Source organism: Cervus canadensis, chromosome 7, assembly GCF_019320065.1.
Source record: "Cervus canadensis isolate Bull #8, Minnesota chromosome 7, ASM1932006v1, whole genome shotgun sequence".
Lineage (NCBI taxonomy): Eukaryota > Metazoa > Chordata > Mammalia > Artiodactyla > Cervidae > Cervus > Cervus canadensis.
In genome coordinates, this window is record NC_057392.1 from 61,928,637 (window position 1) to 62,000,725 (window position 72,089).

Here is a 72,089-nt window from a genome sequence, read left to right on the forward strand (position 1 = left end):
GGATCTAATAACCATGTAACTAAAATGGATCATATTTATCATCTGGAGGAAAATACAGCTAAGCCTCACAGCAGTGATGACAGCCACTGCTGTCTCTCTGTGAGATCCCATCACCTCTGTGAGATCCTGTCCCTCTCAGCCTTAAAGCACCTTCGTGTGGGGTGTCTTAGTTGCTCAGTTGTGTCTGACTCTGCAACTCCATGGAGTGTAGCCCACCAGGTTCCTCTATCTGGGGAATTCTCCAGGCAAGAATACTGGAGTGGGTAGTCATTCCCTTCTCAGGGGATCTTCCCGACCCAGAGATTGAACCAGGGTCTCCTGCACTGCAGGCAGATTCTTTACCATCTGAGCCGCCAGGAGGGCAAGTCTCAATTCTGGGAATGCCCTGCACTCCTGATGCTTCTCTGAAATGCCCAAAGCCTTGCTCTCCACACAGAAACAGTTGCCACTTACCAGAGGTATAGGAGGGAATCATGATCTCGTCAGATGACTCTTAATTTCAATGATGTGGCTTTTAATTTCCAATTTGTTTCTGTTCCTAAGGTTTTAGAGCTTTTCACTAACCCATGAGGAACATCTAGACAAGGTCAGGTGACTTTGAATGGTGACCCTGAAATATAAATACTTCAACCAAGTATGTATTTAAGGCTGATTTTTTTACCTCAAGGAACTCTCTCCTTTGTGCTATAAAAATGGAGAGCTTAACTTAAAAAATACACAAGTGAAGTCCTTCCTAAATATTGGCATTTTCACAGCTAATTCTTAATGTATTTTCTGGTTTTTGTAAAGAAGGAAGAGAAAGTGGTAAATATCCTTATACGTAAGTGCCAATATTACATAAACAAACAGAGCCAGGCCTCAGTCTCTAAATTTCCAAGTTATATAAAATTTTATAAGCTTTTATCTTAACTCTTTTTCCTGGGGATGAGAAATTCTCTTTCAAATGAACTGATAAAAGTTGATATCAAACTTAGCTGCAAATTAAAACAAAAATCATAAATTCAGATGCCTTTGTGGTTGTTGTTCAGTCACTAGGTCGTATCCAACTCTTTGCAACCCCATGGACTGCAGCAGGCCAGGCTTCCCTGTCTTTCACTATCTCCCGGCGTTTGCTCTAACTTATGTGCATTGAGTCAGTGATGTTATCCAATCATCTCATCCTCTGCCACCCTCTTCTCCTTTTGTCTTCAACTTTTCCAGCATCAGGCTCTTTTCCAATGAGTCAGCTCTTCACATCAGGTGGCCAAAGTGTTGGAGCTTCAGCTTCAGCATCCTTCCAATGAGTATTCCAATGAGTCCTTCCAATGAGTATTCATGATTTCCTTCAGATGGCTTTACCATAACTCAAAGGCCTAACACCAGCCCTAGGAGGTGAGGGATCCTGATGAGAGAACAAAGCCCTCATTCACCTGGAAAGCAGCACCTGGAAAGAGGGGCCTATAGAATGGGCCACAGATGACCATCCCCTCCTTCAGCCCTGCAGCCTCTCTGAGGCAGGTTCAGAGAGGTGGAAACGGAGGAGGAGTTTTAGAGAGTGCTTACAAGGTTCTGTAAGCACCCTTTCCAACAGGGAGCATCTAGGACCAACTTTGAGAACCTGCCTGTGTCTTTTTGGCCTTTGGGGATCCCAAGGCATGACTGTCTGACCGTCCTGGAGATGTGGGGGAGAAGCTGGCTGGAGTGCCCGGAGTAACTGTGTAATAAGGAAGAACAAATCTGACTCCACATTAAACCTGTGTCTTTAACCTCTGTATTCTGTGGTTTTTGCTTCAGGTTAAGAATGTCGCCTTCTCATCCTGCTCATGGGGTTCTCAAGGCAAGAATACTGAGGCGGTTGGCCATTCCCTTCTCTGGTGGACCACATTCTGTCAGCCCTCTCCACCATGACCCGTCCGTCCCGGATGGCCCCAAGCGGCGTGGCTCAGTGTCACTGAGTTAGACAAGGCTGTGGTCCTGTGATCAGACTGGCCTGTTGTCTGTGATTGCGGTTTCAGTCTGTCTGCCCTCTGACTCCCTCTCTCAGCGCCTACCGTCTTACTTGGGTTTCTCTTACCTTGGACGGAGGATCTCTCTTCAGGGCTGCTCCAGAAAAGCGCAGCCGTGCCTCCTTACCTCGGGCGTGGGGTAGCTCCTCCCGGCCGCGCTCGCGTGCCGTCGCAGCCAGGATATGAGGACTATAAAGAAAGCTGAGCACCAAAGAATTGATGCTTTTGAACTATGGTGTTGGAGAAGATCTTGAGAGCCCCTTGGACTGCAACGAGATCCAACCCGTCCATCCTAAAGGAGATCGGTCCTGGGTGTTCATTGGAAGGACTGATGTTGAAGCTGAAACTCCAATACTCTGGTCACCTGATGCCAAGAGCTAACTCATTGGAAAAGACCCTAATGCTGGGAAAGATTGAGGGCAGGAGGAGAAGGGGACGACAGAGGATGAGATGGTTGGATGGCATCACCGCCTCCATGGACATGGGTTTGGGTGGACTCCGGGAGTCAGTGATGGACAGGGAGGCCTGATGTGCTGTGGTTCATGGGGTCGCAAAGAGTCAGACACGACTGAGCGACTGAACTGAACTGAAGAATGTTGCCTATAGTCTGAAATATACAGGGTAGCCCATCCTCAAGGCTCTGACCTTTAAAGGGTGTAACACTTTTCCATTTATATAGAGATAACAAGTTGCAGAATAGAAAATAACATTTGTGTTGTTTATTGAAACAAATGAAAATAACGTCTGGAGGTTTACAAGAGCATCAGTAAGCTGACAGTAAAGAATTCTAAGGTCAAGAAGTTTGCACCCACCAGCCATACTCCCTCCCCTTTAAGTATACAAGAAGCCTGAATTCTGACTGGGGAAGATGGTTCCCTACAACTGTAGCCTGCAGTCTTCTTGGTCTGCTGGCCTTCCAGATAAAGCCTTTATTCCTTGCCACAACAACTCTTCTCCCAACAGACTGGCTTGTCACCTGGCGAGCAGCATGAGTTTAGACTTGGTAACAAGTGCTCTCTCAGTCTTGGGACTAAAGGTGTTTCCCTGCTGACTTAACGTGGCCCAGCTCGAGAGAGAGGAGGAGATGGCAACCACATGAGTGCTGCCCATTAATGGGGAACTGTGAGGATCGACCAGAGGAGATGCTTCCCCAGGACAATGCCCTGTGAGTGTGAGGCCCCTGGAAATGACATGAAATGCCCACAAGAGAAAGTCTGCTCTCAACCTCTGACAGTGCGGGTGGTACCATGGTGGGCTTCCAGCAGAGCACTGGCGTAACACAAGCCTTTCTTGCTCTTTTACGCTTCTTTCCTTCCCTCCCTCCCCTTGCTGGATGGAGAGAGGTCAGAATTCCGGATGAGTAACCTAGGGAGCAGCTGAGCCTAGCGGACAGGGCTGGGAAGAAGAGGAAGCAACGCCAAGGGCAAATGGAGAAGCTGAGGTGCTCCTGGCCCAGCTCTGCACCACAGCATCTCCATCTAAGGCGGGCTCTTCTGGAGGACAGGAGCTGCCTTGCGTTGAAATGCAACGTGCATTTTGACTGTTACTCTGGCCTGTGTGATTTAATTACTGAAAGCAGACTTCCTCTTATTACTGAAAGTAACTCGAGGACCCCTGGATTTCACCTGAGACCTGGGAGTTCAGCACCACGGAGCATGTATGAACAGGTGGAGAGAACAGAGTTGGTTTTGAAGAACCCAGTGAGTCCAACTTGTTCGAAGTGAAAGAAGCAATGGCTTTGAGATTGCAGAAAGAGTCATTTAAAATAAACCTACTTAATATTTAGTATTTGGAAATCTACTAAATACTGTGTGGGAAAAAAATGATTTGAAAATTATTTGAAAGAATATTCAGCTTATTTTCTCAGACAGGATTTTTAATTTTTAATATGTATAACACAATAGCTTTTGTGATAGAAAATTTTTATCACTTAATTCTATAAAAATAGTTAATTGTGTATACTTTAACAAATAACAAGTAACTTGGTAATAATAATATGAAAAAATAAAAACAACAAAAGTAACCAAATGATTCAATACGAGCCATGCAGTGTTTCAATATTCTAACTCATTTTCCCTTCACTGCAACTCTGTTAACTTTGAGCCCCATTTTCCAAATGAAGGAAATAAATTTGGAGGCTCTGAGTGACTTGCTCAAGTCATAGAACTGGTAGGTGAAAAGTTTATCTCACTCCAGGGACCATTCTCTGCAAAATAAATTTACACACTCTATGAAATATTTCTTGACACTGGAAATGGGCATGTGATGTGTCACCAGCATAAAATTGTGGCAGGAATGAAAACAAAAGATGGTGGTCTTGCTTCTGAAGTTTAAGGGCAATACGTGAGCTGGGAGAGGTCTGTTTGGTTGCAGTGTTGATTGGAAACAAAGAGCAGAGATTGTGAAGCCACATGGAGCAGGTTGTAATGAGAGCAATTTCAGGATTCAGAGGAGAAAAGAAGAGCTGCAGACATCATTACAGTGAGTGAGGGTGAGGAACTGGAAAGCACCAAAATGCTTCAAGTCAGAGAGCTGTGTCCCCCAGGTTTGCCATGAAAGAGAGGGCGTGTCCCACATCTTCATCTGCTGGGTCTGGCACGGCATGATGTTGCAGCCACCTGAAAGTTATTTTCCTAGGTGCCACATGCATTTCTGTGGTTCCGTGTGTCTGTGGAGAGCACAGATTGCTTATCCCTGGAGAAATGGCTCTATCGGTCACCACGGTGTGTGGACACAGCCTGACTACAGGGTGAGGGAGGGTGCCACAGTAAATCTGGGTGTTGGAGACGTGCTTCAGCTGGGTCCAACTCCATGCAACCCTATGGACTGTAGCCCGCCAGGCTGCTCTGTCCACGGGGACAGTGGGTTGCCCTGCCCTCCTCCGGGGGATCTTCCAGAGTAATACGGCCTCATGCCTTCTCGGGAAATGAAACCATCCAGATGGATAGAGACCAGAGGCACAATGATAAAGACGGATCCTGCTCCAGGAATAATTATGAATCTGACTGATCTCAGAAAGGCAGTGTCAGTTATGCAGCTGCTGGATCATCCAGACCTTGATGTTCCCTGCTGTGTCCATGGTGTGAGTATGGCGGAAAGTCTAACTGTATATGTGCACGAACACTGCCAACACACTTCCTGTGGGAGCTCTTTATAAAGTAAAAGTGAACACAGCATTTTAACCTATCAATGGGAGCTCTTCAGAAGTAACATCGTAGATGAGTACTTTTTGTATTTCTTTTCTTGTTTATCCATTTGGAAAAAAAGTTACCCCCTGGAGTATTAAGAAGTCATCACATAATTGCACCCTCTGCTTTTTTGTTTTCCTAGAATTTCTGGTTCGTTATAATCAGTGTGAGAACTGTTTTAAATATACTTCGATTCAAACCATACTGACAATAGACCCTGAATATCATGGAGACGGAGACGGTCTTTTATCTGTAGATTAAAAACCACTTCATTTTCAGCAAAATGGTTTCATGTGAAAAATGCCAAAAGCAAAGGACTTGCTTTTGTTACTTTCTCCATTATCTTATTTTTTCTGTTTGGTATATATAAATGGGGAAAAGTTTACAGATTTTCTGTAGGTGAATCTTGTTAACAATAAACAAGTGACCATAAAGCCTGCCAATACTGACAATGTTTTTATAATAGAATCCCCTTGATTGTTTCACCCAGGGTAAAGGTGCAAGTTTATGCCATGAAAATTGGACACACAACTCATTTGAGGTAACATGTGATAGAGGCAGGTGCAATGATTGATGGGAACGTTGCTGTAATGCACATTGTTCATTGCAGTTTTGCACAGTTTATTAAACTATGCATTGCTTCTGAGGGAGAATCACATTCACATGTTAATGAAATAAACTACTATGGATGTTTGTCTATGTTTTCAGTTTGTTCAACTTAAATTCAAAGGACTGAACAATAATCAGTATAATACTGTTAAGACAGTCAACTTGAAAAGGAAATAATACACTTGGCAAAGCATTTCCTGTGTGAAATTTTCCCTACTTGTTATGATCATGAAACTTATCTGCATAACTTTTACTACAAAAAAAGTACCACCCTATAGAATACTACAGGACGCCACAACTATATTCTATCATGTTGTGATTCAATGAGATTGTAAGTAAGGTAGAAAATTAATTATAAATTTGTAAGTTATGGAAAGTACAAGAAGGAAGTTTTTGTTGAAATAAGTAGGCCAAAAGAGTCCTCACATCAGTTCTGCTTTTCTTAGAAGAGGGGCTGTCCTCTGAGGGATAATCTGACTTAACAATGATAGATATTAACAAGGCAAGGAAAACTAGTTGCTTAGGAGCAATGAGAAATATATATGTAATATCACTAAAATGATCCTTTTGGAAAGGGCTTGGTATGCAATGTGAGGATTTTGATGACTGATACACACTTTGTGTATGTTAATGTACATTTTGATAATTTATGTACACTTTCTTCCATTCAGATGTGGGGACACCCTTCTGGTCATTTTATTAGGCCATGTGTATACATTAGGCATAGATTGAATGATACCTTTTGTAAGATTCTACAGAATTTGAAGCAAAGTGTCCTTTTATAGCCCTATAATGAATGTAATATAGAACCTGTCCTCATCTTGGAGATTGTACATTTTAAAAGATTTAAGAAATGAATCCTAAATAGTTCATCAGTTTAAACTATGGTTCTTGGACATTAGGATTTTATCATGTTTTAGAAATATGCATAACAACATTTGAGGGCATTGCCACATTTTGAGAAAACAAATAAGTATATTTCTTGCCAGAGGACAAAAGAGGAATTTTGGCAGATATATGATTCATTTGAAAAGTTTTCACTTAATTTTAGCTTGTTTCATTTAAAAATAAAACAAACCCAAGCCTGACACAAGCTGTTATATACAAAATGCTGTGTTAGTTGCACAGCCCACTGGCGAGGTGAGACTCTATACACCTTGTTGCTGGTTTATTTTATTCCTAGAGCCCATTTGCTGCAGTCCTTTACCTTTGTTTCCAAAGTAAAGAAATCTGCATCTTGAGTTCAGATCTGGTCACCCAGGAAAGAAAAAAATTAAAAAAAAAAAGATATTGGCACCATCTGACAGGAAGATGAATAAATGGGACAAATAAGATGCTTGTATTGGAATCTGGCAGCACTTTACTCATGCTTAAATTTGTGATTCTCTAAGCCATGGGGCAGAGCTCAAGCTGATGAAGATCTGTGGAGGAAAGACTTTTGCAGGTCTGCACGTGGAGCACCAGGACTCTTCTGATCAGAGGCAATGGCTGCAAAGGACAGAAGGCATGAGCACGTCTCCAAGCAGAGAACTCCCCTGCTTAGGGTGACGCTGATGATGTCTGGATGTCTTGGAGTCTTGGGGGCAGGGAGGGTGGGGACTGGCACCGTCATTGGTCCTCCTCCTGTGCTGCCTGTTTGTTATCTGACATCAGATCCCCCATGAAGGACGTGTCAGCGGGTGGGTACTCAGATCCTAAGGAACACCTGGGAGGTGTGTGCATGGGAGGTCTCAGAGAGAGGTCTCTGTGGGATGCCCTGAGCGGTCTCTGGGTGAGATTTCTCAGAGTGGGCATGTGGGAGGTCCCCCTATGGAAACAGTGTGGGTCTCTGTGTGGAGACTCCTAGTGAGGGCACCTCGGTTGCTGACTGTTCTGCCCCTTACAAGAGAAGGGCACAGGGATTTTCCCCTTCTGGTTTCTTGCTGTTCTGTCGGTGTCCCTCTGTGTCACTTCTCCCAACAGGCGTCTTGGGGGTCAGCTCCCCCCATCCCCAGCACTGACCTCGTGGTGCCTCTGACAGGACCTGCAGCAGCCAGGCTCAGGACCATGCCCTGTGCTCTCCTCTCCTGAGCTCTGGAGGTCACCCTGTGGCCTGGGTCCCAGCCCTTCCCTCAGACCCTGGCTGAGCCCCAACGACTGTGCCCACCGTGGGAGATGTGGTGCAGAGGCAGGACTAGCCTCCAGAGAGGAACCACAGCACAAGCAGGCCCGTGTCCCCTGCCCCCACCCCGGGCCTGCTCCCACACGTGGGGGTCCTGACAGGCCTGGAGGCGCGGCCGTTCCTGCCGGCTCCTGGATCAGGGACCCCTCCAGGAGCAGGTCTCTCCACCATGAGAGTGGCTGTCACACAGAGCCCCAAACTGCACTAGGGAATTGCTCCTGTCTCCCCACTTTGCCATGTGGACGGGACCTAGGGAGGAAAGCTGACAGCGCCCTTCTCCACAGGTCACTTCCCACCCGCTGCGTGACACATCCTGTCTGCTGCTCTCTTCCCTCTCGGGGCTCTGGGATGAGTGAGGCTGAGAGCAGGTGAGCCTTGCTATGACCCCTGCAGTCCCTGGGCCTGTTGAGTCCCACCTGTCCCCTGGGAATCTCCTTGGGCCACATGTGTAGGCAGAGGTCACAGACCACGAGTCTGTCCTGAGCTCCCCATCCTGTGAAATCTGATGGTTTACACTGTGGAGAAGTGAAGCTTCCCTGCTCGGAGGCTCCGTCGCCTCTGGCAGCCTGGCCCTCTGTGGAGGAGCTCCAGGGGTTCCCTCTGTCTGGGCTCTGGGAGCTGGAGCAGAGGGGAGACTCTGGGGTAGGGCCCCTGCCTTCTTTCCTCTGGGCCTGTAGATGGCGGTGGGACGCCAGGGGCTCCTGGGTTTCAATGTCATCAGTGGGCGCCTCTGCCCCCTGCCTCCTTCCCCACATCCCACCCTAGGGGCGCAGCGTCCCACCCTCAAACCATGAGTGACCGCACACACAGCCATGCCCCTTGCTCGTTCACCCAGGGCAGGTGGGCGCCGTGAGCAGGGCTGTCCTCTCCTCTGGGGCAGGGGTGAACTGGCCCACAGGGCCTCCATGCTCCCCACCGCACACCCTCAGGGCTGGGGTGTGTGATCCTCATCCTCAACACTGCTCCAGAGCAGGAGAAAGACAGAAGGAGAGTGATACTCCTGGCTCATCTCAACTCAGCTCCTGCTGGGAGAGGAGGGGCTTCCAGGGCAGCATCATCTAATCCCACCAGGACATGGGGACAAGATTTCTCCCTCCTTTGGACTCGGGACACACTGCCCCTAAAATTCCATCCTTATTCTGGCTTGTGAACTTGTCTCTGACACTTTCTGAGCCAGAGGGGAATTTCAGCCTCTGCAAATCCCTCTCCTACAGCTGCACAAGTTCAAAGTAGAGACAGCAGGAGACAGAGCCAGATCCTGAGGTGGGAGAGATCGTTAGGTTTAGTTCACTGTGACAAGGCTTGAATGCCATTGCTTGTTTCTGTAAAGCTGGTATTATAAAAAAAAAAAAAAAAAAAAAAGCTGGTATTATAGAAACTGAGCTGTATCGAGGGAATTGGGGTGAGGGTGGGTATTCCACAATGAGCTCACCCTCCTTCCATGGCCCTGTTCCATCTGGAAGTCAAAGCAGGCACCTGGAAAGAGTGGACCCTGATCCCTTCCCTTCCCCCAAAAAGGCACAGACAAAAGTCACCACCTCTCATGAGAAAAAGCATCTATTTCAGGAAACAAGAAAATATGTGGTAGGAAGCAGTCATTAGCACAAAGAGGATGTGCTAATAAGAGGAAAACATGTTTTTATCTGCATGGTATACATTTTTCTCTTGGGAAAGACTTTTCTTACTAGGAAAGCTGTGACAAGCATGTTCTGATTGAGAAGAGGCATATCTCTGAAGAAGACAGTGCCTTGGACAGTGGCAGGAATGGCCTGCAGCAGTTGTCACTCTTTTTTTTTTTTTTTTTTTTTAGTTGTCACTCTTGATCTGTGCTGGCAGGCTCTGCCCGGACAGGGACCTGGCTCCCTGGGTGGGCAGGGCCATGTGCTGTCCCTGGGCCTGCCCTGTGTAGGACACCTGTGGCCTGTGGGCGTAGCTTGCTGCTGGTGGGCTGTTTGTCTCATCACTCTGCTTTGTCCTTGATAGGAGAGAAACCTATGATAGCAGTAAGGTGGACCTAAAGGGGCCTGGAGTTCTACTTTGTACCAGTTTAATTCTGAGGTGTGTGGTCCACAGTGAAGCACCATCTTCTCCTCTAAGATCTGTCCAACAGCTGTCATGAGAGCCTGAGCCTCAACAGCCTTGCTGTCTGTAATCAGATGACTTTTGACAGTTCTGTGGCTCTGGGCAGTGTCCGCGGCAGGCTTGCATTCTTGCAGGGGCTCTTCCAATCTTTTGCCTTTATTGGGGCAAATCCACTGCAGAAAGTGCTTAATCCTCTCTCTGAAGTGGTTTTCTGAAGAAACCTGTCCCTTCTTCAAGGTGGGATTTGCTTTGTAGGGATTCTGCTGATTCCTTTTTCTGGCCAGGGTAGCTCATCTTGCGGGCCTGGTGGGCTCTGCATACCACCAACCCTTTTCTATGCTGTCCTAGTTTGGGCCTCCTATTAGTCCCTCTCGCATCAGTGGAGATGAATTTCCTGCATTGACTTATGTTGGGGCTGCCTTCTCAGAGCCTCCTTCTGTCCCTGGCTGCTCTCCGCTTGACATAACATCATAGAGTATCTGGGAATTGGATGATTCTCTACTGGACAGGGTCTCACAACAGGACAGAGATGCCTGAGAAGCCAGGTGTTTGCGGCAGTGAATATATCTGAGTGAGAGTCTTTGAGAAGCCGCTCAGTGGCACAGTCTTGAAGGAGCATGCAGGTGGGCTGGCCTTGAGCCTGCTTCTGCCAGTCTGTGAACCCTCGGAACTCAAGCTTACAAAACGGTTCATCAAAGTCTACCTCTTCTGGATTTGAGTCAACAAATTTTGTGTTCAAGGAAGGATTTGTATTGGACCTTAGAAGCTGTGATTTTCTTATATCAATATTGATGATTTAGGACTTGGTTAGTAGACTTGGTTCAAAATTATCTTTCCTAACAGGGTCTTCCTCCACAGCCTCTTGTTCTCTGCAAGATGGGAAACACTCATTGAGGTCCATGACTGTCTCACTAGAGCAAGATTCTGGGGTGGTCCACCCCCCGGATCCCTCTTGTGGCACATTCCTGGCCATTGCTGGACTTGGACTGGACTCCAGGCTGCCTCTGTCAGCCTCCATGACAGACTCACTGTGCCAAATTCTGCCCACAAAGTTGTATGTAGTGTCCTGAGAAGATGGCTTGACTTCCTGTCCAGTCAGAGGTGCCTTTAAGGGTTTCTGCATATTGCCAGGTAGGGGTCCTTCCAGAGCCTGCCAGGTTTCCTCAGTTGCCCATGAAGGGGCAGGGAGGGGCCTCTCCAGGTGGGGAACTGCTTCTGGTGTTATTCCTTTCTTTCCTGGATGGAGCTGAGGATGTTTTCCTGAGTCCTTGGCTAGCTGGGCTTTTGGGTGGTCCCCAGTGTCACTGGTGGCCTTCAAGGTGGATCTTGGAAGGCGTGTGCAGTAAGCATCTTTCAACTTTAAGTTAAATATAAACGTGAAGACCTTGAGGAGTAGGACCCATCTGTGCCTCACCCGAAACTTTAACACATAAGCTTCCAACTCCTGCTGAATATAAGGACTGACAACAAGAGACTCATGGGACGTGTTCATAGAGGCTTCCCCATCCTGAGAAGAATCTGTGTCTTCTGTTCCTGTAGGGGCATATAACTCACCGGGAAGGTCTAGGAAGTGGTTGGCAGCAAGTCTGGAACAATGGACATTCACAGGGATTTGACCCTCACAGATCTGCTGTGCCTTCTTGCTTATAAGGACTCCCAAGACTTTTTCTGGATGCTTCCTGCCTGGGCTCAACTCTCTTTCTGACTGAGGTTTTGCTATTAGAACCTTCATTGGGTGGTTTGCTGATGTCATGTATAGAATTTTATGGGCTCCCCCCATGCTCTGCCCTACATCATGGCATAGGTCTGTCCTGGTAGGATTCGTGCTGGGCACTTGGACCTCATCTTCTGTGCATCCTCGCTTCTTTTGCCTAGACCTGCAGAGGCACTTGAGGGCCCCTCCCTGCCCTGTGCCTGACAAGGCCTTGGGAATTGATCCTGAGACTGCATCAGTCTTTGAGAAGCTTGGATTCTGCAGGGCAGGCTACTCTCTTGTTCCATGAACCTTTTGGAAGTGTGGTGCTCCAATTTCTCCCAAACCTCAGGGCTGATCAAATCCCCAGGAAAGATGGAAACAGAGGTGTGGGCTGGGAAGACTTGCTTTCCTGGGGAAGGTTGGGGATGACCTGGCTAAACACTTGCTGAGATTTTTTAACCAAAGAGGGTAAAGTTCTCCCACTTTCTACTTGCTTTTGCAAACAGTGATGTTCTAGGGTATGAATTACTTTTGGGATGAAATATTGTGCCTTATTTTGGACTATAGGGCCAGATACATCGTGGTACCTAGTCTGTGATTCAGAGGAAGATGGTTTGATTGGGAAAGAGTGTATAAGATGGGTAGTGGTCTCTAACTGAGCCCAAAGTCATGCTTGACCTTGGGGCATGGTTGGAGTAAAGGTTTGGGGTTGCATCTGGGGCTCCATGTGAGCCCAAAGTGGTGGTGATTGATGTTTGGCCTTTGTTGTTGTCAAGGGTAAGGGTTGGAGCCTGGTCTGCATATGAGCCTGAGTGAGGCATGGATGGATTCAAAGCTTGAGGTCGGGCCTGGGTCCCCATATGAGCCCAAGATTGTGGTTGACATTGAGGCGTGTTTGGATTCAAGGATTGGGGTTGGGCCTGGGCCTCCATATGAGCCCAAGATTGTGGTTGACATTGAGGCGTGTTTGGATTCAAGGGTTAGGGTTGGGCCTGGGTCTGCATGTGAGCCTGAGATGGTGATTGACACTGGGTCATGGTTGGAGCAAAGGGTTGCAGTCTGGTCTGGGCCTCCATGTGAGCCTGAGGTGGTGGCTGAAAGTGAGTCATCATTGGAGACAAGGGTTTGGATTGAGCCTGGGTCTCCACATGAACCTGTGGTTGTGGTTGATGTTGGGGCATGGTCAGAGTCAAGAGAAGGGGTGGAGCCTGGGTCTCCCTGTGAGCCCCAGATGGTGAGTGAAACTGGAACATGGTTGAAGTCAAGGGTAGGGGTCGGGCCTGAGTCTCCATGTGACCCACAGGTGACAGTTGCAATTGGGGCATGGTTGGAGTCAAGGATTGAGGTTGAGCCTGGGCCACAGAGTGGGTCAAGGGCTGGGCCAGTGACAGTTGTGAAGTTACTTTAGATTGAATTTGAAATTTTTCAGCCTTAGAGAGTTCATTGAATAAGACACGGCATAATTCTAGAGCTGACCCAGGTACTGTGACAGCAGCTACGAGAGACTCACTGTGCAGAAAGGGGAGACCCCAGAAGAGCTGGCTGCATGTCTTCTGTAGACAGCCCCCCAAAGTGTCAGGATGTGGGGGCTTCTCGGGACCAAGCAGCTGATCATGTTTGCCTTTTATGCTCTAGAAGTGTTGGTGACCCAAGGTGTCCTGCTTGTCACCCAGTAACTTGATCCTTTTCCCCAAAGAATTCGGGTGGTAGCCTGCCTCCTCCTTGTTTTCTTCCTCCTTCCAAGACTTCAGTTCTACTCTCTTGGTGATTAGTATCTCCAGCAGCTTCTGGACATCCGGGTTGACAAACAAGAGGGTACTGGCCTCTATCTGCCTGTTTTTGGGGTGTCCCCAGAATGAGGCCTCTGGTGGATGGCGTGCTTTTGCTGGGACTCAAAGTTTGTCATGGTAGAGAGACTCCAAGATTTGGCAGCCCCATGCCACCAAGACAGGGCTGAAAGGGGACAGCTTGAATGGACAAGCCCTGAGATGGCTGGTCTCCAAGGAGATTGTGGATACAAGCTGTGTGGGATGGTGCCCAGTGGGAGTGACATGCAGGCACCCTGATTGAGACTCAGCACAGAACCTAGTAGTGGGGAGTCAGAGGAGGCTCTTGGAAGTGGAGGACCGGCCTCCCCATTACTGGGGCATGGTGGGGAAGTGGAAAGAGCCAGTGGCCAGGGTGAAAGGCTGTCCAGGAGAAAGAAAAGCTCTGATTACTGAGAGGTACTCTCAGATGAAAGTGAATGAACAGAATCTAAGGAAGACACTGAGTGTGGAGAGTGGGTGGAGTCCTAAGATAGAGGCCACTGGATCAGAGGAGGAGGGGGCATGGTGGGAGTGGCCTTTTCCCTACTTGGCTGGTGGGCTCCAGCCGGCCCTGCTTTGCACACATCCCCAGGGGCATCTTGACTGGATACCTGATGAAAGCCGCCCTTGTCAGGGAGCCTCCTCAGAAGTCTGCAGAAGACATGAAGAACAAGCTGTAGCCAGGAGCCCCGGGGCCAGGTGGGCTGGGCAGGCCAGGCAGGGGTCGGCACCTGCAGCCCATGGCCCTGCACAGTCCCCATGCTGATTTCACAATGCTCCTGCTGTCCCTCCCACCAAGGCTTTAGCCGTTCTCTGCCCCAGTGTCCCCCTCCTAGCTCAGCCCCAGGCTGCTTGCAGTCCTGTGGTCACACCATAGGCTCCAGGAGGAAGAACCACGTAGGAGAGAAGGGGAAGATCCTTTACCTTTTCAGAAGTGAAGTCAGGTCCCAGACCTCTTCCAGTGCTTCCAGACAATCTCTGCAAGCTGGAAATTGGCAGACTCATCATGAGGATGAAGGCAGGAGCCTAGGGGACTTATGGGGCATTGAGTGTAGGTCCCTTGAAGGGGTTGCAACTGGGAGATGGGAGCCCAAGTACCAGCATCCAAGGTCATATGATCCCTGACAGTGATGGTGAAGTGAAGCTCATGAAAGGGTTTATTATTTACAAAGTGTTTCCATATCCTTTAATCCTTGCTAGCCTCATAATCCCCTGTTGGGGACAATGGGCGTGGGTCACCTTGCAGTGACATCTGAGCAAAGTTAAACGAGGTGTCCATAGTTGGACCCAGAGGTCCCACCTCCCAATCCAGGCATTATTGGTCCAGTGAAGCTCACACATGTCTGCTGGGCAACGTCCATTTCCAGACTCCTTAGGCTTCATTCTATACACAGAATCTAGGAAATATCTGGGTTCTGCTCTCCTTCCCAGAGCTTCCCTGGGTGTTCTGTTTACTGTGGGATGGCCCTGCCACTGGTCTCCTTGAAATTTGTGGAACTGGGCCATCATGACTGAAGAGGTGAGGGCTAACACCTGGGGCTCACAGGACTGAATGTCAGAACTTACCTTTCAAAGCTCCATTTCTTATTCTGCTCCTGCTTCTTCCCCTCCACTCCATGTGATGCTGAGAGAGAGAAAAAATGAGGGCTTGGGAGCCAATTCTCTCTCTCTCCTCTCTAGATAAGTATCAAACAGTGTCCATACATAATATGACTTTCTATGTTTCACTAACAGAGCTCTGTGGTCTTTCATTCTTTAAACTCATATTTAAAGTGTATAAAAATATTTTCTATTTTCCTTTTTTGAAGAATATAAGGATTTTCAGGGATTCCCTGATAGCTCAGTTGGTAAAGAATCTGCCTTCAATGTGGGAGACCCCTGTTCGATTCCTGGATTGGGAAGATCCACTGGAGAAGGGACAGGCTACGCACTCCAGTATTCTTGGGCTTCCCTTGTGGCTCAGCTGGTAAAAAAAATCTGCCTGCAATTTGGGAGATCTGGGTTTGATTCCTGGGTTGGGAAGATTCCCTGGAGAAGGGAAAGGCTACCCAATCCAGTATTCTTGCCTGGAGAATTCCATGGACTGTATAGTCTATGGGGTCTCAAAGAGTCAGACACGACTAAGGTACTTTGACTCACTCACTCACTGACAAGGATTTTCAAGTGAGATTCACCCTGGATCTTTCATCACTGTTCCTCTGTTCAAAAAATACATGCACTCGCAGACCTATGGGTAAAACTGAGCTCCATGAGGTAAGTCTCTGCTTCTTGAAGCCAGAACTCCACTCCAGCCCCTGCTCTGAGGCTCTTAGGACTTCAGTACTGCCAGCCAACTAGCCCTGGTCTAAGACATTTGTTCATGACTGGTGAACTGGTGTTCAGAGTTCTGTGCTCTGGCTGACATTGAACTCAGTATCCAATCCTCGGCCCCTGGTCACTTTGTTTGGTGCATGCTCTGGAGCCCCTATCACACCAGGACATCTAGTCTGAGATCTCTGGGTAGAAATCCTAGTGTTCACTCTCTACTCTGCCCAGCCTGGTTTGTCCCTAGGGGCATGATGCTCTATTCTTCGTTGAGAATAGATGCCCTGTTCTTTCTCATTTCAAAAGTCTCTAGTTGGTTTAGAAAAGTGGAAATAAGAACAGAAATGAAGAGACAGCCAGGTGCTTGTCAGTCTGGACCAAGAGTTCCTTACCTTCCTGATGCTTCCATGTTTCCTAGGGGGAGCAAAGGCTGGGTTATTCTCCAGGTAAGGAAGGATCAGGAGAAAGAGCCCCAGTCCACACAGAAAGGCGAGGATGGTATCGATCACCCAGAAAGGGGAGCTGGAGTTCAGCCAAATATCAAAAGTGTTTTTTCAGAAAAAAGAGAGGATTATCCTTCATCTGAATCACACCGCTGCCCTCAGGCAACTGAGCCAGGTGTGCACTTGGGAACTAAAGTACCAGCCTCACATCACAGAGATGTGGTCTGGTAACAAAGGGCCCTTGGGGGTAAGAGAGGTTAGCAGAGGAGGAGGCGGCTGGACTTAGAGCCCCTCCCTGACCATCCAGCCCCACAGCTTCACTCATCTCCCTTCTCTGAGCCTTCCCATCCTACCTTCTCATCCTGTTAGACAGAAATATTAGTCTAGTTTCAATTCATCCCATCTGGAACTCAGACAATACTGTTTTTGTTTTTTTTTTCCCCCAAATCTCTACTTGAGCCCCATAAATGGCTTTTAAAAATCTGGAGTTGTCCCTATAGTTTTGGTTGATTCCAGGAATTCTTACTCTCAGGATTCCCTTGTCTGTAACTCCAAATTTTCCACATAGTATATTTGTGCCTTGCATCGACCTAGGCATGGAACTAAAATTTTTTTCATATTTTTTAGCCATGTGAATTTTGAAAATATTAAGAAAATTGTAAAATTTCATTCAATTTTCACTAGATGTAGATACAGGGTCTTAAAATTAAATCAATAACCACATGAAATTTAAAAGTTATGAAGTATAAAACAAATTCTAATAGTTAAGCTTCAAAGTAAATTTTTCATACGTTTCCAGCATCTCTGTTTCTGAAATCAATAAACTTAACAAAAACTTTTGGAACATTTTGTACAGATACACACTCATCTTTAATGAATCAGTCCAGTATTTTCAAATCTAAGAGAATCAAGCTTTTTTTTTTCTTTTTTCCTGTTCAAATGTCTTCCTTTAGTAATCAGTAGAAGTTGGAATGTTAGCAGAAAATTCTCCTGGTCTTTGTTTATCAGAATATTTTTATTTTGCTGTCTTCCTAATGTTTTGTCTTTTAATGTTTTCCATTAGACTTGGTACGTTTCCAGTCATTATGTCTACAAGTATTTTTTTTTTTTTCTTCCTCCCCTTTCTCTTCCTGCTTTCTGATACTCTTTCCACATATGCCAGTGTGATTAATGGGTCCCCTAGCTCATTTTTTCTCAAAATCTTTTCATTTTTTACATTGATTTCTATTAATCCATCTTCAAGTTTACAGTCTTTCGTCTACCATCTTACATGCACTGTTGAACTTCTGTAATCATTTTTTTCATTTCAATTATCATAGTTTTCAATTCCAGAATTTAAATTTGCTTCAGTTTTATTTAATTTCTAGCTGTTCACTGAGCTTCTCTATTTGTTGCCTTATTATCATATTTTCATCTAATTATTTAAATATGGTTCCTTTAGTTTTTATAACTATACTTATGTTTAGTACTTTAATCTTTTTCTGCATACTGGAATTATGAACAGTATACTTACATGACTTATAAGTGATATGTTATATGAACGCTTTACTCACCAGCTTTACAACGTTGGACTTTTCTGAACCTGTTTACTTATCTGTCCCAGGGAGTTTTATACTTTGATATATTTTTCTTTTACTAATTCACATCTTTTCATTTCAGCTTGTAGAACTTCCTTTAACATTTCTTGTAAGATTGATCCATTGGTGAGGAAGTCCTTCACCTTCTGCTTATCCGGAAAGTTCTGTCTCTCCTTCATTTCCGAAAGACAATCTGGTTGTGTCATCAGGGATTTCTTAGCTGTGACATGTGGCATCTCGTTCCCCGACCAGGGACTGAACCCAGGCACCTTGCATTGGGACCACAAAGCCGTAGTCACTGGACCACCGGGAAAGTCCCCCACAGCTTTTTTATTTGTTAAGGAAAAATAATTCTCTGTGAAAGCTCATGTATCTAGTCCACACAGAAGTAGCCAGCAGTTATTCTTGTCATGAAGATTTAGACATGAATCTGGCTATCCGAAGCCAGCCCAGGACAAGGACAATAAGCCATAAGGAGACAGAAAGCCAAGGATTATGGGATTTTCCTCCTTCAGGGTGTAGGTTCCTGTAGTGTTTTATTTTTAATGGGAGTAAACATAGTAAGTTGTTTACAGATTCACCCTGGTTGAGAAAAGAGATTTGGTACTTGTTATACAGAACTAATTAGAATGTGACAAAAGGCTGAAAAGGTTGAATGATATTCAAATACAACTTTGAGTTTGGACTAAATGTTAACTACTTATCCCCTTTAACTTAAATATTGGCATAAAAACTTAAATTCACATATGCTTGAAGATCCTTCCCCAAGTCATTAACCAGAAACGCATGCTGGTTTCACTTTTTTTTCCCCCATTTATTTTTATTAGTTGGAGGCTAATTACTTTGCAATGTTGTAGTGGTTTTTGCCATACATTGACATGAATCAGCCATGGATTTACATGTATTTCCCATCCCGATTCCCCCTCCCACCTCCCTCCCCACCCCATCCCTCTGGGTCTTCCCAGTGCACCAGCCCCAAGCACTTGTCTCATGCATCCAACATGGGCTGGTGATCTGTTTCACCCTTGATAATATACATGTTTTGATGCTGTTCTCTCAAAACATCCCACCCTCGCCTTCTCCCACAGAGTCCAAAAGTCTTTTCTGTACATCTGTGTCTCTTTTTCTGTTTTGCATATAGGGTTATCATTACCATCTTTCTAAATTCCATATATATGCATTAGTATACCATACTGGTCTTTATCTTTCTGGCTTACTTCACTCTGTTTGATGGGTTCCAGTTTCATCCATCTCATTAGAACTGATTCAAATGAATTCTTTTTAATGGCTGAGTAATATTCCATGGTGTATATGTACCACAGCTTCCTTATCCATTCATCTGCTGATGGGCATCTAGGTTGCTTCCATGTCCTGGCTATTATAAACAGTGCTGCGATGAACATTGGGGTGCACGTGTCTCTTTCAGATCTGGTTTCCTCAGTGTGTATGCCCAGAAGTGGGATTGCTGGGTCATATGGCAGTTCTATTTCCAGTTTTTTAAGAAATCTCCACACTGTTCTCCATAGCAGCTGTACTAGTTTGCATTCCCACCAACAGTGTAAGAGGGTTCCCTTTTCTCCACACCCCCTCCAGCATTTATTGCTTGTAGACTTTTGGATAGGAGCCATCCTGACTGGCGTGTAATGGTACCTCACTGTGGTTTTGATTTGCATTTCTCTGATAATGAGTGATGTTGAGCATCTTTTCATGTGTTTGTTAGCCATCTGTATGTCTTCTTTGGAGAAATGTCTGTTTAGTTCTTTGGCCCATTTTTTGACTGGATCATTTACTTTTCTGGAATTGAGCTGCAGGAGTTGCTTGTATATCTTTGAGATTAATCCTTTGTATGTTTCTTCATTTGCTATTATTTTCTCCCATTCTGAAGGCTGTCTTTTTACCTTGCTTATAGTTTCCTTTGTTGTGCAAAAGCTTTTAAGTTTCATTAAGTCTCATTTGTTTATTTTTGCTTTTATTTCCAATATTCTGGGAGGTGGGTCATAAAGGATCTGGCTGTGATTTATGTCGGAGAGTGTTTTGCCTATGTTGTCCTCTAGGAGTTTTATAGTTTCTGGTCTTATATTTAGATCTTTAATCCATTTTGAGTTTATTTTTGTGTATGGTGTTAGAAAGTGTTCTAGTTTCATTCTTTTCCAAGTGGTTGACCAGTTTTCCCAGCACCACTTGTTAAAGAGGTTGTCTTTTTTCCATTGCATATCCTTGTCTTTGTGCCAGTACCATACTGTCTTGATGACTGTGGCTTTCCAGTAGAGCCTGAAGTCAGGCAGATTGATTCCTCCAGTTCCATTCTTCTTTCTCAAGATTGCTTTGGCTATTTGAGGTTTTTTTGTATTTTCAAACAAATTGTGAAATTATTTGTTCTAGTAGTTCTGTGAAGAATACCATTGGTAGCTTGATAGGGATTCCTTTGAAATCCTATAATCCATCACTCCCATGCCTGTGACTTCAGTTAACACCTATGGGCTGAGCAATCGTACAGCCTCAGCCTCAACTTGAAAGTATTGATCACTTATCAGCCATGTTGCTGCTGCTGCTGCTGCTGCTAAGTCACTTCAGTCATGTCCGACTCTGTATGACCCCATAGATGGCAGCCCACCAGGCTCCCCTGTCCCTGGGATTCTCCAGGAAAGAACACTGGAGTGGGTTGCCAATTCCTTCTCCAATGCATGAAAGTGAAAAGTGAAAGTGAAATCGCTCAGTCGTGTACGACTCTCAGCGACCTCTTAGACTGCAGTCCACCAGGCTCCTACGTCCATGGGATTTTCCAGGCAAGAGTACTGGAGGGGGTTGCCATTGCATTCTCCGGTCAGGCATGTTAGGGATCTTCAAATACACATCCACTCTGCCATATTTGAAATTGAATGCATGATTGCACAATTGGCAATATTATCTAATAGGTTAGCTAACTAAAACCCCAGCAGTCATGTCTGACATCTTTGTCTCTTAATATGCAGTTATCCTGGTCTTTTCATAAGTATATTTCAAATTTGGCTACATAAATTCTTCTTCCTTAATATCAATCAGGAAACTCATAACTGTTTCACCTGCAACCACATTTGATTCCTGTCATCTGTTTTCCAATCACAGTTGGAGTAATCTTTTCAAAATATTTATCAAATTGGTCAACCCCAGCAACAGCAACCCCCTTCATAATACATTTAATGGCTTTCCATTTTTTATGGGCTGAAAAGAAGAAAGACCCTTAACAAAACCTGCATGAGTCTTCAGTATAAGGTATCAAACTCCACTGCCAATGTCACACTCCCCCAGTGTATAGAAGTGTGGCTATATATACATACACATAGCATAAAGTATTAGAGTAGGAAATAGCAACCCACTCCTGTTTCTTTCCTGGAAAATCCCAAGGACAGAGGAGCTTTGGTGGGCTGCTGAGATATCCAAGCGTCAATTGTATAGGTATAGTGTTCATTATAATGATAAAATTGTATTTAATGTGTGTAATAATTATATAATTCATAAACATACTTATGTATTATGGATAATAGGGTTTCCCAGGTGGTGATAGTGGTAAAGAAATCCCCTGCCAATGAAGGAGACATAAGAGATGCAGGTTTGATTCCTGTGTTGTGAAGATCCCCTGGAGGGAGGCACAGCAACCCACTCCAGTGTTTTCACCTGGAGAATCCCATGAACAAAGGAGCCTGGCAGGCTACAGTCCATAGCGTCCCAAAGAGTTGGACAAGACTGAAGCAACTTTGCATGCCCATTATGGATAATAACCACATATATATACAACCACTGAAAGAACTAGTTGGTGCTGTTACTCAGTCACTAAGTGGTGTCTGACTCTTTGCAACCCCATGGACTGCAGCACACCAGGCTCCCGTATCCTTCACTACCTCCTAGAGTTTCCTCAAACTCATGTCCATTGAGTCAGTGATGCCATCCAACCATTTCATCCTCTGTTGCCCCCTTCTCCTCCTGTCTTTACTCTTTCCCAGCACTGGAGTCTTTTCCAGTGAGCCAGCTCTTTGTATCAGGTGGCCAAAGCATCAGTTCTTTGGTGCTCAGTCTTCCTTATGGTCCAACTCTCACATCCATACATGACTACTGGAAAAACCATAGCTTTGACTATGTGGGCCTTTGTTGGTAAAGTGAGATACATATCATTAATGAAAACATAATAAAACAGTCAAAAACATTATTGTAATCCATTATATGCACCCTGGTCCAAAAACACATTACAAAGACATGGAATGTATTCTGCTTCTCCTTTAAATGATCCAGTCTGGGAGATGGGCTTCCTCCTGTTTTGAAGACTGAGATTAATTGAATTTACAATAAGGCTACATTTCTTCAGAGAGAAGTTATCTACCCTTTCGCCTGATATCTGTGAAGTTTATGTTTTTTTTAATTGAGGTAAAGTTCATATGACATGTAGTTTACCATTTTAAAGTATACAATTCATTGGAACTTCGTTCATTCATGATTTTGTGCAACCATTACCCCTGTGTGCTTAGTCACTCAGTCGTGTTGGACTCTTTGTGACCCCGTGGGCTGTAGTCCACCAGGCTCCTCTGTCCATGGGACTCTCCAGCCTAGAACACTGGACTGGGTTGACATGCCCTCCTCCAGGGGAACTTTCTGACCCAGGGATCGAACCGGGCCTGCCTTGCAGGTGGATTTATTGCCCCCAAAGGAGACCCCATACCATTAAACAGTCACTTCCTATCCCTTTCTCTCTCAGCCTCTGGCAGCCACTAATCTGCTTTCTGTCTCTACAGATGTGCCTATTTTCGATGCTTCATGTAAATGGAATCTTAAATATGTGACCTTTAGTGTCAGCCTTCTTTACTTACTTTTTTTTTTTTTTCTTTGTGAGGTCATCCATGTTTCAACTTGCCTCAGAATTTTATTACATATTATAGCTGAGTAATATTTCATTATATGGCTAGACCACACTTTATTTATCTATATCCTGAATATAATCTCTGTGGGATTTTCTGTCTTCACCCAGTTCTCCTTAGGTACTGGTTTCTCCTGTGCCCTAGGGCATTTGTATAGTAAAGTTTCTTAATTAAAAAAAATTCAGTTACTTAAAATCAAGCTAATCAAATTCTTTAGTACAGAGTAATATAATCTAGTGTATGCAAAAGAGTGGTTTCTTATGTTATTTTTCTACCTTCATCCTCATACTATTTCCCTATTCCTTTTTCCACAAAAACTCTCACTTTAATATGTTTGGTGTGTGGTGGCAGCTTTGTGAAATATGTGATTGCTTTGAGCATGTGCTTTTAATCTATGTTAATGATTCTCCATTAGTATAACCCTTAGTACTGGACATCGAACAATGGGCTGGTTCAAAATTAGGTAAGGAGTACCTCAAGGCTGTATATTGTCAGCCTGCTTATTTAATTTATATGCAGAGTACATCATGTGAAATGCCAGACTGGATGAAACACAAGCTGGAATCCAGATTGCTGGGAGAAATATCAGTAACCTCATAAGGAAGCTGTGGTACATATACACCATGGAATATTACTCAGTCATCAAAAAGAATTCATTTGAATCAGTTCTAATGAGATGGATGAAACTGGAGCCCATTATACAGAGTGAAGTAAGCCAGAAAGATAAAGACCATTACAGCATACTAACACATATATGGAATTTAGAAAGATGGTAATGATAACCCTATATGCAAAACAGAAAAAGAGACACAGATGTACAGAACAGACTTTTGGACTCTGTGGGAGAAGGCGTGGGTGGGATGTTTTGAGTGAACAGCATGTATATTATCTATGGTGAAACAGATCACCAGCCCAGGTGGGATGCATGAGACAAGTGCTCGGGCCTGGTGCACTGGGAAGACCCAGAGGAATCGGGTGGAGAGGGAGGTGGGAGGGGAGATCGGGATGGGGAATATATGTAAATCCAAGGCTGATTCATATCAATGTATGACAAAACCCACTGCAATGTTGTGAAGTAATTAGCCCCCAACTAATAACAATAAATGAAAAAAAAAAGAAAAAAAAAAGTAAAAAAAAAGTAACCTCAGATATGTAGAAGACAACACCTTTATGGCAGAAAGCAAAGAGGAACTAAAGAGCCTCTTGATGAAGGTGGAAGAGGAGAGTGAAAAAGTTGACTTAAAATTCAGCATTCAAAAACTAAGGTCATGGTATCCAGTCTCATCACTTCATGGCAAATAGATGAGGAAACAATGGAAACAGTGACAAACTTTATTTTCCTGGGCTCCAAAATCACTGCAGATGGTGACCGCAGCCACGAAATTAAAAGACACCTGATCCTTCAAAGAAATGCTGTGACAAACCTAGACAGCAGATTAATAGGCAGAGACATTACTTTGTCAACAAATGTCCATCTAGTCAAAGCTATGTTTTTTTCCCAGTAGTCATGTATGGATGTGAGAGTTGGACCATAAGAATTGATGCTTCTGAATAGCGATGTTGAAGAAGACTCTTGAGAGTCCTCTGGGCTGCGAGGAGATTAAATCAGTCAATCTTAAAGGAAATCAACCCTGAACCAATGCTGAAGCTGAAGCTCCACCTGATGGAGGCCACCTGATGTGAAGAGGTGACTCATTGGAAAAGACCCTGATGCTGGGAAAGATTGAGGGCAGGAGAAGGGAACGACAGAGGACGAGACGGCTGGATGGCATCACCGACTCGATGGACGTGAGTTTGAGCAAGCTCTGGGGGATGGTGATGGACAGGGAAGCCTGGCGTGCTGCAGTCCATGGGGTCACAAAGAGTCGGACACGACTGAGCAACTGAACAACAATAGCAACAACAGCCCTTGTTCTGTGTCTTATCCTTTCCCCTCAACACTGTAGATCTACCTGTGTTGTCATATGTACTTCTACTTCAGTGTTCTTTGCTCCAGAGTGTTCTGTAGCTTGCCCCACTCCCCATCCACTCACCTAATAATAAAGATCACATTATTTCTATTTCTCTGTCACAACGAACCAAGCTCTTGTATGTGTTTCCTTAAGGACCTGTATAAAAATATCTCTGGGATACATACCCAGAAGTGGGATCACTGGTCATAGGATACATACTTTATTTCACTGAATATTGCCCAGATTCCTTTCCAGAATGCTCTGTAATTTACACTCACATAAAAGGGCTTGAAAAATTCTGCTTCTTCACATCTTGGGCCAACACATGTTGTTATTATCCATCTTATTTGTCTTTTTTTTCAGGTCATTAATTTTATTTTATTTTTTAATTTATTTTTTAATAGAAGGATAATTGCTTTACAGGATTTTGCTGTTTTCTGTCAAACCTCAACATGAATCAGCCATAAGTATACATATATTCCCTCCCTTTTGAAACTCCCTCCCATCTCCCTGCCCATCCCACCCCTCTAGATTGATACAGAGCCCCTGTTTGCGTTTCCTGAGCCAGGCAGCAAATTCCCGCTGGCTATCTATTTTACATATGGTGATGTAAGTTTCCATGTTACTCTTTCCATACATCTCATCCTCTCCTCCCCTCACCCCATGTCCATATGTCTATTGTCTATGTCTGTTTCTCCATTGCTGCCCTGTAAATAAATTCTTCAGTACCATTTTTCTAGATTCCATATGTATCTGTTAGACATGATATTTATCTTTCTCTTTCTGACTTACTTCTGTATAATAGGCTCTAGGTTCATCCACCTCATTAGAACTGACTCAAATGTGTTCCTTTTATGGCTGAGTAATATTTCATTGTGTATATGTAATACAACTTCTTTATTCATTCACCTGTCAATGGACATCTATGTTGCTTCCATGTTCTAGCTATTGTAAATAGTGTTGCAGTGAATAATAGGATACATGTGTCTTTTTCAACTTTGGTTCCTTAGGGTATATGCCTAGGAGTGGGATTGCTGGGTCATATGGTGATTTTATTCCTAGTTTTTTAAGGAATCCCTATACCGTCTTCCATAGTGGCTGTATCAATTTACATTACCACCAACAGTGCAAGAGTGTTCGCTTTTTTCCACACCCTCTCTAGCATTTATTGTTTGTAGACTTTTTGATGATGGCCATTCTGAAGGGTATGAGGTGATATCTCATTGTAGTTTTGATTTGCATTTCTCTTATAATAAGCGATGTTGAGCATCTTTTCATGTGTTTATTAGCTATCTGTACGTCTTCTTTGGAGAAATGTCTGTTTAGATCTTTTTCCCACTTTTTGATTGGGTTGTTTGTTTTTCTAGTATTGAGTTGTATGAGTTGCTTGTATATTTTGGAAATTAATCCTTTGTCAGTTGTTTAATTTGCTATTATTTTCTCCCATTCTGAGGGTTGTCTTTTCACCTTGCTTATAATTTCCTTCGCTGTGGAAAAAAACTTTTAAATTTAATCAAGTCTCACTTGTTTACTTTTATTTTTATTTCCATGGCTCTAGGAGGTGGGTCATAGAGGATCTTGCTTTGATTTATGTCATCGAGTGTTCTGCCTATGTTTTCCTCTAAGAGTTTTATAGTTTCTGGTCTTACATTCAGGCCTTTAATCCATTTTGAGTTTATCTTTGTGCATGGTGTTAGGAAGTGTTCTGATTTCATTCTTTTACATGTAGCTATCCAGTTTTCCCAGCACCATTTATTGAAAAGGCTGTCTTTGCCCCACTGTATATTCTTGACTCCTTTGTCAAAAATATGGTACCCTTAGGCACATGGATTTATTTCTGGACTTTCTATCTTGTTCCATTGGTCTATATTTCTGTTTTTGTGCCAGTACCATACTGTCTTAATGACTGTAGCTTTGTAGTATAATCTGAAGCCAGGAAGGTTGATTCTTCCAGGTCTGTTCTTCTTTCTCAAAACTGCTTTGGCTATTCGGGGTCTTTTGTGTTTCCATATGAATTGTGAGATTTTTTGTTCTAGTTCTGTGAAAAACGCCATTGGTAATTTAATAAGGATCTCATTGAATCTGTAGCTTGCATTTGGTAGTATAGTCATTTTCACAATATTGATTCTTCCTACCCAGGAACAAGGAATATCTCACCATCTGTTTATGTTGTCTTTGATTCCTTTCATCAGTGTCTTATAATTTTCTGTGTATAATTCTTTTGTCTCCTTAGGTAAGTTTATTCATAGATATTTTATTCTTTTTGTTGCAATGGTGAATGGGATTGATTCCTTAATTTATCTTTCTGATTCATAATTGTTAGTATATAGAAATGCAAGTGATTTCTGTGTATTGATTTTGTATCCTGTAACTTTGCTAAATTCACTGATTAGCTCTAGTAATTTTCTAATACTATCTTTAGGGTTTTCTATGTACAGTATCATGTCATCTGCAAACAGTGAGAGCTTTACTTCTTCTTTTCCTATCTGGATACCTTTTATTTCTTTTTCTTCTCTGATTGCTGTAGCTAGGACTTTCAGAACTGTTTTGAATAATAGTGAGGAAAGTGGACACCCTTGTCTTGTTTCTGATCTTAGGGGGAGTGCTTTCAGTTTTTCACCATTGAGAATAATGTTTGCTGTAGGCTTATCATTTATGGCCCTTACTAAGTTGAGGTAGATTCCTTCTATGCCCATTTTTTGAAGAGTTTTAATCGTAAATGGATACTGAATTTTGTCAAAGGATTTTTCTACATCTTTTGAGATGATCATATGGTTTTTATCTTTCAATTTGTTAATATGGGATATCACATTGATCGATTTGCATATGTTAAAGAATCCTTCCATCCCTGTAATAAACCCAACTTGATCATGGTGTATGAGCTTTTTGATGTGTTGCTGAATTCTGTTTGCTAAAATTTTGTTGAGATTTTTGCATCTATGTTCATCAGTGATATTGGCCTATAGTTTTCTTTTTTTGTGTTGTCTTTGTCTGCTTTTTGTGTCAGGGTGATGGTGGCCTCATAGAATGAGTTTGAAAGTGTTCCTTCCTCTGCAATTTTTTGAAAGTGTTTTAGAAGGATAGGCATTAGCTCTTCTCCAAATATTTGATAGAATTCTCCTGTGAAGCCATCTGGCCCTGGGCTTTTGTTTTCGGGGAGATTTTTTATCACAACTTCAGTTTCAGTGCTTGTAACTGGGTTGTTCATAATTTCTATTTGTTCCTGCTTCAGTCTTGGAAGATTGAACTTTTCTAAGAATCTGACAATTTCTTCCAGGTTATCCACTTTATTGCTATATATTGTTCATAATAGCCTCTTATAGTCTTTTGTATTTCTGCATTATCTGTTGTAATCTCTTTTTCATTTCTAGTTTTGTTGATTTGATTCTTCTCTCTTTTTTCCTCGATGAGTCTGGCCAAAGTTTTGTCAATTTTGTTTATCTTCTCATAGAACCAGCTTTTAGTTTTATTAATCTTTACTACTGTTTCTTTCTTTTCTTTTTCATTTATTTTTGCTCAGATCTTTATAATTTATTTCCTTCTACTAATTTTTTTGTTCATCTTTTTCCAGCTGTTTTAGGTGTAAAGTTAGGTTGTCTATTCGATGATTTTCTTGTTTCTTGTGGTACGATTGTATTGCTAAAAACTTCCCTCTTAGAACTGCTTTTGCAACATCCCATAGGTTTTGAATTGTCATGTTTTCATTGTCACTTGTTTCTAGAATGTTTTTTTTTTTATTTCCATTTTGATTTCTTCAGTAACCTGTTGGTTATTTGGAAACATATTGTTTAATCTCCATGTGTTTGTGTTTTTTATAGTTTTTTTTTTCTTGTACTTGAGATCTAGTCTCATAGTGTTGTGGTCAGGAAAGATGCTTAATAGGATTTCAATTTTCTTAAATTTACTGGGGTTTGATTTGTGACCCAAGTTGTGGTCTATCCTGGAGAATGCTCCATGTGCACTTTTAAAGAAGGTGCGTTCTTCTGCATTTGGATAGAATGTCCTGAAGATATCAATGAGATCCATCTCATCTAAGGTATCATTTAAGACCTGTGTTTCCTTATTAATTTTCTGTTTTGATGATCTCTCCATTGGTGTGAGTGGGGTGTTAAAGTCTCCTGCTATTATTGTGTTACTGTCAGTTTCTCCTTTTATGTCTTGTTAGTGTTTGTCTTATGTATTGAGGTGTTCCTATGTTGGGTGCATAGATATTTACAATTGTTATGTCTTCCTCTTGGACAGGTCCCTTGATCATTCTGTACTGTCCTTCCTTATCTCTTATAATCTTCTTTATCTTAAGCTCTATTGTGTTTGATATGAAGATTGCTACTCCAGCTTTCTTTTGCTTCCCATTTGCATGGGATATATTTTTTCCAACCTCTCACTTTCAGTCTATATGTGTCTTTAGGTCTGAAGTGGGTCTCTTGTAGACAGCGTATATATGGGTGTTGTTTTTGTATCTATTCAGCTAGTCTGTGTCTTTTGGTCAGAGCATTTAATTTATTTACATTTAAAGTAATTATTGATATATATGTTCCTATTGCCATTTTCTTAATTGTTTGGGGTTGATTTTGTAGATCTTTTTCTTCTCTGGTATTTCTTGACTCTATGATTTCCCTTAACATTTGTTGTAAAGCTGGTTTGGTAGTACTGAATTCTCTTATCTTTTGCTTGTCTGAAAAGCTTTTTATTTCTCCATCAATTTTGAAATAGATCCTTGCTGGGTACAGAAATCTTGGTTGTAGAATTTTCCCTTTCAGCACTCTAAATGCATCCTGCCATTCTCTTCTGGTCTGTAATTTCTGCTGAAAGATCAGCTGTTAAACATGTGGGGTTTCCCTTGAGTGTTACTTGTTGCTTTTCTCTTGCTGCTTTTAATATTTTTTTCTTTGTGTTTAGTCTTTGTTAATCTGATTAGGATGTGTCTTGGTGTGTTTCTCCTTGGGTTTATCCCGTATGGGACTCTGCACCTCTTGGACTTGATTGACTATTTACTTTTCCATGTTGGGGAAATTTTCAACTATAATCACTACAAAAATTTTCTCATACCCTTTTTCTTTTTGTCTTCTGGTACTCCTATAATTCAAATGTTGCTGGGTTTGATATTTTCCCAGAGGTCTCTGAGACTATTCTCAGTTCTTTTCATTATTTTTGCTTTATCTGCTCTTCAGAAGTTATTGCCACCGTTTTATCTTCCAGCTCACTGATTAGTTCTTCTGTTTCAGATATTCTTCTATTGATTCCTTCTAGAGTATTTTTAATTTCAGTAATTGTGTTGTTTGTCCCTGTATGTTTGTTCTTTAATTCTTCTAGGTCTTTGTTAATTGAATGTTTCATTTTCTCCATTCTGTTTTCAAGGTTTTTGATCATCTTTACTATCATTGTTCTGAATTCTTTTTCCGGTAGTTCGCCTGTTTCCTCTTCACTTGTTTGGACTTCTGTGTTTCTAGTTTGTTCCTTCATTTGTGTACTATCTCTCTGCCTTTTCATTTTTTTTTTTTTTAACTTATTGCGTTTGAGGTCTCATTTTCCCAGGTTTCAAGGTTGAGTTCTTTCTTCCTTTTGATTTCTGCCCTCCTAAGTTTAGTCCAGTGGTTTGTATAAGCTTCGTATAAGGTGAGATTTGTGCTCAGTTTTTTTTCTTTTTTTTCCTTTTTTCCCCTCTGATGGGCAAGGCTGAGTGAGGTGGTACTCCTGTCTGCTGATGACTTTTTTACATTTTTGCTTTGTTTGTTGTTTAGATGAGGTGCCCTGCACAGGGCTTTTTTTGGTATGAGTTCTCACTATTTGATACTCCCTAGGGTTAGTTCTCTGGTAGTCTAAGTTCTTGGAGGCAGTGCTCCCACTCCAAAAGCTTATGGCTTGACTTCTTCATCTAGGACTGATGAGATGAAAACAATCTCTTTGTTTTTCAGACCTCCTGTTGTAGTTATTTCCAAAATCTGATCGACCACATCTTCAGTTTCTCTGCATCCAGCGTGCCTTGGGAGCCACATTTCCTCTATATTGGCCTTACTTGTTATTTTGATGGCTGTGAAGTGTAGCTCATTGTTGCTGCTATTTTTGCATTTGCTTTATTTAACATTTTCCCTTTTTAAATTATAGATTCAGATCTGACTATATGATTGCACAGTTTTAAGTATTTTTTTCTCTGCAGAATTATAAACCCTTCATCAGGTGTAGGTATGAAATATAAATTGCAAAAAAGTAAATTATTCCATTTTCATTGCAAATTTAACTTTAGTCCTGTTTCTATCACAGAATGACTTTCATGAATATAAACTATTATATAAAAAGTTAACTTGGTCCTCTTGCTTTATAAGTTGGTGAACCTTCCACAAAATTTTAGTCAATAGAAAATTATATAACAAGCTTATGTTTTAGTATAAAGCTAAACTGGGGCTTCCCTGGTGATTTGGTGGTGAAGAATCTGCCTGCCAATGTAGAATACCAGATCCAATCCCTGAGTTGGGAAGATGCCCTGGGGACGGAAATGGCTACCTATTTCAGTATTCTTGCCTGGAGAATCTCATGGAGATAGGAGCATGGAGGGCCACAGTCCATGGGGTTATGAGTCTGACACGACCTAGCAACTAAACAACAACAATGACTTTAATTATTATTTAGGAATTCTACTTTGATCAGAGTCTATATAAAAGGACAAGAAGAAAAACAGCATAAGAAAATAGACCCTTTTTCTCCTTAAATTAACAAATGGCAGATTCACAGTTGGCTGAAATAGAAATAGTAGTGCTCTTCAGAGACTCCAGAGTTTTGGATTGAGATCACTGGGTACTCTTCCACAAGTCATTCATCAGTGCCCCAAATCCTGAGCCGAAGGATCTTCCAGGGTGAGCCAGTGTGACATTTCTCATGTCCATTCATCTTTTTGATGATTAAGCTCTCAGGAAAGGCTAAAAGCATTCATATTTCATAAAATCCTTGAGGGAGATTTCTCATTCTCTGTGGTTCCTCTGTTCTAGGAAGGGTGATGTCATCTTTGAAGTTGTTCCTAAAGACAGATGGTGGATGACCAGTACTAGAACATGAGCCACAACAGATTAGTGTGAAGAGAATGTACATAAGACATATAAGGGAGAGGCTTTCTACCTCGGGGGCAGGGGGGGCATCAAAAACACCTGTGCAACTTTCTATAGGTCTTAGACCCCTCTCCCTTCCTCCAAAGGTGGTGCTGTTGGCAAGTGTGTCTTGGCAAAGTTTCATTGGCTTTCAGATGTGTGCTGGAGAACAAATTATAGGTATAAAGTTTTTGCCAGAAGCATTCACAGCCTGTATTTTGCAGAGCTGGAGATGACTGATCAGTGGTGCATTTTACAAGACTGCTGTTTTAAGAATTACTTCTTTGGCTATCCTGGGGGAAGACTGCACAGAAAAAGGTATGCATAGAATGTTAGTTCTCTTCATCACTGAAGTTAGGATCTTAAATGCACCCTTGCTTGGCACTCTGCTTCTCTTATATGGTAAAGCCAGGGTGTTCGTTTTGAATTCTTTTTGTAGTTAGTTTGATTAAATGTTCTTCTGACTTTAGTGCTGTTGATCCCTTGTTTTAAAGCTAAAGCAATGGTAATCACTCTGTAATGTATAAAAGTACTGAATCATTGTGAGGTGTGCAGTGTTGTGGGTCTATTACACTTCAAAAACCAAACAGAAAAACTCCTAGAGAAAGAGATCAGATTTGAGGTTACCAGAGATGGGGGAATTGGATGAAGGGAATCAAAGGGTACAAACTTCCAGTTATAAGATAAAAAGTACAAAGGCTGTAATGTACAATAGGATCAATATAAATAACACTGCTGTGCTATATATGACAGTTGTTAAGAGAGTAATTCCTAGAATTCACATCACTAGGAAACATATTTTTTTTCTTTTTACTTTGTATCTATATGAGAAAATGATACTCTCTAAACTTATTGCAGTAATCATTTCATGATGTATTTAAATTAAATAATTATACTTTAAGTTTAGGCAGTGCTATATGTCAATTATATCCCAACACAGCTGGAAAAACAAAAATAAAGATTAAAAGATTTGTACATCCTGAAAAAGAGAGACCATATTGAAAACATTCACCTTAGCAACTTCTGATAGAGAGACAAAGCTGATTTTAATTTACTACTGATTTTTATCAAAATTTTAAGTTTTAGTTTAAGAGACAGGATCACAATTCTTTTCCCCAGTTACTAACACTTTGATTGTCTCAAATTCCCAAAAGGAAGTCCAAAATATCATGCTGTAGAATTTTTTACGACTTAGAATCCACACTGTCTTTCTGCAAAGGAGCCAATGTCACCCCAAAATGCCTCTCTTCACTCTTGGAGTTATAAAAATTATGCTTTTCAGTATACTCTTGGACAAGATCTAGTACCAAGTAGTGAATGCTCTAACTCCTTCTGAGGCCTTGCTGGGTCTTTGTGAATAAGATGTCATTGGTAATCCATTCATTCACTAGAAGAATGTTGTTCTGATGTTTTCACAGAACATCTGGTTCACAGATGAATTTCTGAACAACAATCCCTGCCTGGGTAATACCTATGAACTCATACTTTCTTAAATTTGGGTGAAATCCTCATTCTTCTGCAGGTTGGGATCACCAAAGGACCCCAATAAATCTGCCCCACACAGCAATGTTACCTTTGGACACCTTTTGCTTCTGACCCCAGGGATTTCTTTTGACTAAAATCTTGGCTTTGTTCAGCCAACTTCCTCCTCCATTCAGGTCTTTCTGGCATAGGTGAGTCCTTCCAGTTATCACAGCTACTAGTCTCCAATTTCTCTCGATGGTGTCTGAGCACCTGAGCAGTCTCTAGCCACCCCTTCTGAAGTCTTTCCCATGCACACACTTCCACCTGCTTTGAATTCTTGGTGGCAAGATATGCAATGATAACTCGGCAATGGGCAAAGAAGAGTTTGATGCTTCTTTTATACCTTGCTGACAGGATAAATTGTGCCTTGTCTAACTGTATATTTTCCTATTGCGTTCGTGTAGTTCTTGACCAGTTCAAACAACCTGAGGTGCATGTTGGTGACTAGAATAAAAAACCACAAGCAAGGAGAACCACAGTTGTCTTCTCGGAATTTTCTAGGCTAACAATGTTAAGTCGTTGGTCTAAGTGCAAAACCCTGACACGTCCTTTGCCATTCTTACAAAGGAAATTCTGTCATTCTGAGGCACTCTGCAAGGTTGGCTATGAGAATCATTCCAACTTGTGTGTCAACAGCCTTCTCCAAGTTGAGCTATAACAGAGGATCCGCATCCATATTGTAACTCACGTCCTTAAGGCTGACTGACAAGAGTCCTTGTATCTCGTTGCTTTAATTTATGTATCTTAGTTTATCAAATGGAATTTTAAAGTAGTTTTCTGGTTATTGCCCATCCATATCCTTTGTTGATTTTTAAAAATAGGAATTCCTAGGCTGGTGTATACTATCAAGGGTGAAACAGATCACCAGCCCAGGTTGGAGGCATGAGACAAGTGCTCAGGGCGGGTGCACTGGGAAGACCCAGAGGGATGGGATGGAGAGGGAGGTGGGAGGGGGGATCGGGATGGGGAGCACATGTAAATCCATGGCTGATTCATGTCAATGTATGGTGAAAACCACTACAATATTGTAAAGTAATTAGCCTCCAACTAATAAAAATAAATGGAAAAAAAATAAAAAATAAAAAAATAGGAACTCCTTAACTTTTCTGCTTTTGTGTTGTTATTTTTTGTTGTCATCTTGTTGTTATTGTCATCATCTTTGTAGCTCATTTGCAAGAATTTTTGGATATGCTAGACTTTGATTTATTGTCTTTTACATATGTCTCCAAAACTTACAGTATGCTTCATATATGTTGTTCCCTGTCTGTTAAATTGTTTTAAAACACTCTATGGGTATCAACTGTTGATTAAAAATGTTAATTGTCTTTAATGTTTTTGGTGTATTTATATTGTTTTCCTTATCCTTAGGTTAGCTTTGTATTTTTTTTCTTACTTTTGCTCTTTAATCTATTTAGAGTTCAATTCTGTCTCCAATAACTAAATAAATAAAGAGGGGAAAAGGGGGAAAGCTTTCTTACAGAAGAATTCCAATTAATAAATGTGGTCAGAATGAGGAAAACAGAAAATTACCATTAGAACATCACAGTTACATTGTTGCAGGCAATACCCATGGATGAATGCCAAGTATTTGTTAATCACTGTGGTGATTCTGACATATGCCTGCAGGTTCTTTGTTATTTCTCTCTCCAAGAGGTGAAGGTTAATCCCCCTCTGTTAAGCGTGGGCTGGACTGTGACTGTCTTCTAATAAACAGAGAACAGAAAGGAAAAAAAATAATAACTTTGTAGCAGAAAATATGGGCAGACACCAATTAACCTAGTGACCAAATTAAAAAGGGTACCAGTAATAAATCATTTTGACATCATACATCTGATAAAATGTGATGAGACAGGCAAATCACCCTTACTGTATTTTTATAAAAATAAATTCTCCCTCTAATTTTTCCAAACTCCATCTAATCAAGGGATAAGAATAGACAAACCCAAACTGAAGGACATTTTACAAGATACCTGACCAATATTCTTCAAAAGCATCAGGAGAAATAGGACAGATTGATAAACTGTCTGATTAAAAAAATTTTTAGAAATGTGATGACTAAATGCAGTGTGTGGTCTTGAGAAATCAGTGGAAAAATGGGTTACATTTAAATAAACTTTAGTTGATAGTAATGTAGCAATGTTAATTTCTTAGAATTGATCAATGTCCAATGGTTATGTAAGGTAACACTAGGGGAATCTGAATGAAGGATATAAAGAAACCCTTTGTGCTCCTGAAAACTCTTCTGCAAATTTAAGTGAAATTTGTCTAAGTAAAAATGTATTTCCAATTAAAAAAATTTTTTTATAAAGCTTAACACCTTCTAAGTAGTATAAAAATCTCAGGGAATTTTTCATAGCAATATGGTGTGGGAGGCATTTTGGAGACTGACAAACTTAACTAAAAAATAGTCTTTCAGGAGGAGGAGCCAAGATGGCGGAGGAGTAGGACGGGGAGACCACTTTCTCTCCTACAAATTCATCAAAAGAATAACTGAATGCAGAGCAAACCTCACAAAACAACTTCTGATCGCTAGCTGAGGTCATCAGGCGCCCAGAAAAGCAGACCATTGTCTTCGAAAGGAGGTAGGACAAAATATAAAAGATAAAAAGTGAGACAAAAGAGCTAAGGACGGAGACCCGTCCCGGGAAGGGAGTCTTAGGCGGCCTTGCTTGGGCTAGGGTCCGGGCCTGAGTGCCCTGAGGACAATCGGAGGGAGCTTCTGTGAGGTGCCAACTTGAACTGTGGGAGACCAAAAGAGAGAAAATTAACCGGCCGGAACACACTGCCGGCCGTTCGCAGAACAAAGGGACGGAGAAAGTCCCAAGAAGAGGTCGCAGGCTGCAGACCCGCCCAGCCCCGCCGGAGGCAGGAGGCAGGGGGGAGGGGAAGGTCGCGGCGAGACACAGGGCGCAGGCACCCGACCGGCGCGGGCGGGGACTGGGGCTGGGGACGCAGAGGGCGGAAGGCGCGCGCACCCGACGGGCGCCAGCGGAAACTGAGACTAGGTCCGCGGAAGGGAGTGAGTGCGCCACACCTGGGGATAGTGCGCCCATCAAGCCCCTCGCTGCCTGGACCGCTCTGACGGGGAAGGCACAGAGAGCAGGCGCAGCTTTTCCTTCCGCGCTTTTGTGTAACACCCGAGGGCTGGAACCTAGCGCAGCGCGAGGCGCGCTCCATATAGAACAGCCGGGAGCCTGAGCAGCGCAGACGGAGAAAGCAGCGTCAGCCCCTCCCGGCAGCGCCAGCCCGCCCCCGCAGCGCCAGCCCATCCCCGCAGCGTCAGCCCCTCCTAGCAGCGCAACGGAACTAGCTAACTGAATAAGAGTCCACCTCCGCCCGCCTGTGTCAGGGCGGAAATGAGGCTCTGAAGAGACCGGCAAACAGAAGCCAAATAAACAAAGGGAACCGCTTCAGAAGGGACTGGTGCAACAGATTAAAATCCCTGTAGAAAACACCGACTTCACGGAAGGGCCCTGTAGATATCGAGAAGTGTAAGCTGGAACGAGGAGCTATCTGAAACTGAGCCGAACCCACACTGACTGCAACAGCTCCAGAGAAACTCCTAGATATATTTTTACTTTTTTTTTTTCTAAGTAAGGGAAAAAAAAAAATTTTTTTTTCTTTTTATATTTTTTCTTTTTTATTTTTTCTCTTTTATTTTCCTTTAAAATTCCCTATTACTCCCCCATTACTCCTTAACTTTCATTTTCATAGATTTTTACGATTTTTTTAATTAGGGGGAAAAAAATTTTTTTTTCTTCTTTCTTTTTTTTTTTGTTTTTTTTTCTTTTTTCTTTTTCTTCTTTTTTCTTCTTTTTTTTCCTTTCCGTTTTCTCTTTTATTTTCTATTTTTCTTTTTCTCTTATTTCTTTTAAAGTCCTCTAGAACTCCTCTACTACTCTTCATTTTCATTTTCACTACACTATAACCTTACCAAAAAAAAAGAGAAGCCCTATCTTTAAACCGAAGATTATTCTCTCCCAATCTTGACTCCCTGTTTTCTACCTCAGAACACCTCTATTTCCTCCTTTCCCCTTCTCTTCCCAATCCAATTCTGTGAATCTTTGTAGGTGTCTGAGATACGGAGAACACTCTGGGAACAGACAGCTGCGTAGATCTGTCTCTCTCCTCTTGAGTCCCCCTTTTTCTCCTCCTGCTCATCTCTATCTCCCTCCTCCCTTTTCTCCCTCCTCCCTTTTCTCCTGTTCATGTAACTCTGTGAACCTCTCTGGGTGTCCCTAACAGGGGAGAATCTTTTCGCCATTAACCTAGAAGTTTTATTATCAGTGCTGTATAGTTGGAGAAGTCCTGAGACTACAGGAAGAATAAAACTGAAATCCAGAGGCAGGAAACTTAAGCCCAAAACCTGAGAACACCAGAAAACTCCTGACTACATGGAACTTTAAGCAATAAGTGACCGTCCAAAAGCTCCATACCTACACTGAAACCAACCACCACCCAAGAGCCAGTAAGTTTTAGAGCAAGACATACCACGCAAATTCTCCAGCAACACAGGAACATAGCCCCGAATGTCAACATACAGGCTGCCCAAGGTGACACCTAACACATAGACCCATCTCAAAACTCATTACTGGGCGCTCCATTGCTCTCCAAAAAGAAGAAATCAAGTTCCACGCACCAGTACACTGACGCAAGCTTCCCTAACCGGGAAACCTTGACAAGCCAATCGTCTAACCCCACCCACTGGGTAAATCCTCCACAATAAAAAGGAACCACAGTCCTCCAGAATACAGAAAGTCCACTCCAGACACAGCAATCTAAACAAGATGAAAAGGCAAAGAAATAGCCAACAGGTAAAGGAACATGAAAAATGCCCACCAAGTCAAACAAAAGAGGAGGAGATAGGGAATCTACCTGAAAAAGAATTTAGAATAATGATAATAAAAATGATCCAAAATCTTGAAAACAAAATGGAGTTACAGATAAATAGCCTGGAGACAAAGATTGAAAAGATACAAGAATTGTTTAATAAAGACCTAGAAGAAATAAAAAAGAGTCAATTAAAAATGAACAATGCAATGAATGAGATCAAAAACACTTTGGAGGGAACCAAGAGTAGAATAACGGAGGCAGAAGATAGGATAAGTTAGGTAGAAGATAAAATGGTGGAAATAAATGAAGCAGAGAGGAAAAAAGAAAAAAGGATCAAAAGAAATGAGGACAACCCCAGGGACCTCTGGGACAATGTGAAACGCCCCAACATTCGAATCATAGGAGTCCCAGAAGAAGAAGACAAAAAGAAAGGCCATGAGAAAATACTCGAGGAGATAATAGCTGAAAACTTCCCTAAAATGGGGAAGGAAATAGCCACCCAAGTCCAAGAAACCCAGAGAGTCCCAAACAGGATAAACCCAAGGCGAAACACCCCAAGACACATATTAATCAAACTAACAAAGATCAAACACAAAGAACAAATATTAAAAGCAGCAAGGGAGAAACAACAAATAACACACAAAGGGATTCCCATAAGGATAACAGCTGATCTATCAATAGAAACCCTCCAGGCCAGAAGGGAATGGCAGGACGTCCTGAAAGTAATGAAAGAGAATAACCTACAACCTAGATTACTGTATCCAGCAAGGATCTCATTCAGATATGAAGGAGAACTCAAAAGCTTTACAGATAAGCAAAAGCTGAGAGAATCAGCACCACCAAACCAGCTCTTCAACAAATGCTAAAGGATCTTCTCTAGACAGGAAATGCAGAAAGGTTGTATAAACGTGAACCCAAAACAACAAAGTAAATGGCAACGGGACCACACCTATCAATAATTACCTTAAATGTAAATGGGTTGAATGCCCCAACCAAAGACAAAGATTGGCTGAATGGATACAAAAACAAGACCCCTATATATGCTGTCTACAAGAGACCCACCTCAAAGCAAGAGACACATACAGACTAAAAGTGAAGGGCTGGAAAAAATATTTCATGCAAACGGAGACCAAAAGAAAGCAGGAGTCGCAATACTCATATCAGATAAAATAGACTTTCAAATAAAGGATGTGAAAAGAGACAAAGAAGGACACTACATAATGATCAAAGGATCAATCCAAGAAGAAGATATAACAATTATAAATATATATGCACCCAACATAGGAGCACCGCAATATGTACGGCAAACACTAACAAGTATGAAAGAGGAAATTAATAGTAACACAATAATAGTGGGGAGACTTTAATACCCCACTCACAACTATGATAGATCAACTAAACAGAAATTAACAAGGAAACACAAACTTTAAATGAACAATGGACCAGCTAGACCTAATTGATATCATAGGACATTTCACCCCAAAACAATCAACTTTCACCTTTTTCTCAAGTGCACACGGAAACCTTCTCCAGAATAGATCACATCCTGGGCCATAAATCTAGTCTTGGAAAATTCAAAAAAATTGAAATCATTCCAGTCATCTTTTCTGACCACAGTGCAGTAAGATTAGATCTCAATTACAGAAAAAAAATTGTTAAAAATTCAAACACCTGGAGGCTAAAGAACACGCTTCTGAATAACCAACAAATCATAGAAGAAATCAAAAAAGAAATCAAAATATGTATAGAAATGAATGAAAATGAAAACACAACAACCCAAAACCTATGGGACACTGTAAAAGCAGTGCTAAGGGGAAGGTTCATAGCATTACAGGCTTACATCAAGAAACAAGAAAAAAGCCAAATAAATAACCTAAATCTACACCTAAAGCAATTAGAGAAGGAAGAAATGAAGAACCCCAGGGTTAGCAGAAGGAAAGAAATCTTAAAAATCAGGGCAGAAATAAATGCAAAAGAAACTAAAGAGACCATAGCAAAAATCAACAAAGCTAAAAGCTGGTTTTTTGAAAAAATAAACAAAATTGACAAACCATTAGCAAGACTCATTAAGAAACAAAGAGAGAAGAACCAAATTAACAAAATTAGAAATGAAAATGGAGAGATCACAACAGACAACACTGAAATACAAAGGATCATAAGAGACTACTACCAGCAGCTCTATGCCAATAAAATGGACAACTTGGATGAAATGGACAAATTCTTAGAAAAGTATAACTTTCCAAAACTGAACCAGGAAGAAATAGAAGATCTTAACAGACCCATCACAGGCAAGGAAATCGAAACTGTAATCAAAAATCTTCCAGCAAACAAAAGCCCAGGACCAGATGGCTTCACAGCTGAATTCATGAGTTTTTAAATCGCAAAGTGTTCTGAGTAGCATGATGAAATCTTACACCATCCTACTTGCCCATGCCAGGGGTCCCCATTCACTGACATTATCTGCTCCTAACATTCAACCATCATCAAGCTCAGTGGTCCACGATCACCCAAAGCAGATAATCCTTCTTTTGACATATAGTCAGAAGGTCAAATGAAGCCTAACGCTAAGTCACAGTGCCTGTCATTCACCTCACTTTATCTCCTCATGTAGGCATTTTATCAACTCACACCATCACAAGGAGAAGGGTGGGTATAGTATAATAAGATAGAGAGATCACACTCACATAACTTTTATTTCAGTATATAATTTTAATTATTCTATTTTATTAATAGCTATTGTTGTTAATCTCTTAGTGTGCCTAATTTATAAATTAAATTTTATCATATGTATATTATTGTTATTCAGGCACCACACTGTGCCCAACTCTTCGCAATCCCATGGAGGGCAGCATACCATCATAGGTATGTATGTATAGGAAAAAAAATAGTATATATATGTGTGTGTGTATATATGCATAGGATATGCATGTGTGTGTGTGTGTATATATATATATAGGATTTGGTAGTATCTGAGATTTCAGGTATCCACTGGAGGTCTTGGAACAAATTCTCCCCACATAAGGAAGGACTGTTATATCTTTGTTATCTCTTTCTTTTTTACTTTGTCCTCTCATTTGAAAACTAATAGATGAAAGGGTAGGTTTTTTTTTTTAAGAAAAAAATAATTTAAGTGTTTGCATTGAAAGTCTTTATCCTAGTCTGTTGGTTTTATGTCTAGTCATATAACCTAGGACTGAAGCTGAAGACATAGTCTTTGTCAAAGCATTCATTGAATTTTGCCCCCCACAGTCAGGCATCATAGTAACACCTTTAGGACTATTTCAAAAACAAGTTACTTATGCTACAATTTAAGGCTTAGGCCTTTTGTACCCTGAGATACACAGAGCAGTTATTTGTGTTCACATTTTTGACTAAGCCAATAATTGGAAAATAATCACATCCAAATGCGCTTTAGGATCTTGAATGGTACTTGGGAGCTAACAAATATTTCTCCTCTAGGAAGCAGGTAGTTGGGAAAAACACAACACGAAGTTTTAGGATGGGTTTGCCCAGCAGCCATATTGTATCTTCCAGGGTTAGTTGCACAAGAGGACTGGCAGGGAGCATTTTGGTTTCTTCTCCAGGGGATCTTCCCAACCCAAGGATTGAAACTGCATCTCTTGTGATTGAACCTGCATCTCTTGTGTCTCCTGTATTGGCAGGTGGGTCCTTAACCACTAGCACCACCTGAGAAGCCCCTTTGGTTCTACAGAAGAGAGCAAGTAGGGATTCGGGCCCTCTGCCATGTTTTTTGGCTTTGGGGCAAATCGTTAGGCCTTAAAAAAATACATTGTCCTAATTTACTGCTTTTTTCCAGGTTTACTCTTTATAAAGATCTGATTTTCCCAAATAGCCTTCAATCCCGGAGGATTGGGTTACTGGCAGAGATGAGTAGGGTGTTTTGGACAAACAAGGATTTCTCTTCTCAACTAGTTGCTGCCCATCAAGAGGACAGTTGCTCTTTCTCTCTTCATAATTCATTCAGCCATGGTCCCTGTGGCCCAAATTAGCTAAGGTGAGCAGCAGTGATGAAAATAAAGCCACAGCTTGATAATTCTTTTTGCACCTGAATTAGGTGTCTTAAAGAAGTGAAAATAAGCTGGATTATGTCACACTTAATAAGCACCACAATATTCCCTCAGTAAGTTGTGTTTTAAAGGCCTCTTAACTCTTTTAAAAAAATTTATACTTTATATATAACTTCTGTTTCATATAATCTTTATAAGAAACTGCCTACCAGTTCTCCAAAGTGATTGATCACTTTGCATTCCCACCAGCAGTGAAACAGAGTTCCAGCTGCTCTACATCTTCATAACTATTTAGTGATATCAGTTTTTTTTTTAAGTTTTTTATTTTATATTGGAATATAGTTGATTAACAGTGTTATTTTCAGGTGTACAGCAAAGTGACTCATTTATGCATATGCACATATCTATTCTTTTTAAAATTCTTTTCACATTTAGGTCATTTCAGAATACTGAGCAGAGTTCCTTGTGCTATAAGTAGGTCCTTGTTGGTTTTCTATTTTAAGCGTAGCAGTGCATACATGTCATCCCAAATTCCCATCTATTCCTCCCCCCAAAATCCCCCCAAGTAACTGTAAGTTCCTTCTCTAAGTTTATGAGTCTATTTCTGTTTTGTAAATAAGTTCATTTGTATCACTTTTTAAAGATTATGTCCTTAAGTGATATCATATGATATGTGTCTTTACCTGACTTACTTCACTTGGTATGATAATCTCCAGGTCCCTCCATGTTGCTGCAAATGGCATTATATTACTTCATTCTTTTTTATGGCTTAGTAATAGTCTGTTGTATATATGTACCACATCTTCTTTATCTTTTCCTCTGTTGGTGGACGTTTAGATTCATTCCATGTCTTGGCTATTGTAAAAAGTGCTACAATGAATATTGGGGTGTATGTATCCTCTTAAACTATGTTTTTCTCCAGATATATGCCCAGGATTGGGATTACTGGGTCATATGGGAGATCTGTTTTTAGTTTTTTAATGTGATATGTAGTAACCGCTAGGTTTTGTAAAATCACTAAAAAGGATCCTTAGTTCACATTCCCTGAAGGTAAGAAATATGTTCCCAAGGCATAGGGAAAAGAGCTCTCTATAAGTCCTCAGTGAAGCTTGCTAAGTACAGACTTCTCTAGGGACACTTGGTTGAGGAACCCTTTCAACTCTGAATCCTCTTCTGAGCTGGCCAACAAGAGCATGAATCAGTACCACTTGTTTATGTGGAACCATAGATAACCAACATTGCTTTCATTAATTTTCTTAAGTTGGTATCAAACGAAATCATTTTTATTCTCTTGTATTGCAGCCAAGGTATCACACACGTGAACAACCAATATTCATTTGACTGCCTCTATGTGTTGCATTGTATATCTTCCACTTTGTACCAGAAAAGTCTTTTAACTGCCTGTGTATGCCATTGTGATATCTTTGTGACAAGCTGTAAAAGATTAGCACAAAGTAAGAAAAGAATAGGAGCTATTGTCTTAGGAAATGTCACATACTGAGTATTGCTTAAAAGAAAACTAGCTTCCCAGGTGGCTCAGTGGTAAACAATCTGCCTACTAATGCAAGAGATGTGGGTTTGATCCCTTGGTTGGAAAGATCCCCTGGAGAAGGAAATGGCAACCCACTCTAGTATTCTTGCCTGGAAAATTCCATTCCATGGACAGAGGACTACTGTCTTGGTGGGCTAATGTCCATGGGGTTGTAAAGAGTCAGACACGACTGAGCACACAGTATGCATGCACAGAAAAGAAAACTATAGTACAAAAAGCTAAAAACTGTAATTAACCTAATAAAATTCGGCTAAAAAATGAAATGAGGGGCTCCCTTGATGGCTCAGTGGTAAAGAACCCATCTGCCAATGCAGGAGACACAGGATTGATCCCTGATCATGGAAGATCTCACCTGCTGTGGAGCAACTAAACCCCTGGGCCACAACTACTGAGTCTGTGCTCTAAAGCCTGGGATCTGAAACTACCGAAGCCCGTGCACCCGAGAGTCCATGCTCCACGCAAGAGAAGCGTCCACAACGAGAAGTCCACGTACCACGTCTAGAAAGTAGCTCCTGCTTGCCATTACTAGAGAAAAGTCCATGAAGCAATGAAGATCCAGCCCAGACAAAAATAAATAAATAAATAAAATTATTTTAAAATGGAATGAATGGTTGAGTAAATGGACAAATAATTGGTTACTGTAATATCCATGTAACTAGGACAATTACTAGATCTCTGGAATCTTGTTCCTATTCTTATCTCTATGTTGGCAGCACATGTAAAGTACACGCTTATATGTTTTTAAATGCTGTTTGCTGTTTGTCTCTCCACAGGAAGACCAGCCTGCATTTCATAGATTTCACTAATAAAGTACTGAGGAAAATTTGATTTGCAAAGATTGTTTTCCCCCAATTCACTTATTTATTTGTTCTCTCTTCTTTTGGTTAATTATTCATTTATCCTGTTGTCATAAAAGGTGCTAGACTTTGGAATTACGCTGGGAAAGAAAGTGCAGTCCTTGGCCTGAAGATGCAGTACAGACTTTGCTCCAAAGGGGTTATTAAAATAATGCCTTAATCATGAGAGATTTGAGAAATTTCATAATTGCTTTAGGAATCTTGACTTTACATGTTTCTTTTCCTTGGGGCAATGCTTTTAATTTCCCGTGTTTGTTTTAAATTAAATGAAAATGGAACTCAGAGGGGGAATCCATCATAATATGCCTTAACCATAGGAAAAGGTGAAAACGTACAGGAGAAATGAGAAAAATCACATTGCAAAGCAGGAAAGAAATAACAACACCTAAATGCACAGTAAATTTGGAGTCCTTCAGTACTTCATTGCATGTAAACCTTACTCCCTCCTCTTCGTTGCTAAAGGTACTTGCCTTAGTTGCCCAACTGAGAAGGATTTGTTTTGCACAAATTTCCAGAGATGGTTAATTTCAATAACATTTAAAAACATACATTTTACACAAATACACTTATGCATATTCATTTAAAATTACTCTTTTTCCTGTAGGAATGACTTTTGTCATAGACTATATTTCTAAGTAGCTATGTTTCTATATAATGAAGTACCGCTGGAGAGAACAGTCACTTGTGGCAGGTAGCAAAGAAATTTCAATAAAGTAAACTCTTAGTATTATCAAAATTATACATTTGGGGTTGTTAGCATGGCCTAGAAAAAGATGAGGACAGGCTCATCTCATTAAAAGAGAAGAAATAGTGGAATTAGCTTGAATCTAATTACAAGCCACACTATCTAATGTAAAAACATGACTGTTTTTTCACTCCCATTCATTTTGACTAGTAATTAGTTTTGGCCTCTAAAATGCCACCCTTTAATCATCCAAACACAGATGTGATTTGCCGTGCAATTTAATCTTGCTTTAATGAAGAACTAATGGACGCATCGCAAATTACTTTCCCTGTTGGAGAAAAATTCTATTTCCTGCTTTTCAAAAGATCAAGAGTATCTTGTGATAATAGCCCAAGCGGCCCTGGCAGCCTCACCGCACAGAGCAAACAAGCTCTTTTACTCAACTCCCAATTCAATGGAGAAAAAGAGGCTACAATTAGCAACAAAGCAGGGGAAACGCAGCATTAGAGCCGAATCACTTTCTGTAGCTCAACCCCCAGCAACCACTGGCTTGTTAGAGCCAGGTCTAAAGTGTCAGGCACGAACAATGCGCTGTGATAAATTACTCTCTTCAAACAGCTGCACTGCTAATTTTCAATTATACACACAAATGGCTCTCAGATTGGAAGAAAATGGAGTGCATGGGGAGAACAGTAGTAGATTTCTATGTTTGTTTGGTAGTGAGTGTGGAGGCGGGAGAATGACATCTTGAAAAGAAAGCCGTAGTGAGGAGTCGGTGTTTGAACTTCAGAGGATGCGCCATCCGGAATCTTAGGGAGACCTGTGGTTTCCCCGTTTCGCTCTGGGCTCTAAAGGGCGTGAAATTAGGAGTTACTTTCCTTCTTGGGTTGGCTTTTTGTTTGTTTGTTTGTTTTGACCCGTTACCCACTTTATACTGAACCTTCGCTGCTGACCTCGCTACTCTGCCTTGGGAAGCCCGTTAGGAATGACAGTCTCGGTTCCCCGGGTACCCCTGCCGCCGTCAGGCCAAAGCCCGCAGACGCTTCCGTGTCCTGTCTTCGTTTCCCACCAACCGAGTTGTACTTCACCCCTTACTCCTCATTCGCTCCCATCAGCTGCTAGTCCTCAGAGCCAGAGGTCAATGCTTTGTATTCTCTGAGGAGGTACGTCCTCCGCCCACATTAAAAAAAACAAAACAAAAACAAAAAACCAAACATCTTTTTGAGGAGAGAAAAATTTTAGGAATCTCAGGGTTTTTTTTTTTTTTGTTTGTTTTTTTTTGTTTTTTTTTTTTTTTTTTCCTTCTGAACAAGATTTTGCTTTCGGGTATCCTAAAATTTGGTCAGGGATACAAAAATTTCTCTCAAGTGAAAACAGGTGTCATGAGATAGTCCTTATTCGGTTTTTGCAATGTAAATTAACACACATTGTCGTCCTTTTTTCTATTCCTGTGTCCCAAGTGTCAGCCTGTTTTCAGTTGATTTGGAAGTTAGAGTCTAGGGAGGCACATGCTGCTGGTCCAAAATCTTACTCTTTCAGGAAGGATTCATGGTTAACCCACACCCAATTCCGCCGCACCCCACACCTTTAGCACCTTCACAGAAGGTATGTCTCCCGCCCCCTCCGGTTTTTCAACTGTGGCTATTTCCCAAGAACAAAAGGCAAAGATTGGCTTTTTCACTGAGACACTTGCTGAATCTGTGAATGGTGGTATGAATTTACTTTCTTACAGAAAATATGAGGCTAATTCCTGTTGAATCTGTTTCTGTCTTATTCCAAGGCAAGAGGATACAGCCACAAGTGTGTGACAACAGGGTCCTTCCTTTAGCTCACTTTCTCGGAAATCGGTTTGCAATCATGGGAGCTGCTCTTTTGTCTTGAAGCAGGGATGGTGTGGTCGTTACCGTATTTTTCATCTTGAAGACACCACAAATCTCTAGCCGCTGTTAGCATCTGCTTATTGTGTTCAATGACAAGGACGCACTTACCTTTTGGGGGAGCAGGCTGGATAGACAGGCCCCTATTTTCCTGTGCTGATTCAAACCGGTGCTTCCTTTGACTCTCAAAACCCGAAAGAAGACAACAAATGGGTCTCATCTGCTTAAGGGCCACACATTAACACGACACAATCATTTGGCCAGGAGACGATAATGACCATTAAAATGTTCTGATTTCCAACCATTTTCTAGAAGATTGAATGTAATGTAAATTAACGTTCAAAAAAAAGGAGCCTCCAGGATGGAATTTGTTTTAAAAAGAGCAACCGTTTTAGAAAGATAGGGTAGAGTAACTTCTTTTAGAGTCTTCCTTAGCAAGGAAAAGCTGTGAGCATTATATATTTGAATTAGGAATATTACCATTCAGAAAAGACTATGTGGAAAATTTAAAATGCCATTCCATTAAAAGTTACTTTTCTTGATGTAGTCGGGGAAAGGCTACTGGGAGGTGGGGGATGGTTGTGATAGTAAGTGGAAATGAAGTACTTTTTTTTTATTTTTTGCTGAAGTGGGATTTTACTCCTTCTACTTTATAATCGTTACAGAAATTTAAACCTCAAACCATTTCAGCCCAAGCTTATACTAAGCTTGTTAGTGGTTTCTGATGCTGTGGACGATAATGCTGCAGCATTACCATAAATCAGCAGAATTAACTATGATCTTCAGAAGCATGCTTGAAAGTGGGTGACAGAAGTCTGCAATTTGGTGCTCTGAATATTATGATAACATTCTATATTAAATGTTCATAATCTACTTAAAGCTGAGCTTCAAGTACATTTTGTATTTGTGCTTTGCCCAATATTAAAAACCAGTAACAATTATTATGATCCATGTGAGCCTTCATTATTTGCAAACGCAAAGTGTAAAAATATCTGGTCATTTTTGTACCGAGTGGCCTTTTTGCCAGGTTTAAAAGTATTGATTTGTTTTTCATTTATTTGTGGTTATTGTTTTGTCCATTTTAGTATCGGCTTGAATGGGCAAAAAACTGTATTTTTATCACATTATTTATCTTTCACAAGGAAAGTGATAATTAGATTCAAATGCATTTAAGATGCTATATTGCAAATATAAAATATTTATTATTCATTTTACCTTTTATATCAGATGTTAACTTTCATATAATTGTATGCCTCAAAAGGATCCATATTGGGCGTTGAGTTCCAGAAAGTAACTCTCTACTTTGAAGTAAACAATAATCAATGTCCATAACATGTTTTTTTGCACACCCCCACAAGGCATGTTTTCTATGACTTGGTCTCTGAATAAGCTCTTTATGAGTGAATTGAGGTTTATTTCTTTATTGCCCTCTTTATTCTGTGCTAAATGGCACATATACCAAATCATATTGATCAATCCTCTAGGGGTGGGAAGAAAATAGTAAGGCAAGTCATTCTTAGCAAATGAATTTTTTTACAATGCTGAAAAAATATAATTGCTCATTGCTTGAACTGAAACCACCGCCTAGCTATTTAAGTTTACTTACCTCTAAATAGTATCTCTAATAAAGGTTATAGCAAAATTAATTGGTTAATTTAGCAGGTAAGCAGTTAGATACTGAGGACTTTTAATATGTAACTTATTGGCTAACATGAGGATCGAATAAATAATGCAGAATGTAAATACAACTTTATTTCCCCATTGACTTCTGTGCAAATGTAAGGAAGTTAGACTTTTGACATTATTTTTCATTCACAATGATTACATAGAAAAGTAAAGCTCATCTAAACAGATCATAAGTGGGATTAAATATGATCTATTTTAAATGGGTCATCTTATTAAAACCTCATCAATTTCTAACACTCAGATGCTCTCAAAAGAGCTATGCCTCTCAGGTCTTGACTGGGGGTGTAGGAGGAATCTGAGTCCTTGAGATTCCACAGTGTACAGTGCTTTCTCCAGCTTGCCCTTTCTTCCCCCCACAGCAGTGAACGATGGCCAGCGGCCCTCCCTCTCAACGTCCTTGTGCCCACATTTCATCCATAAAAAGAGCATGAAGGGAAAAGACACAAAAAGCACTTTGAAAAGAGAAAACTGCTATATGCATGCGAGAGATACAACAGAATAACAATGATAACAAGCACATTAGTAGGTATTGGGTACCTACTAAGTGCTGTGATGTTTAAATACTTTACATACATTATTTCTAATCCTTACATCCAGACAAGGTAGGCATTTTCATCAATTTTATAGATGAGGAAATTGAGTTACCCCAGAAGTTAAGTTACTTACCACGATCTATAATTTGAATTAAAATGTCTGATTCTAAAGTCCATAATTTAAATCTCTAAATTATTCTGCTTCTAATTGTTTAAATAACTCTATTATACAATCATCATTATTTAAAAATATGTATTAAAATGAATGCTCTGAATTGCATGGTCAGTGTGTTATCACTCATGGAAACCAGGATTTTTGATACATTTCCTGCCTTGCCAAGATTTTTTTCATGGTATTTTTTAAAATTTATTTTTAATTAGAGGATAATTGCTTTACAATGTTGTGTTGGTTTCAGCTGTACAACCATGTCAATCAGCCATAAGTACACGTATATCCCTTCCCTCTTGAACTTCCCTCCCACCACCCCCATCCCACCTCTCTAGGTAGTCACAGAGCACCAGGCTCAGCACCTGTGCAGCTCAAGGGAATAAGATTTGAGAAATATTTGTTTCTTGACCATATTAACTGGGAAAAGAGGGAAAGATGCAGAGGGCTGGAGTTCTCAAAATCACTCAGTAAAGGTCATAATGACTTTGATATGAAGATGTAGTGATTGAATTTGCTATTTTAGGTAGCTTCAATGGGTTTTTTTGAGTATGTTATGTATTAATGATGTTTTCATCAAAAGCAGAACTATTTTCCCCATGAATTTAGCAGTTCTAAGAGTAGATGGGTAGGTAGGGTATATCTGGATCCCTTGGCACCATTACTTATAATGGCTGAGAAAATTTAGGAAGAGGAAATGAAGAATATCTACTACAGATAACACTAATATGCAAGGGGTATTGATACAGACATGGAACAAGCAGTCAATGGGACAGAATACAAAGTCTAGAATAAGATTAGTGTATACATGGAAATGTAGTTATGATAAAGGCACATTTAAAATCAATGGAATGGATAAACTATTCAACTCATGTGTGGAGATAGTTGATTACCATTTGAAAAAATGTGATTATATCCTTAATATTCACAAAAAATTCAGGGGAAGTAATAATTAAATGTAAAAAAAATGCACAACAATGCCAACAAAATAACAACACTGTAAAAATCCTAGAAGAAAATAAAGCAGAAACTTCTTTATGATCTTTAACCAGGGAAGATATTTCTAAGCAATACAGAAAACTACCAAGGCATAAATAAGAAAATGTGACAAGCTCAACTACAAAAATCAAAACATTTTCTACCCATTTAAAAATGTGAAAAGATCGCTTCTCAGCCTTTTGGCTAAGATCAAGTGTAGTATCTGTTCTTATCAGTTGAAAAATGTGAAAAGATAAGCAATAAGCTGGAAGAAAATATCTGCAATGCATATAATATTCAAAGGTATGATATCTACAATATATAAAATTCTCCTTCAAATCCAACAATAAAAAGAGAAATATTCCAATGTAGAATTAAACAAAGGGTATGGAGAGGCAAATAATTCTTGGCAGATGAAACATAGGTAGTCAAAACAAATGCATACTCTCACTAGCATTCAGGGAAATGCAAATGAGAACAAGTTATCATTTTTCCTCCATTAAACAACATATGAAAGCCTACTTATGTCTAGTTTCAGTAAGGATGTAGAGAGCATACAAATACTGTGGTAGAATGTGAGTTGCTGTAATACCCATCAAAATTAAGAGTACACAGACTCCCTGACCCAGCAATCCACTTCTATAAGCAATTCTGTAGAAATATTCTGCATGTGTGCTCAAAGATACAGGTATATAGATATTCATCATCACATTTCTTGTAATAACTGATGATTAGAAACATACTAAGAGTTCATGAACATTAGGATAATAAATATGGTACATATATACAGTGGGATATTACTCAGACATTAAAAATCAAATAATGCCATTTATGGCAACATGGATGGACCTGGAGATTATCATACTAAGCGAAGTCAGACAGAGAAAGACAAGCATCATATGATATCACTTATATGTGGAATCAAACAAAAACTATCCAAATGAACTTATTTACAGAACAGAAGCAGGCTCAGAGAAAGAACTTATGTCACCAGGTGGCAGGGATAGATTGAGAATTTGGAACTGATGTATACACACTGCTATATTTAAAATAGATAACCAACAAGGACCTACTGTACATCACAAGGACCTCTGCTCAATTTGCTATATAACCAAAATGGGAAAATAATTTGGAAAAGAATACATACATGTATTTATATAAGTGGATCACTTTGCTGTGTACCTGAAACTAACACAAGATTGTTAATCAACTATACTCCAATATAAAATAAAAATTAAAAAATAAATATCATCCACATGTGGACTGTTATACAGATTGAAAGAGATCCATTGACTGGTGAAAAAAGGCAAATCTCAGAATAATATGTGTAATGTAGTCCTATTAATGTAAAATCACTCTATACATGCATATGTATAGTGCATAAAAAAAATTCTGGATCTCCAATTTTTAGATAATGGGAGGTAGAGCAAGACTGAGATTAGCCGATTGGGCAATGTCTCTGTGTGTGTGTATGTGTGAAGTTTTTGCTCTGTATTGTTTGATAATTTTTTTAATAATATTGCTTTTTTTGCTTTTGCAGTGAAATAAAAACAAGAAACTCACTATCAAATTCATAGAAACAAGGCATACTAGAGGGGAGACAAAATTTCTTATTACCATTTTCTTTCATGTGCTTTCATAAGAACTCTGACCCTTTCCCATAATTTAGAACCTAGTTAAGAGAAAGGGTTTTGGAGTCAGATACATGTGGATTACAGTGCCAGTGGAAAATTGCTGAACCTTTGGAAGCCTTAGTTTCATCATCTGGAACATGGGAATAATGGATTCTTATCTTCCAGGGCTGTTGTGTGGATTAAAGAGGTAATGTAGCTAAATTGCAGAGCTCGAAATCTGGCCCAAATTAAGAGTTTGATGAATGGTGGCTTTTACTTTTGTAGCTTCACAGTGGCTCTGTGATGTGGGAAGAACTATTTTAACTCTAATTTTTCACAGATGGAGAAATTCAGGCTCAGAGAGGTTAAACAGCTTTTTCAAGATCAGACAGAATCTGGGGCTAGTGCCTGGATTTAATTAGAATGATTCTGATTTATGGTTCTTTTTCTTAGAAGTTGAAGAAATTGAAGGTTGGATAATTTTTACTTCAAAAGTTGCCAATTTTTATCCATATTTTAGAAATGACTACTTTCACCTGTGAAAACGAAAAAAAAAAAAAGCGAATTTGCAGTGAAGATTGGTACTGAAGGATCAACAGCAGCAAAATGCCAGTAGCTCTACATAATTTCCTATGAATTTCCTGGCCTCTGATGTAGAAATAGGTGTCATTTCTGGGACCCTAGGGGCATGAGAGACAGATTCCTACTCCATCCTGATTCAAAAGATTTCTTCTCCCAAACTCCCATCTCATTCCATTTAACCTGCCCCATTCTCAAATCTCAGCTTTTTCCTGAAGTTGACAAATTCCTCCAGCTTGCTCCTCTGTCACCCTGACTGCTGAGCAACTGTAAAGCAGTGCATACTACCATGTTCATGGAATGAATGGAAAATTAGGAATTTTCATATGCTCTTTGTTTCCATCTTCCATTAATTAATAGAATGTTTAGAGCTACAGGTTCAATATAAAAAGGAAGTAGCTAACCATGGGACAGATTGTCTGGAAAGATTTCAGAATCAGCTATCAAGGATGTCTGCGGTGAGGAAGAATCTACAAGATCACATATACGATCTCTCCTTGACTCTGGGATTCTGAGATTTTAAAACAAATGTTGAATATCTGTTTTAGTTGTTTGTTGATTTGTTTTTGTACCAGATGCTTGGATCCTGAAGTTAGCTAAAGATAGTGGACTTTAATTTTTTCCTTTCTAGAACTAAAAACCTAAAATTAACAAGCTGATAGACATCGGGAAAGCATAATCTTAGAGAATCGGTGATAGGACTTGAGGTTGGTAGGTAGCATAGAGTCAGGCAAAGTAGGGCAGAGAGGCACTGGGAAATCTACACACCTCTTGGGTGTGCACGTTCCTTAGAGGAAGGCTAGGAGGGTGGATGACAATATCCAGCGAGAATGGAGACATAAAAATGTGGTAGTCTGGTTAGAGAACAACATTAGGTGATGTGGCAAGAGCTTGGTGTTCTCAAAGATCGACAGAGAATCCCAGACTTAGAATTAAGTGGAGGTTCAGAAAAAGAAGCCTGTAAAGGTGGCTGGCCCCTGTTTCCAAACTGGCATTCAGGGACAAGCCTCCAGAGCCACAGACAATTGGGGAGAACCAGGCAGGTGTCAGTCAGAAAACAGTTAAGGGGAGGAGGAAGCTAGGACTCAGTTCAAGGCTACAAGGTTAAAGTCTGGTCAAGATAGAAAGCTAGCTACTAGAAACGGGACCCAAGTTCAGAGCACAAAACACCAAAGATAAGGAACTAAAATTGCTCCTAAATAGGCCAGCCTCAGGGTGAGTTCAGGCTGAGCCCAATCTTAACTCTGACCAAGAAGTGTGTAAGGAATCCTGTTGTAGCATTGATAGCCATGTGGGACATTATATTGAGTGATAAACTAATAGAGGCTGTTTTTAAAAAAAAACTTGAAAAATGCACAATATGTCACATAAAAATGCTTTGCTCATCCCCACCCTCCACCCATATTTGTTTTCCTGGAGGATTTTTTTTTTTTCAGCATCTTGATTCCCTGACAAGGGATTGGACTTGGACCATGGCAGTGAAAGTGCTGAATCCTAATCATTAGATCACCAAGGAACTCAGTATTAGGAGGATTTTTGCAGGTAAAATTTAGTTTTGTTTTATGTTAAGAAAATTTGGAAACAACGGTAGCATTCTTTCTGGGTTTTTGTTTGTTCATTTGGTTTTGTTTTGTTTTGCAGAAATTATATTCCAACTATTCTTTTACTATGAAAATATTTATTTTCATAGAGAATGATTTGCAAAAAAGTTATATGTATGCAGATAGAGAAAAAATGACCTATTGGTTAATAATAGTCACAAAATTGCCGTTAGCATGATGCAGTTTTTATGTTGTTGTTCAGTCGCTCAGTTGTGTCCAACTCTTCGCGACCCTCTGGACTGCAGCATGCCAGGCTCCTCTATGTTAAGATTCTTGTGATATGAACCTAACAAAACTATTTTCACAGATGGGCCACTGATCAGGGAGGTCTGGTCGGTGCAGAAAATAAAAATAAGATCAGGGTCTTTAGGTCATGGGATGGAAACTGGGTCTCTCATAAAAACACTTTAATAGACCTAGAGGTGGTGTGAGTTTTCTTTTGGTTGACCACAGGTGATGTCAAGGACTTGCGTCCCTTATGGAGAAAGATTTCTTTAAGACTGCAGTCCAGGTGGCCTCTCCAGGAAGACAGAGGGTAGCAGACAAGTTTTATGAGGGCTTTGATTTGCATTAAGTCTCTTGCACACTTCTGAGCAAATGACAGGAGGGGGGGATTTTCCATGAGGCGATCCGTTGAGTTTTTGTGCCAATTGAAGACTATGAATTAATGCTTTTCTGATATTCCTAAAATTAAAACCCCATGAACTAACCATTTTAGGGTATTAAGCTTTGCTTCAAAATGCATTCTCCACAGATGAATCAAAGGGTCTAATGCATTTGCTATTTGGGAATAATAAAGCATGAAATGGGGTGCAGGACTTACATATTTACATAAGAAGAAAAAGCTGGAAAAGTTTAAGAACAATAACAGAGGAAGGTGCCACTGTGAGACTTGCTCTGAAAAAGCAGACATATAAAATGCTCCTCTTCAAACCACTACCCAGTTTATGACAATTCAAGTGCATAAAAGATTCTGGAGACCTCACCCCTTCTTTTCCCTTGGTTTCCCCAGAACTTCCTCTAGATTTTACCATTTCTCTTGCCTTGCTGGGTACTTCTGGAGAAACAAAGGGCAAGGGGAAACAAAGGAACAACATTGGTTTTCCAGATTTTTGGTGGTGATCAGGTGTCATGGTTACAAAAATAATATCTAAAATGGAAGAAAAAGAGTCAAGATACAGAAACATTAGGAATAGCAATGATCTAGTTTTAACTTAAAACTGAGTCAACCTAGACATTGTACTTTACACAAGAAAACATTGTTTAACTCGCAAAGGAGTCTACCCAGGTTCTTTTGCAATCTCGCATACCATCTTGGGGGCTTCCCAGGTGGCACTAGTGGTAAAGAACCTGCTTGCCAATGCAGGAGATGCAAAGAGACGTGGGTTTGATCCCTGGGTCAGGAAGATCCCCTGGAGTAGGGCATGGCAACCCACTCCAGTATTCTTGCCTGGAGAATTTCCACAGACAGAGCAGCCTGGTGGGCTTGGTCCACAGAGTCGCAAAGAGTTGTACACGACTGAAATGACTGAGCATGCATGCATACCACATTAGGGCCCTCAAAGTTAATTCTGTCAAAAAATTACAGGATCACGTAGCTCTGTAGCTGCGAGTTGAATATTATGTTAAGATAACTATTCAGTTCAGTTCAGTCACTCAGTTGTGTCTGACTCTTTGCGACCCTGTGAACCGCAGCACACCAGGCCTCCCTGTCCATCACCAACTCCCGGAGTTTACCCAAACTCATGTCAATTGAGTCAGTGTTGCCATCCAACCATCTCATCCTCTGTCATTTCCTTCTCCTCCTGCCTTCAATCTTTCCCAACATCAGTGTCTTTTCAAATGAGTCAGCTCTTTGCATCAGGTGGTCAAAGTATTGGAGTTTCAGCTTCCACATCAGTCCTTTCAATGAACACTCAGGACTGATTTCCTTTAGGATGGACTGGTTGGATCTCCTTGCAGTCCAAGGGACTCTCAAGAGTCTTCTCCAACACCACAGTTCAAAAGCATCAATTCTTCAGTGTTCAGCTTTTTTAATAGTCCAACTCTCACATCCATACATGACTACTGGAAAAACCATAGCCTTGACAACATGGACCTTTGTTGACAAAGTAATGTCTCTGCTTTTTAATATGCTGTCTAGGTTGCGAATAAAGCTAGTGGAGGTGATGGAATTCCAGTTGAGCTATTTCAAATCCTAAAAGATGATGCTGTGAAAGTGCTGCACTCAATATGCCAGCAAGTTTGGAAAACTCAGCAGTAGCCACAGGACTGGAAAAGGTCAATTTTCATTCCAATCCCAAAGAAAGGCAATGCCAAAGAATGCTCAAACTACTGCACAATTGCACTCATATCACATGCTAGTAAAGTAATGCTCAAAATTCTCCAAGCCAGGCTTCAGCAATACATGAACTGTGAACTTCCAGATGTTCAAGCTGGTTTTAGAAAAGGCAGAGGAACCAGAGATCAAATTGCCAACATCTGCTGGATCATCGAAAAAGCAAGAGAGTTTCAGAAAAACATCTATTTCTGCTTTATTGACTATGCCAAAGCCTTTGACTGTGTGGATCACAATAGACTGTGGAAAATTCTGAAAGATAACTATGAATAGGATTTAAAATTTTTTACATAAAAGTATTTTCATAGATAGCATCTCTTTTATTTTATTTACTTACATCAAAACAAGTTCAGGACCAGAGTCATACTGTATGCAATCCCTGGGGGAACAGAGGCTGTGTAGATTAGCAGAGGTTAGGCTGTGTGTGATGGCAAGCCCAAAGTTATAGGGTCTTAAACAAGATTAAAAATTTCTCTTTCAAGTGAAATGACTGTGGAGCTCATGAGTCTAGAGCTGATGTGGGAGCCCCGTAGCCCTCAGAGATCCCAACTCCTTTGTTCTTGCTGGTATGCCATTCTGAGTTTACTTCATGTCCAAAATAGCAGTTCTAGCTATAATCATCATATCTGCATTCCAGGGGATACAGAAGTTTGAGGGCAAAGGAGATTCCCAGAAACTGCCACACAGCTCATCCGGTTATATTTCAAAAGTCATTGCTTAAATGTATGGCCACACCTGGCTGCAAGGAAGGCTAGGACTGTATTCTTTATTCTGGCAGTAAAGTGCTGAGTTTATTAATAAGAAAGAAGGTGAGAATGAATATCAGCTCAGACAGCCATCAGTCTGTGTCTGCATGCCAACTAGATGCCTATTCTAATACGAATTCTTCATCTGGGTTACTACTTTTTTTCTTCATTTTATCTTCACCAACTCTCTCCTGGATGAAAGTACAGAGCAATGAAACATTACTCTCTTTTACATTACATCATGTGACTTCTACAACAATAGTAATGAACTGGGAAGACAAGAGGAATGTAGAGATGGCTTCTAACTTAGGAGCAAAAAGACAAGAGGGAACAAGGACATATTCTCTCTCCTCCTTTCTCTCTCCCTCCTCCTCTTTCCACACAAATATTTTTTCTTATTTCCTGGCCAAAGCACCTCACTGTAGAGGTGAAAATACTTCATGTGATCCAGTGAAAAGAAAAATGACAGTTACTTAACCTTTTTGCACCTAATAGCAGATAAATTAACAGAAAGGACAGCTGGTTTGTTTAGGTAATTAGTAAAAGAGGAAAATAACTAGTATATAAGAAAGCATTAGCAATAAAAAAGAAGCAAATCTTTTGCAAATCACTGTTAGCAGAATAAAGCCAAAACCTTGAGTTTCTTTGCTTATTTCAAGCACTGCCTTTCAATGGATATCTTTTGCTTTGAAATTTTTGCCAATTGAGACAGGTTATTTCATTGAGACAGCCAGTAGGAGTGGTTTTACCTCTAACATCAACAAAAGCAATGCATTCAAAGCAAGAAGACTCACTTGTCTCTTTTATCTTCAGGATATGAGTTGCCTTACTCAAGAGAAGCTGTATGGCAACAGTCAAAGACAATGTAGGATGAAGACTTAATTGGGCTGGCCTTGAGAGGACAGCAGTGTGAGTCAAGACCAACATTATAATGTGTTGATTGATTAATTAGTTGGATGGTGGCAGTGCAATGTGGTAAAAATAATATATACCTAGAACTGTGGTTTTCATACTTTAGGGTGTATAACAGTCAACTGAGGAGCTTGTTAAAATCACCTGGCCCTGGGCCTTCCACAAAACTGATTTAGCACATCTGGATAGGTCCCAGGAACCGGAATTTTCAATAAACACCTTAGGACCAATTTTTGAGAAATACTGACCTAGAAACTCAAGTTCATGTGGAGGCATTGATAGAATATGAGATTTAATACTATAAGAACTGGATTTGACTCATCTTCACCACTTATGAACTATGTGATCTTGGGCAAGATACTTAACCTATGAGTTCAGTTTCCTTATTTTTAAAATAGGTAAACATGTGATTATCTCATAGGATTATTTTTTGAAGTAACTGGAAAAAGATACTTGAAAATATATAGTATATTGTTTGGCACATAATAAACGTATAACAAGTTTCCCCATCATGACATAACCTTAAGTGCTCCACAGAGACTTTTTACCCAAAAGTTCTACCACAGTAAGCTCCTGGAATTCCTACCAAAGAATCAGGCCTTTCAGTTAAAACACAGTCTTTAGAAAATACCTGTTGCAATTCAAGTAAGTCACTTGCAACTACTAATCCTTACCTGGTGCTTCCTGGGATGTGTTCTGTGGAACAGGAGCCCTGTGGAACATTAAGAAGTGGTATAAGAAAGATTTCATTAACAAATAACTTTGGAAAATGCAGGATTAAACAAAATCAATAAGGTTTTTCAGTGTAAGAATTCTCTGACCCATTAATATGTTAATGTACATTTTGTCTTCAAGAGTGAGGTTGTACATAAACATTTCCTAAATGTAATAGGAAAAACAGTCTGAATGAAGCATCTCAGGGGAACACATTTGGAATATATGACAAGTTTGCACACATTGAAGTTTTAGGTTTGCTAACAGAGAGCGATAAGCTAAGAGAGAAACGAGAATGGTGGATTTGGGAAAGAGGAAACAGGAAAACAATGGGATGTGGGATGGAGCCTAGGGAGGGTAAGTTCAAGTGAGAAGCTCATAGTGACTGAGGACATCTTGGGGGAGCCAGGGGCCCTGGGGGGTAGGTCCTAAGAAGAAACCTTCAAAGTCAAAATGGCTTAGTCATAATTTAGTCCAATACTGCTCAGCTAGAGGAACAAATTTCGTGCTTTCTATCTCTGTTTTTATTTTTACCTTCACCGCTTCCGGTTTGCCTGACTGAGGTCACCTAGGTACTCAGTGGGCTTCCAGGTGGCTCTAATGTAAAGAACCTGCTTGCCAATGCAAGAGACCTGAGAGACTTGGGTTCAATCTCTGGGTCGGGAAGATCCCCTGGAGGAGGAAATGGCCACCGCTCCAGTATTCTTGCCTGGAGAATCCCATGACAGAGGAGCCTGGCGGCTATGGTTCATGGGGTCACAAAGAGTCAGATTCAACTGAAGTAACTTAGCTCATCACAGCACAGGTACTCAGCGGAAGTTAATTCCTCCTCCTCTCTTCCAAGACAGAAACCTTAACTAGATATTTCGCATATGTCAGCATTGGACTTGGAGCTAAGAATCGAAAGGTGAACAACTTATTGTTTATATCCTTGAAGAATAACCATCTGGTAAGATAAAAATATAAAGAAACAGATGATCATACTTGTGTGATAGTATTTAATTAGGTTATACATTCCATTTACAGTGAATGAGAGGTAGTATCTCAGGAATTGGAGGTATCAAAAATATTTCAGGTATAAAATTATAGTTGAGCTAATTCTTGAGAGGTAAGTGTTCCATGAAATGCAAAGGCTTAGAAGTATGAAGGATAACAGGGTTCTAGAGGACAGATTTTTTTCAGCTGGAAGCAGGGAACACACATATTTGATAGCGCCCATGTCTATTTTGTGGTGTAAGGGACTAGAGGTAAATTTGTAAAACAATGGTGCTAAATCTACCCTATAATTAATTATTTTCCATCCATGACATAGCAGTGTTTATGAAAGAAGTCAGCACTTAGGACACTATGAATAGGGGAATCTAATGAGCTTTGTGGTCATCCTGATAGATGGACTTTCCGGGGAATGTACATCATCACTGCTAATTTTTTTTTTTTAATTGAAGTATAGGAAGTATACTTGACTTACAATGTTATGTTAAGTCACTGCTGAATTTTGAGTGTCATCTATGCTCTTTGCTTACACTAGTTCTTGAATCAGATAGCCAATCTATTTTCATCTGAAATTAACTGCCCTTCATGAAGAAATGTGAAACTTTCTGTGAAACTGCCCAATGTGAAACTTTCTCTGACTACTGTGGTCATAGCACCATCTTTTTCTGAATTTATTTAGTGTTTAAATGGTCTAAAGAAAACATTAGACACATACCAACTCAACTCATTCACTAGAGTTTTCCTCTTATATGGAAATGATCCCTGAAAATTGCTTAAATCACCATTTAAATTGGTAGGGTCTGATCTGCACACTCTGAAATTCAAGAATTAGCTATTTTTTTCCTTTGCTTTTTTCTTTGGCTGTGTCCTTTCTTCCCTGGAGTAGTGGGGTCCAAGGTTTCAATTTACATACTGACAAGCAGAGAAAATAGAAATTTTCTCCCTAAGCAGGGGAGACTATATGAAATTTGAGTTCAAGGGACATGTCTCATATCTCTTTTTATCATACCTGGTTTCCACTATTATTATTATTGTTAATTTATTATTATCATTATTTGGCAGCACTGCATGGCTTGCAGGATCCAGGGATCAAACTCATGTTCCCTGCAGTGGAAGCATGGAACCCTAGCCACTGGACAATCAGGGAATTCCCTCCAATATTATTCTTTGTTGGTCTGTTGAAGAGTCAATGGAATTCAAATTTTGAAGATATACTTTCCTGAACAAAGATGTTTACTCATTGTGGAGGGACCCAGAGAAGCCATCTCTCTGCCCCAAGGCAAACGTCTCTGATAAACACTTGCTTCTTTTCTGTAAGGCTCTATGTATTTAAATATTTTGAAAAACAAAACCTGGAATTTTGTGAAATAAAACTGTTTTCCTCTAAAATTCAGGAATAAAGAGTTTTAAAATATGTAGAGATAAAAATATGAAGAGATAAGAGTCTATAGACTTATTAATTATTTTAAATTTTGGCAGTGAAAAAAGAAATAACAATGTTAAGAGCTACTGATGTATATGCCTCCAGTGCTTTTTTGACAAAATGTAGAAGAGAAAAGCAGAATGCTGTCTCCTTCATAACTGCTATTACTTTAGGCAAAACTTTGGCCACAAGGTCTGCTGCCTTGCCTCTCTGATTTTCTTATTTCAACAATTGCTCTAAATTCTGGGTAAATTAATTTTCCCTCAAACTGAAAGGTCCTTTTAATAATTTCTTGAATGTTCACATCATTGTCATTAATGGGCTTTGTTCTCTTCACTGTAGGATAACTTCTTTATATACTTGTCTTTTCAAATGCTTTCTTCCCATGAATAGACATCATAGTAAGTCACTTGAAAAAATCTCCTGTAAATATGGATTTTTTTCAATATTATCAACCATTGTCTCATAATTTTCTTTCATAACTCTGACTTGGAATTACAGAAACCCTGGTCATGAATACCAGGTCAAATTCTATGCTTGTAGCTTGAAAAACCAGCTTGATAATAAATACAAAGCTTATTGTAGCTTAAAAAAAAACAAGAGTAAAACATCAGTATGGGTTAGGATTCTGAAGAACTTATTTCTTAAGTATCTTTTGTTCTCACTCTATACTTCGAAGTTTAAACTGAGAATTCAAGATAAAAATATGAATAGTTTAGAGTTCAGGGAAATGTCACTTCTGGAGACCATATTCTTGAGAAGATTTTTTTTTTTTTTAATTACCAAGAGAGGGATTCTGGGTAGTGTAATGTTAAGATCTGAAGGCTTTGGTGAATGACATACCAGACTGTGTTAGTCTGTCGGCTCTTCCACTGGTTAGCTATGTAACTTTGTGTCCTCATCTATAAACTGGGGATAACACAGCTACTTCAAAGGTCCTTTATGAAAATTAAATGAGACAACTCATATAAAGTGCTCAGCAGTTCCTTACACATATCAAGTTAGCTATTATTTTAACAGATGGAAGTAGTGTTGGTTGTAAAATATGTAATCTAATGTTAATTTTGTGGTCTGAAGCGTTTAGTTATCAAAAGGATTTTTACAAAACTTTTATTTATTTACATTTTATTTTTTGGGGTCTGCTTTGGGTCTTTGTAGCTCTGTGGGCTTTTCTTTATTTGCAGTGTGTGGGCTTCTCATTGTAGTGGCTTCTCTTGTTGAGGAGCACAGGCTACAGTAGTTGCAGAATGTGGGCTCTGTAGTTGAGGCTCATGGGCTTTAAAGCATTCAGGCTTCAGTCGTTGTGGTGCATGGGCTTAGCGGCTCTGCAGCGTGTGGAATCTTCCCAGAAAAGGGATCAAACCTGTGTCCTCTGCATTGGTAGGTGGATTCTTATCCACTGTACCACCAAGGGAGTCTGGATTTTTTTTTTCTTTTTGTGGAGAGGGCACCCAAAACCAGATTCTTTTGTAATTTTGTCATTGAAATGTTCTGAAATATACCTTGATGTTTTAAAAGAAAAAAAAAATACTATTATTTTTGTCCATGTTTACCTGTTATTTTGGCATTGTATGAAATCTACAACTGGGAAACCAAGTAACTCCAGGAATGAGAAATTAGAAACTATTTTTTATAGGGCCCAAAGAAACTATTTTGGGGGTGACAGTGCTTTCATTTGGGGAACAAGGTAAGAACACAGCTTTTCCAGGAAAGTTGTATGATTATTATTTTTGTGTCCTCCAAGAGGGTGGCCAGCCATGTAGAGAAGGTCAAACTCACACTGTCAGTTCTCAACTTAGAGAAACAAATCAAGCGACTTGAGAATAAATTTACAGGTCACACAATCAGTTGTGTCAAAAAACACTTTATTCTTCTACAGGTAAAATTAATGTCTATCTTTAGCTTTTATTTCTCTGAGAGGCAGAGATTCAATTTCCATTTAATTCAGTTTTGAATCTAAATTCTAGAAGGTTTACATGGCACTCACTCACCAAGAATTTCTGGGTCTTAGCTCAAAGAGTTGGGTTCAGGATCCACACTCCAATCCATTTAAACATCTAGCACAATTGCTTTCTCATCTATCCCCTCACTACGCTTTACCATCCCCTAGTCTGGAAAATCTATGTTTAGCCTTTGGAGTAGATGTTATGTCTCCTCAACTGGTCTCCTTCCAATGTTCTTTAAATGGATAAACGTTATGCCCTGAATGCATCACAGATTGAATTTTTGAAATGCTTTGCAAGTAAGAAATCACATGTTTTATTTAAGAGCCATCAGAGTAATGTGACTGACAAGATATTTAATGATGTTAAAGAATTATTGTTTAAAATTTAAATGTGATAATGATATTTATTGTGGTTATATTTTCTTTAAAAAATGAGAGTCTTTTCCAGGTAGTGTGTCTTGTACAACAAACCAACTGGTATGGAAAAAGGGAATCACAAAAGTCTTCATCTTAGAGATATACATATTGAATACTCAGTAGTAAAATTGTACGGTGTGCGGAATTTGTCTCCGAAACTACAGGGCAGAATCTGAGTAGCAAGGGTGTAGACTAAGATTGGCCTTGAGTTGATAATAGTTGAAACTAGGCAGTACCTAGATAGGAGTTTATTGTATTTGTCTCTCTGCTTTTATATCTTGTTTGAGAATTCCCATAATAAAAATATATTTAAGCCATAAGTTCTAAGAACCTCTTACAGCAATTAGAAAATAAGAATTGAATGCCTGTGGTCATCCTCACTATGGTCATCCATCCTTCCCTGAATAATGCATAGCTCTGATCAATTGTGAAGAATCACAGAGTGACAGTCAGTAAAAGCAAGACCAGGAGCTGACTGCGGCTCATATCATGAACTCCTTATTGCCAAACTCAGACTTAAATTGAAGAAAGTAGGGAAAACCACTAGACCATTCAGGTATGACCTAAATCAAATCCCTTACAATTATACAGTGGAAGCAATAAATAGATTCAAGGGATTAGATCTTATAGACAGAGTGCCTGAAGAACTATGGACGGAGGTTTGTGATCTTGTACAGGAGGCAGTGATCAAGACCATCCCCAAGAAAAAGAAATGTAGAAAGGCAAAATGGTTGTCTGAGGAGGTCTTACAAATAGCTGAGAAAAGAAGAAAAGCTGAAGGCGAAGGATAAAAGAAAAGATATACCTGTTTGAATGCAGAGTTCCAAAGAATAGCAAGGAGAGATAAGAGAGCCTTCCTCAGTGATCAGTGCAAAGAAATAGAGGAAAACAATAGAATGGGAAAGACTAGAGATCTCTTCAAGAAAATTAGAGATTCCAAGGGAATATTTCATGCAAAGATGGGCACAATAAAGGACAGAAATGGTATGGACCTAACAGAAGCAGAAGATATTAAGAAGAGGTGGCAAGAATACACAGAAGAACTATCCAAAAAAATCTTCATGACCCAGATAACCATGATGGTGTGATCACTCACCTAGAGCCAGACATCCTGGAATGCAAAGTCAAGTGGGCCTTAGGAAGCATCACTATGAACAAAGCTAGTGGAGGTGATGGAATTCCAGTTGAGCTATTTCAAATCCTAAAAGGTGATGCTGTGAAAGTGCTGCACTCAATATGCGAGCAAATTTGGAAAACTTAGCAGTAGCCATAGGACTGGAAAAGGTCAGTTTTCATTCCAATTCCAAAAAAGGGCAATGCCAAAGAATGCTCAAACTACTGCACAATTGCACTCATCTCACACACTAGTAAAGTAATGCTCAAAATTCTCCAAGCCAGGCTTCAACAGTAGGTTAACTGTGAACTTCCAGATGTTCAAGCTGGTTTGAGAAAACACAGAGGAAACAGATTAAATTGCCAATGTCATTGGACCATAAAAAAAGCAAATGAATTTCAGGAAAACATCTATTTCTGTTTTATGGACTACAGTAAAGCCTTTGACTGTGTGGATCACAATAAACTGTGGAAAATTCTGAAAGAGATGGGAATACCAGACCACCTGACCTGCATCCTGAGAAATCTGTATGCAGGTCAAGAAGCAACAGTTAGAATCAGACATGGAACAACAGGCTGGTTCCAAACTGGGAAAGGAGTACTTCAAGGCTGTATATTGTCACCCTGCTTATTTAACTTATATGCAGAGTACATCATGTGAAATGCCGGGATAGATGAAACACAAGCTGGAATCAAGATTGCAGGGAGAAATATTAATAACCTCAGATATGCAGATGACACCACCCTTATGGCAGACAGTGAAGAAGAACTAAAGAGTCTCTTGATGAAAATGAGAGAGGAGAGTGAAAAAGTTGGCTTAAAGCTCAATATTCAGAAAACTAAGATCATGTTGGTCCCATCACTTCATCTGGGATGAAGCATCTGGTCCCATCACTTGATGGCAAATAGATGGGGAAACAATGGAAACAGTGAGACTTTGGTTTTGGGGGGCTCCAAAATCACTACAGATGGTGACTGTAGCCATGAAACTAAAAGATGCTTGCTCCTTGCAAGAAAAGTTATGACCAACCTAGACAGGATATTAAAAAGCAGAGACATTACTTTGCCAAATAAGGTCTGTCTAGTCAAGGCTATGGTTTTTCCAGTCTTCATGTATGGATGTGAGATTTGGACTATAAAGAAAGCTGAGCGACAGAGAATCGATGCTTTTGAACTGTGATGTTGGAGAAGACTCTTGAGAGTCCCTTGGATAGCAAGGAGATCCAACCAGTCCATGCTAAGGGAAATCAGTCCTGAATATTCATTGGAAGGACTGATGCTGAAGTTGAAACTCCAATACTTTGGCCACCTGATGCAAAGAACTGACTCCTTTGAAAAGACCCTGATGCTGGCAATGATTGAAGGCAGGAGGAGAAGGGGATGACAGAGGATGAGATAGTTGGATGGCATCCCCAACTCAGTGGACATGAGTTTGAGCAAGCTCTGGGAGTTGGTGATGGACAGGGAAGCCTGGTATGCTGCAGTCCATGGGGTTGCAAATAGTCAGACATGACTGAGCGATGAACTGAACTGAACAGAGTGACATAATATTCTTGGAAAGGGGAAATCCTGTTAATATAACAAAGTTTCATCCTATTACACAAACTAGTAAGTCAGTTCAGACTTTGGATATGTTTATTTAATGATTAAAATTGTGAAATTTTGATATTTTCCTAGTATCCATTGGTTATATATTCACCATATTAGATATGCAAGGCAACGCAGAAAGCTTGGAGCTGTGAAAATACTTTGTAGGCTTGAGGATAATTTTTAGTCAACCAATTAAGGCAGCAGGTTTGGGGACAGGTGTAGTGTAGAAATTGCATCATATAGTTATTGTGCACAGTTCATCTAATGGAAAAAAATTTCCAATTTATGGCCTCTGTTGCTGAGAGTTTGTGTAAGTTGATCTAACCACACTCTTGAAAATGTAACAAGCTCCTATAAGAGACAGAAGTCAGTACATGTAAAACATAGTATTAAAATAAAGTAGTGCTAATGTTCATATCAATATAAAAAAAGACAAGGCAGCTACTGTGCAGGCTATAGAATATTTAGCAATATAATGGCTGATTTAATCCCTGGTTTGTCCCCTATCATAGAGAATTTATCCCTAAAACATTTATTGAGCACCTCCACTATGCAAAGAACTGGACAGGAGAAGACGATACACAGACTCAGACATGGCAGTCATGGTATGGTAGATAACTGGGGGTACAGTCTGGACTACTTCTGATAACCCTCTCATCCTCTCATTCTCCCAATTTTTTTTTAATTAAAATTAAGATCAGAATTTAGAAAATTCTGCAAAACATTATTTATAATTAGCTTGAAACATTTAGGAACACATATATTTATTCCCCTTAATGACAAAGAGTAACTAAGATGAGCAGCCACTGGATATTATTATTTAATGCATTACTCTTCTGTGATAATCTTGAAATTCAGAGCTCGGTGTAGGAGAAATGGTGTTTTTCTTCTTAACTCATTTATTCTCACACCCATTTCTTCTTTTCTTCACTTCTTATGTCCCTGCTAGAGCGACAGTGAAAATTATTTTAATTTCTAAAAGGCACTTCTGTGGGAGAGAGGAAAAAAAAAACGTTACAGTGAAATAAATGTTGGAACAGGCAGAGTGTCCTCTATGAAGGACATTGAAGTAGCTAATAGTTCCCCTAAGAGATTACCAGTGGAGTGGTCTTGCATGAAAGAAAGGTGGCATGAAAGATCATTGCTTCAGTTATTATTAATGGATTGCTATTCCCACAAAGATCATCTGGGGAATGGTTCTGATTGGTCAACTGGAACCATCAAAGGTAGTTTGTTTAGCTGTGTGACTAATGCCACTGTTTTCAAGGTCTCCTCATGGCACTTCAATTAGATGGAGGCTGTGGCAGTTAGAGAAGCTTTCTTGAACTCTTTGCTGAGTTTCAGGAAAGGAAAACTTTTCCATTAACTGTGAAGTTAAAAAAAAATCCTATAATGTATTTCTTAACTAGATTAGAAACCAGAACCCTGGTAGGCTTTTGTTTAGCTATTTTGCTGAGGGTGTTCTGCTAAGGCCATGCAAAAAATGAATAATTCAGATTGAAAACCTTAGCATTTTACTTAAAAGCCTTATTTTCATTTTTGGAAAATGTGACAGCAAAAATTAGTACTGGCACTTCTGTTTCAATAATGGTGGTGATGTTTAAATGACAACAAATACATAATTGGACTTATATGCACATTTATGGACACAAAAATGTCATTACCTATTTTGGTGGAACATTTTACACTTACTCTATAAACAACAAAAATCAGCTTAAGTTGTTTTTATCTATAAGCAATGAATCAATGTGAGAAACGCTTGTGGCATTCATACTTTGAGAAAAATATCCTTTTTTCTCCTTTCCCTGATTTTGAAAGGATGAAATTGTTTGTTTTAAATAAGACCCTTGATGAATCCTCCTTAAATAAATATTAATTCATTTTCATAACATTCCTGAAGGTCCTGTGAAGATCAATAATTAGACTCCTCCTCAAATTAGAAGGTAGTTTAGAGACAACTGTAGCAGAATAATTCTATGTTTCTCTCAGTTTGATTGAGCTGAAATTGAACACTATAAGGTATGAGATTTAGCATTTTATGGTGAGGACAGACAAAAGAGATTAGGAAATAGAATGCTGTGAGAGGAATGGGGAACTCATTGATACCACCTTGGGTACCAATCATTTTACCCATGGAAGACATAGGATAAATAATGATATAAAACAACAAAGAAAAAGAACTATTCTTCTCTCAACTACTGCACAGATATTCATATTAATATTAAAAATAAAATAAATTTATGTATTAATAAGAAGTATGATTTTGACCTCAAAGATTTGTTATGAATTCCTGGCTTACTAAATCCCAAAAGTGAGGTTTGCATATTTCCATGCCTCCTTGAAGCTTCTGAGATACATGTCACAAATATCTTTTTAAAAAAGATATTTTTTAATATATTTTAATATTTTTAAATTTTCATTAATTTTTAATGAAAGTATAGTTGCTGTACAATATGATACCACTGTGCAATATAATAATTCACAATTTTTAAGAGTTACACTCCATTTACAGTTATGATAGCAAATACTCTTATTATTACTTTTTGTTTGCCAATCTTTTGGCATTATACTGTATGATCCATTTGTTAACTTGAATTAAATTTTTTAAAAATATATGGTGCCTTGGTAGGTGTTTTCCTAGATGTCACTAACCTTAAAAACTACACATGCATTCAACTTTGGAGTAGACATTAAATATTGATAAGTTTCTCCTGGAGACCACTATTAGTTGGGACATATGAGCAAATAAGCCTTCCCAGTTGGCTCAGATGATAATGAATCCACCTGCAACACAGATGTGGATTCGATCCATGGATCTGGAAGATTCCGTGAAGGAGGAAATGGCAACTTACTCCAGTGTTCTTGCCTGGGAAAACCCATGGACAGAGGAGCCTGGCAGGCTACAGTCCATGGGGTTGCAAAGAAATTGTACATGACTTAGCGACTAAACAACAACAACAAATGGATAAATAAACTCTGAGAAATAAATATACAAAACAAACAGCTATAGCTATGTTAAGATTGACTGTCCTGTCTTTAGCATTTTTATAGGATTAATGTGTGTCTTTTGTTTTGCATGGCTCAATAAAAATGTGGCTTGCTGCTGTTTGCTATTTTCATTCCCTGCTTCTTCTTTGGCTCAGGTAATTCTCCAATCCTGTTACAATTCAAGAGCCCTCAGCTGTTCCTGCATTAAATACAGCTCACACTTCACCAACAGATGGTTCAGTACAATTTGTGTTTGTCTCAGGTCCTATCCGCTTCCCAGATGACTCAGCAGTAAAGAATCTGCCTGCCGATGCAGGAGACTTGGGTTCGATCTTTGGGTCAAGAAAAGCTCCTCAAGGAGGAAATGGCAACTCACTCCAGTATTCTTGCCTGGAAAATTTCATGGGCAGAGGAGACTGGCAGACTACAGTCCATGGGATTCTCAAAAAGTCTGTCACAACTGAGCAACTGGGCATGGGACGGCACACAGGTTCTGTCTAGAATGCAAGCTGTCTCGAATGCAGTCCAGAGTAGAACCCTGGTAGCTGGCTTACTTCCCCTCTCCCATCATAGTCTTTCTTGGTCACTTAGTATCCCCATGCATTTTTCTTTCCTAACAAATTCAACCCCAACAAAGACTTAAAGACCACAATACAGTCTAAATCAATGATATTGCTTAGAGGGTTAGATCTCTCAGGTACATCCACACTTACTAGCTGACATGAGTTTTAGATAATAAAATTATTCTCTATTGGTAGAATTTCAGACCAATAAAGACATATTCGAAAAGATTCGGGGGGTGGTTCAGATGAGTCAAAGAGTCTTGTCCAGCACCTCAGAAAACACTCCCAGTCTCTTACTTTGCTTACTTATGAGATTAGTTCTGGTGAGGCATAACGTCCCTTCTCCAAACCATCTCTCTCCCCCTACCTTTATGCTGGATATCAGGGAAACCTCCGCTAAGAAGCTTTTCTTGATTAGTCTCACCATGCTTCAGCCAGCCTGTTTAAATTCTGGCCTACTCTTCCACTGTTATCAGGCTGTTAAAGACCTCCAAGGTCCTGGGCCTCACACTTTTATAGACCTACCCCACATCATATCACATCGAAATGCACTGACATCCCACTTCAACTATATTTTTTTTCTGTAAAAATAATTTAAAAGGATTATAATACCTCTATGTCCAAACTTCTTAGCCTTGTATAACTTGTTTAAGATTGACTCTAACTTTTTTGGTAATCATTGTACATTCTCAGAAATTTTGGTGATGAAAAAATATATCTTACTCTTCTTTTAATGTAAGAATATTAAATTTCACAGGAAATAAAGAAGACATTAAGGGTGACAGTTTGTGGAAATTTCAATTAAGCACTTATTAATTTACTTTTAAAGTTTTTGTATTGAAAATTTTTACAACATGTTTTTTTACAAATGTTTTTTAAACATTTTTACAAATGCACTCATTGTTAAAAAATTATTCTATTGAAGTATAGTTGATTTAAAATGTGTAAATTTCTGTTATACAACAAAGTGATTCAGTTATACACGCATATATTCTTTTCCATTATGTTTTATGACAGGTTATTGAATATAGTTCCCTTTGCTATATACTTCAGGACCTTGTTTATCCATCCTGTATATAATAGTTTGAGTCTGCCAATCTCAAACTCCCAATCCTTTCCTCCCCCAACCCCTCACCCTTGGCAATTACAAGTCTGTTCTCTATGTCTGTGAGCCTGTTTCTTCAGAGATACTCCTTTTAATGATATTTATATATCAAGCAATGTGCTGGCAGATGAAGTTAAGAAGTTGAAAAGACAAAGTGTCTGTTCTGAAAGAGTTCAAGATGTGAGCAAGGTGTTTAAGGAAATAATACTCATGCAGGGTGAAAGGTGCACTAATAACAGCATTAGGGACATACAGACGGCTGTGATTAATTGGGCCCAGCCCACTTCTCAGAAGAGGTGACTTTTGAGCATAATGGTGACTGACTTCAGACATTCCTAGATTGAAGAGTCTGTGGCTTAGGATCATTTGTGAAAGATGTCCCATTGATTATTTTCACATTCTATTTTTTAACTAATACAGTCTTGAGTTCTTGTAGAAATCTGGAACATTATTCACAATTGGTCTGATACAATTTTTAACCTGTTGGGCCACCTTCTTTCCAGAGCTTCCTTTCCACTGTGTGGGCTTCCCAGGTGGCTCAGTGGTAAAGAATTTGCCTGCCAATGCCGAAGACTCTGGTTTGATCCCAGGTCAGGAAGATGCCCGGAGGAGGAAATGGCCACCCACTCCAGTATTCTTACCTGGGAAATCCCATGGACAGAGGAGCCTGGCAGGCCACAGTCCATGGTGTCAGAAAGAGTCAGATACAATTTTGCAACTAAATAACAGTAACAACAACATCCTTTCCACTGTAGAAATAGAATATAAACAGCAAGATGATTCAGTTGCATGTGATCCTAAGAGAGAAACTTCGAGGTCAGTCTATCATGATCCCATCAAATAGGTGAGGAAATAAAAATTCAGGAAGGGAAGTCATTTGCTTAAGATCAGACTGGTAGTAAAATGGCAGAGCTGGAAATCAGCCTACCATCTGTGTGACTCCACAACACTTAACTTCAC

The 72,089-nt window shown here is 40.2% G+C and overlaps 2 pseudogenes; one reads left to right on the top strand and one right to left on the bottom strand.

Moving 5' to 3' along the window:
- Window positions 1-32,954: 32,954 nt before the first annotated feature.
- On the bottom strand, window positions 32,955-47,346 carry LOC122444751 (annotated as a pseudogene).
- A 3,327-nt stretch (window positions 47,347-50,673) lies between these two features.
- Window positions 50,674-50,806, top strand: LOC122445701 (annotated as a pseudogene).
- Window positions 50,807-72,089: the final 21,283 nt, after the last annotated feature.